At 39.2% G+C, this 72,089-nt stretch overlaps 2 protein-coding genes across 2 annotated transcripts; one reads left to right on the forward strand and one right to left on the reverse strand.

Annotated features, from left to right (window-relative positions):
• The first annotated feature begins 4,209 nt into the window (after window positions 1-4,209).
• On the forward strand, window positions 4,210-18,745 carry LOC139126503 (uncharacterized). Its single transcript, XM_070692559.1, has 6 exons — window positions 4,210-4,384; window positions 4,806-5,001; window positions 5,885-6,042; window positions 10,045-10,320; window positions 10,709-10,789; window positions 14,164-18,745. The coding sequence occupies exons 4-6, from the start codon at window positions 10,140-10,142 to the stop codon at window positions 14,322-14,324; spliced, it is 423 nt and encodes a 140-aa protein (XP_070548660.1). The 5' UTR covers window positions 4,210-4,384; window positions 4,806-5,001; window positions 5,885-6,042; window positions 10,045-10,139; the 3' UTR covers window positions 14,325-18,745.
• LOC139126502 (allatostatin-A receptor-like) lies at window positions 16,757-48,065 on the reverse strand. Its single transcript, XM_070692556.1, has 2 exons — window positions 48,020-48,065; window positions 16,757-21,735 (listed from the first exon to the last, which is right to left on the reverse strand). The coding sequence occupies exon 2, from the start codon at window positions 21,726-21,728 to the stop codon at window positions 20,403-20,405; it is 1,326 nt and encodes a 441-aa protein (XP_070548657.1). The 5' UTR covers window positions 21,729-21,735; window positions 48,020-48,065; the 3' UTR covers window positions 16,757-20,402.
• Between the last annotated feature and the right edge of the window lie 24,024 nt (window positions 48,066-72,089).

Genomic DNA, 72,089 nt, shown 5'->3' on the forward strand with positions numbered 1-72,089 from the left:
GACAAATATGTATATTTGAGGTCAAAGGTCATTGAGGTCACGTGAAGTTTTGTCAAACAAATTATATTGTTAACTTATCCCTATATACCAGAAATCAGACCTCTTGCTCTATTGGCTCGCTCATAATTAGATATGCACGTAATTAATGGGGTACAATATGTGGCGTCATAAGGTGTCCCATCATACCAAATATGAAAGGTTTAGCACTTGTGGTTACTGAGTTATGGACAATAATGTATATTTGAGGTCAAAGGTCACCAAGGTCACATGATATTTTGTCAAAATGTCTGAGATATCTGCGTGAACCGATGGACTCACTGATGGACTCACGGACGGATATGAGCCAATCTATAAGCCCCCTGGACTTTATCCGTGGGGACAAAAAAACTGTGTCACTGCATCCTTTAGGCAATATGAATAGATGAGAAACTAAATTTTTATTTTTCTTGGCATCATACATGCGAATCTATGGAGAACTGCCTTATACATGGGAGTCTATGGAGGTGTAAACTAAAAAGTCCTCTAACACGGCCAAATTTGAAAGCATTGTGAAACAAATCGACGTGCATCTGTATGGGGTTGGGTACTAGGCGTGAACGGACGCACGGACATGACCAAACCTATAAGTCCCCTCGGACTTCGTCCATGGTGATTAAAACAACGCAACAGTTATTACAGCTACACCGGCGGTAGGTTCATATCCAGAGCCCCGTACGGTCTGCCGCCGTCGCTTGAAAACAATCTCATGCACCCGGCCATATGGGCAGCTGGCCGGATGCATGACTTCCCGGAGAAGGCAAGCTGTCACGTTCGAGCTCAGGATTATTTGTCGATCAAATTTCAGTAAATTTACCTAACCTAGATGAAATTTTGTCTATAGGCTGAAATTTCGCCGAAGTTTGACAAAATTACATCGATTTTTCAGGTTCATATGCGACATTTTTGAGTTTTGAGTGCAGACAGAAATAAGTTTTGAGGCAACATGGCTGCGACCCCATGTTGACCCCTAGCCCTGCGTACGATGCTATGTGCTACAGCTAACACACAGCATCGTACGCAGGGCTAGGGCCAGCGAGAGAGTTGCCGACATCGACGGTTATTTACGAGAAGTGAATAAAAGACTGTCATTTTTGGAAGCGATCGAGTAGCTGAGGTAGGCTGGGATACGACTTGGGCCCAAGAACGCTGAATTTCGGCAGTAATTTGGCTTTTTACGTCAAGTCCCAAAATGGATTTGAAGTCACCGACCCAACGTACGGGTCTTTGCAGGGCTGTGGTGAGCGGGGCGGTTAGCTGTAGCGGAACACACAGCATCGTACGCAGGGCTAGTTGACCCCCAGTGAAAATGTGTTCGCGATCAAATCTTCCTATATTTTTTTCAGAATTTTCAACAAAATCATTGCTTCTTACATCTTTTGTAAAATATAAAATACTAAAATAAACTGCGATGTGCCATGTCTCCAGATTTCTAAAATATCGTTCGTTGACCGTTCGACGCAAACTTGTGACGCAGTTGAAATTCAATACTGACCGCCAAATAATCTTAATGAGACGAGATCAGTCTAGACATCCTCCAAATTATCCAACCATTCGCATTGGAGTTCAGCTCGCTTAGAGTATCATAACATTTTTCGGCCTTCTTTAGATCGACCCTAATATCTCCCATTTAGGAAATAAATACACAAGCTACCTCGACAAAACTTCGTGCACCATCCAAGACCAAACGCACTACAAATCTGTCTTGACGTCATCATCTCCTTACATGGTAATCGGCATACCGTATTTTTTAGCAAAGGGGACACAGAATACGTCGGAGTATTCAGTTTCAAAACGTATTACATTGTGTGATGTTGTCAAAAAAAAGTCATGTTACTGCAGTGGTATAAATTACAAAACACAAAAGTTCAAATCAGTTTATTTTGGACTGGCTTTACCCAACATTTCATATTGTTTCTTATGCCAGATTTGACCACGTGCTTACTGGCGACCCCTTTTCATGCAAATTTTGTGTCAAATGATGTGTTCCCCTGGAAAAAACAAACGTACGATTTCTAAATGAAGGAGGCGAAATTTGCCCTCAAGACTCGAAACCACCCCTTACGGGGTGTACCTAGCTATTTTTAACGAGCTTCTCGAATCTGCAGCTCTATTTCGAAATGATGGTCTGGTTTTCTCAGCTCAAGGATAAGTGTTCTCCATCGCTGTGGGCATTACTATTCTCAACCGGGGGTACAGTTTCCAGTCGTAATGTTTTTCATTGTGTCCGGGATATAAAACCTTTCCTTTTCAAACTTTCTCTTTGATTAACACTAATCCACATCTTGTCAGTGATTAAACATGTTTCAAGTTTAAATGTTAAATTCTGGTCTCGAGCCCTCCTGTTCGACCAAACCGAAATTACCCCTCCCACTTTGGCTCGTCCAGTGGGTGTAGCAAGGGTCGTGCCATCGCCTAGGAAACGGAGGGTGCATTAATTGTTGCATTTCGATGCACATTTTGATTATATTCAGAAGATTTTGTGGCAAAAACTCAGATAGAGAAGCATTTATATTCACATCTCACTTATTCAAGACTGGCTGAGAGCAGCACTTCCATTCAGTTAACATCATTACGCCATTTATTATGCCAAGAAAGATGAAGCCAATACATTTTGCCCTCCCTGGTCTCAGCCAGAAATGGTTATACCTTACAGTTTTTTCCCACGGAATGAAAACAAATGTACTTGGGCTGAGGCCCAAGTACAATAATTTAATTCTTAGAAGAAATGCACTACACATACGTCTCAGTGCCTTAACACAAAAAACAAACAAAAGACAAAAACAAAAATCCATTACAAGAGTCACAAGTGGAAAAAGTCCAAAAATCCAAAAGTAAATGAAAAAAAGTAAAAATTCAATAAAACGCATTAAAAAGCAGGCAAGCAAGCAAAATGACCCGTACAAGACTCGTACGGCATTAAAAATTCACCATGTGGAAAAGGTCAGCAAAAATGCAAAAATGTTAAAAAAAAAGTCGCAGAAACGAATAAAAAACAGTTCCAGATAAAAAAATGACTGATCATCCCTAGCATGAATAATACTGGCTAAAAAGGTAAGCCTTTAAACTACGTTTAAAACAGTCAACACATGTAGCATTGCGGATCTCGGCCGGCAGAGAATTCCACAGAGACGGTGCAGAAACAGAGAAAGCCTTCTGACCATAAGACTTATTAAATTTCCCATAAGGTGGCACTAATCGCAGAGAATCGGCAGATCTAAGATCTCTAGCAGGGGTGTAGAGCTCAACCAGGTCAATCAAATATAGTGGTGCAACACGATGAATAACTTTATAAACAGTCAGCATGATTTTAAACTTGATGCGTGCCTCAACAGGTAGCCAGTGTAGATCGATTAGTACAGGTGTGATATGGTCGAATTTACGGGTTCGAGAAATAAGGCGGGCAGCAGCATTTTGAAGTGATTGAAGGCGTTGAAGTTGAATCTTGTTGATGCCGTATAAAAGACCGTTGCAGTAATCTAGACGAGAGGTGATAAACGCGTGAACCATTTTTTCCGTTGTGGACTTGTCCAACAGCTGACGGATCTTGCCAATCCTAGACAGAGCATAAAAACCATTTCTGCAGATATGACTAATTTGGTCGCACATAGAGCCAGACTGATCAAGGGTAACGCCAAGATTACGAACGGTAGCAGATGGAGCAATATCAAACTCGCCAATCCTTAGGCTTGGAAGTTTCACTACATCAGATCTCAGTCCGGACGAAAATTGAACAACCTCCGTCTTGTCATCATTAAGAATTAACATATTTGATTTAATCCAGGCGCGAATGTCATCGACACATACTTCAATAGACCCTTGGACTTCATCTGGTTTATTGCAAACAACATAAATTTGTGTATCATCTGCGTATAACATGTGGTTGAGACCATGCTGTACAATGATATCTTCCAGTGGTGCCGTATAGAGGGTGAAAAGAATGGGACCCAAAACAGAGCCCTGGGGAACGCCACTTTTCATATGTGTACTGGATGATGTTGCAGATCATATTTGATCATAGTCAACATTGAATATCTTCGTTGCCTCCTGCACTATTTCATCGTGTGTGACGACGCATTAACATCAATTAACGTCCTCATGGTTATTAAACGGCAACTGTCAACTATGGTACAAAGAATTGTTCCTACCTATATCATGGAAGTGGAATATTACTTTTTCCTACCTATCACATCACGAAAGTGGAATATCCAGTGATAGTTAACTCCTTAAGCAACGGGTCCCTCTGCCTCGTTGGAGAGTAAACCGAAGAAAGAGAGACATGGATGTCTTAGAAGCTGCTGTGATATTTCTGTTCATCAACATCGGAGTGAATGCTATCGTAATTGAGGTATGTATGTGACGGTATGTTTAAATACTGCCATACATAATGTATGTTGCAAAGATGCGAAGACAGCATAGTTCTGATCGTATTGCGATTATCTTACTCAAAGCGTTTCACTCAGAAAGCATCGTCCCGGCCCGCACGGCTCGTATAGGTAGGCGTACAATACCCCCCCCCCCCCAAGTTGTTTCGAGGGATGGTCTCTGCCTAAAGAAACACCCTCTCTGTCAAGTTGCAAAAAGTATCATCAATGTGTTCAACCTGGTTCAATTACTATATTCCACACAGTCACCGACTTGAACCAAGTCTTATGTAGGTTTCTGCAAAATGGCAACGTCACGGTATCCAAAGACACAAACAATGGCATACACTAAGAAAGATTGTTCATGTTTGGTGAAATTTCTCTACTCTGTTTTTAACAAATTAGGAAGTGGTCAAACGTGACATTGGCGTTGATGAGAGTGATATGTGTGAAAGGTTCATGGGGGCCAACTATCCCTACATATGCAGCAGCGATAGCATCTGTTTGCTTTGCCCTGACAAAGCCGTTGGTGACGGCAAGTGTCAGGTGTGCAACGGCAATAAGGACTGCCCTGGTGGAGAAGACGAACGCGGCTGTGCAGGTAAAGTACGGAATACATACTAACACGGATCTTCGCCGAGAAATGATCTATTCGTAAGCTTCATGGACCGACAACAAATTTGCACAATATTACCTCTGGTACCACGCTTCTCCTTGTTCGCAGACCACTCTTTCGACTTGGATATCTCAAAAAAATGACATCGCATTCTCAGTTGCAATACAATTCTCCGAGCCTCTCCACTGATCACTGACAATACCGAAGCCAATTGATTGTAAGCTATGCATCTTTCATAAGAAGGACCGACGATTATTCACGTTTTCCAAATTTGGCTTCAAACAGCAAAATATAATGTTTTGCGATCATTTAAAAAAAAACCAACTGCCATAATATAAACAGTTTTTTACTTTGCGAGACATCCGCTATGTCTTTAATGAAGTTTTTTATGATTAGATACTACTTTAACACTATACAAAACACTGACAGACGTTATTATCGTTTTTTGACTATGAGATCAGAACCGAAGGGAACATATGATAGATTCGTTAAAACCTTGCGTGATTGACCCTTGTATTGGTGTTTTTTCTTTTGGCGGTATTTGAATTCAAAGCTTTAATGCATACAATGTCATTCACTTCAGACATCCTTTATCATATCGTCATGGACGTAGCTGAGGAGATTTTGATCCAGAAATGCTGACGATGGGGAAGAAGCTATACCGCCATTTATTGATAAAGTCACAAACGACATAGACAGAAACTGAGGCCTTGTAACATTTGTATGTACTGCTAGCTCATCAGCTAACGTTTTCGCCATCAGTTGTGGCAGTATTATTTACAGATGTTGTAAAATTATATATTCTATTTCAGAGGAAATTTACATGTATGTCAGTGATACAATGATTTGCATTTGATGTATATTCTAGTTCGAACGAAACCTTACAAGGGCGTAACCTGTTCAAACCCGGACTACCCTTACAGCTGTGCCACCCCTGAACCACCGGAGGTACCAAGTGTCTATCCAAGCAACAAATCTGTGATGCTTTGTGGGATTGCTCCGACGAAAGTGATGAAAATGGATGCGGTGAGTTAGTTGCTTGAACGATGATTCGTCATTCATGAATATTTATCATTTACGATGACTCTAAAAAAGTGATGGGAATGCGATCGGTAACCTAGCTTTCCTCTTGGCTAAACCAGTGCTATATTAATATGACAAAGCCTAATAATTTTAAATCGTAAACTTACAAACATTGTTGAGATTTCCCATCATCATTAATCTGTTGAACGAGTCATCTAGCTCGTGAAATGTATTAGCGGGGCTATAAGAGAGAGCGCAAAATCGAGTTCCGAACATTTGTTTGCCAGACATAAAATCAGATTATCAGATCACAAAGAAGAAATAGAACACAGATTGATGAGGTCATCATGTGAATTGTACTCACTATGAATGTATCACTTTACTTTTCCCGCCAAACCTTGAAATTGACTTAGATCGATTATGAGTCATTTGGGAACCACGTCAAAAGATCGATGTCGGAAAAAGATGTTAATTCTTTAAGTTTGAAGATAGGGGAATGAACCCAAAAAGTTTTCTATCCTACAGAAACAATATAACGGTATTCAACATTAATTTGATTAAGAATTCTATAAAATGGCGTAGTAATTACATGTATCAGGCTTTTCATTACAAGTTGGCAGCCAAAGAAATTGCACGACTTGCGATGTCATTTCTTCGGCAGTAAAATCTAAAAGTAGCAAATAAATAATGAATGAAATAAAACAACATTGACTTCTGACTGTTAGTCCACTAATACCTTTTACAGAAATGTAAGGTTTTACAAATTACCCAAATCCGGTTCGCGTTGCGGCGATGGATACACACAGCCTGCTGGAAAGTTTTATGTATACTGGTTTGTGTTTTCATATGTGGGTCTAATACTTTCTGGCCAATGAGACTCTCGTACACAAAAAATCGCTATACTTAACCAATCATATAAAACGTTTCATTGCGTCATTGAAAATGGTTTGACCTTTGCTCAGACAATTAGAGAGAAGACTAGCAATGTGGCAAGCCGTTTTTTTTTACGGTCGTCTTAATAAACTATTGCCTTTACATTAAAATGAGCATCACAGGAGTAAGACTTTTGGAAGATTTGTGATTGGTTGATAATTGCACAAGATTATGCAAAAAGTAAAACGAGATGGCATCGTGCTGCCTGTCGCGTAGCAACCGAGAAACACTGTTTCACGCAAATCAAAACATAACACGCCAGCAGTTTCATAAACACTTCCTCCTATAACGAACTGATAAAAGACGATATGACTGACCTCAAGCTATTAAGTAAAATCTGGCAGTATAGATAAAAGACTTTCAAATTTGGTTCAAACACACTCATTATGTATTCATAAAAATGTGAGAAGAATTTTTTAAACGGTAAAACTTACCTCCCCGAAGCTCAAAACTTCCCCGTTTTAGCTAGCTCACCAATTCCTCTGAGCATCATTCGACAGCAACAAGAACTTTGCCGAACATACTTTCACTGAAAAATTGGCGATAACCCGGAAACTACCGAAAGGTGCATGGTCGAAACTCTCCGGAAAAGAGAGTCCAGAGCTACCTTAGACGAGGCGTACATGGAGGGGTTACGTAACAGCTTCACACCTTGAACAATACCCGTTGCTAGTCTGTCTTTCTATTTGTCAGTGATCTTTGGTAGAGTTCGCATACTAGCAGCAATCGATTGCGCTGTATGAGCCACGAGCCACGAGCTATCTTTGTCTGATTTTGGCTTGAGAAGGAATTCTCGGGAAGAAAGGTAGCTAACTGTAAGAATAATTTTAGGCTATCAAGGATAGCTGTATTGATGAGTATGTAACTAAAAAGAAAACATGACGCGCAGGTTCTGAAGTGCGCGCGAGATGACCAGAAACAATTTTTTGGGCCCAAAAGCGTAGGGATTCTTAACGCCTGCTGAAACTTCAAGTCAACCGCTTTGACAGTCTGAACAGAATAAGCTTTTATGAATTTACGGTGTCTGTACGACATAATTTGTTTCGCGATCAGCAACAACGAGTTAACAAGAAGTTTTCAAAATTCAGATCGTGTCAATACTATTCATTGATCGTGTCAATGTAAAGCTACGTTGTGACGCGGTCCCTCTATCACACAGCGACATTGAGTCTGAATAAGTGGTAGATTTTTGCACGGTTGTCCATGAAGGGGGGTGCAGAACTAAAATAACCGATATTTTTGGTGATTTTGATGATTAATTGTCAGCTCACTTTTGGTGTATGTATATATACCAAGGACAGCTTATATGATAAGTCGGTGGCGTCTGTCTGCTTGTCCGGCTGTCTGTATGTCTGTATGTCTGTCTGCTGTATGTATGTATGTATGTATGTATGTATGTATGTATGTATGTATCTATCTATGTATGTATGTATGTATGTATGTATGTATGTATGTATCTATGTATGTATGTATGTATGTATGTATGTATCTATCTATGTATCTATGAATGTATGTATGTATGTATGTATGTATGTATGTATGTATGTATGTATGTATGTATGTATGTATGTATGTATGTATGTATGTGAGTATGTATGTAAGTATGTATGTAAAGTATGTGTGAGTAGATGTATGTCCATCCACATCGAAAACTACAACTTGGTAAGGTGTACAGGTGCAGCAAGGCGTTGAGATGTGAATTTGTTCAAATGAATATGTCAGTGTCAAAAATATGCAAACGAGGTAAAAAGGGAAATCTAGCAAATTGCTAAAGCTTTGTAACCACAGGCTAGATTAGGTTGAAACTTGGTATGACGCAGGTTCTTAATAATGACTTTAGTTAGATCTGTTCAAATTGTGGTGAAATTTTTCATAGGTGTATTAATTTTTTGGTATTTTTCCCGTTTGGTAAACCAATCACCTACACTGAAACTACTCGTTAAATTGCTTCAAACTTGATATGCATGATCCTTGGGTTGCCCTCCGTTAGATTTCTTCTAATGGTTGTGAAATTTTCATATTCGTATTTTTTGGGGCAATTTTCCCATTGTTGGTCATAAAATCATTTTCTCCCAAAGTTTTTGTTGGATTGCTTTGAAACTTTATATTCTTAACTGTTGGGTTGACTTCTATCGGATGGGCAAAATTTTGGTGAAATTTTTAGAATTGTATTTTTGGGGCAATTTTTCCCATTTTTGGTCAAAAAATCATTCTCTCTGAAATTGCTCCTCTGATTGCTTTTGAACTTGGTTTGCATGTTCCAAGGGGTAACATTAGTTAGGTATATTTACTCTGGCCTGCAACATCGAACCAAATGCGAGCCAAGTATCATTGACGCTATGTTTTACTTTTTAATTTTGCCGTTCCTACAAATTCTTTGATCGGCAAGCTCTGGTAAACTCAGAGGTGGTTTTTACCAGATACATTGTCGGATTGTTGAATATTGTTCCTCGGACACTGATCATGCAAAACATGAAATAAAAATATCATCGTTCAATGTCATTTTCAAACAGTCTTATTTAGTGCAAACAAAACATCTCTCAGACTTCATATCTCAAAATTTTCGATGCAAAAGGGGCACATCTCGTTTTCTCCGCCTCGGCCTCTTGCGCATTCTCCCCCATACTTTCAAATTCTCCCCCGAGAGATATCCTAGTGTAAACCCTGAGTATACGCATTTTCACTCCTTTTCCGACAACGTCGATAGAAAGCCTTTGATACTTTGATATTGTCTTATGTTGAAATAGACAGCTTCATTTGAATATATAATGTTGTCTACCACCTACCCTGAGTATGTTTAAGTATGATTGGAAGTATCACAGTAAGGAAATAATGGGAACCTCCGATCAATATTCAACAATTAAGTTCTATGGGTGGGAGGGGGTGGGGTTGTGCAAAACTTCAAGAATTGAGTTTTTATCAGACATTGAACTTTTGATGTCGCCCCTACGGATGATAATTTGTGGAAATTGATTATTGTATCGACACGCAAACAAAGCAACAAGACCATTTAACCCTCCAGGGTTAGTTTTAATAGTGTAGTGTCTACTCAGCAATTCATTTATCTCGTAGATTACAGTGAGCACTACGGTACAGCTAACAATCGGTGCCCGGTGCCGTCCCAGAAGAAACTCGGAGGGAGGGGCGTTGCCAAATTCAACGCCCAGATGTTGGAAGCTCACAACTACTTCCGTTGCCTGCACGACTCGGATGCGATGACGCTAAGCGCGAAGATGAAGAAGCAGGCCAAGACTGCCGTTGATACGAGCGCCGCCACAGGCGGTTTGAAGCATTCCTTCAAAGGAGAGAATTTGGCACTCATACAGATACCCATCTCTGACGCAACAGGTAGAATATTTATTGCCATTAACTTATTTGAAGATTGTAATCATTGTAAATATATCAACCCTAAAGGCAGTATCTCCTTTGAGATAATTTTGGATGGCTGTGCATTCCATATTTCCTGAGTACAAATGCACGTATTTCGATAAATATAATTGTTATTTAGTACACCCTGAAGAAATACTTCGGCTTTTTTATGTGCTTCTGCAACCATTTTAATGTCCAAAGCGTGACTACCTTTATTATTAATTTTCATCGACTGATCAGATAAGTTTTGAAAAGGTCATCTTTCCGACTCATATCTATATAATTCTCTGCAATACTTTCTGTCGATGTTTCACGAATACAATCGCTTGAAACATTGATAATCCTTCTTTTCAATTCTTGTTGACAGGGTTCGGCATTACCAAAATGTGGTATGACGAAATCAAGGACTATAACTACGATGATTTCAAGAAAAGCACTGGTGTCGTTGGTGAGTTATCTTTACGTCTCCCTTATGAAAGGGATGTTTTGTAACACACATGTATATGAGTCAGTTGACGCGATTATGAGCCTGTGTGCATGTTAGTATGTAAAGACAACGAAAGGAAATTGGGATTAACATGACGACGTGGATGTGTGTGTGTTCTCTTCAGTTCAATTATAATTTTGTCTGGTAGGAGACACAACATCTCTTGAAAACCTTAAAGGTATTATGCACATCGGCGACTGAGATATTCGGACTCTCAAACCTTTACAATATTATTTTCGTCTTCCACTTATGGGAGCTCGTTTTGAGCTTATAGATTGAGTAAATACACTATTCGGCGGCTTAAATTTGTGATGATCGAGAATTTTATCCCCAAACCTCCAAGATAACACACGGGTGGCAGCCATCGGGTAACCATTCCGAAATTTGCAATGTGACGTCTAATTTTCATTTTCTCACATTAAAGGAGCATGGTAAAAAAGTAAACTTGCGCAAATTGTGAGTAGAAGTCTATTTCATTGACCTTAATATTATCCTGTAATCACTGATAATCACTCCTGCTGCTTAAAAGCTGCCTTTTAAACGATATGCGACGACTTATCAGAAATCCAAACGGTCTGTCGAAATATCGACATTAGTTGCAGTGTCATTCAAGTGTAAGAATAAGAATAAGTATCAGTTTTTTAGTCCAAATGTGTTAAAAATAATCCATGGAGGATATGCATTTTCTGAAAAGACAAATAGCTCACAAACGAAGACGTAAAAAAGATTATTAAATCAGTTGCAATGGAAATGATCTACACCTTGACAAGTCATTCGAGTCAGGGCTTAAATTCTGCAATAACACTTTGAGATGCAGAATACTGGGCCCAAGCCAAGCTAAGCTGAAAGACAAATGAAAATTACCTGAGCGGATATGTTTGTATATTTTCATTGTGAACGACACTCTCAAAAAAGCTCTCATACCTAGCTAAGGCAGTACACACCTCCGACTCGAATGTGACTTTTGCTAGAACTTTCCTCAGTGAAACTTTCAGCCATTATTTTACCAAATCAAGAATGAAAATCAGGTGTCACCGTGCAAAGTTTGGAAATAGAGGGAAAAAAAAATTAGCTAAGGCCAAAAAAAAAAAAGAAATGTTTCTGGTCAGGCCTTTCTTTAAAAAATGGTGCGGCGACGCGGCTTTTTTTTTTTTTCCTCCTCCTCAAGGGAGGGAGCAGGGTCAGTTAAAGCGCCAAAGCTTAGCGGCTATTTGCATAATCATTTGCATATCATTAATTTATATTTGCATATGGATGTAAGCTTGCACATGCATCCACACATACATGTACACTCACAACAAAATGCAATGGTAACACACAAGTGTGCAGTTTGAACATCATGGAAACTCTTTATTACACTTAAATAAATCATCACAGTATTGTAATTACAATTGCAATTAAAACAGAAGATTCAGATTGAAACTTTGAGAGCAAGAAATGGTTCGTCTGATTGGAGTTTCATTAATACATAGGCCTATATTGCTAATAAAATTGTCAAAACTTGCCAACAAAGAGGAAAATTCACAAATTTAAGCTTTACACAATTCAAATGCAATTGAGTTTCATATCATTTTTGAACGACAAACACCGCGAATAATTTTTCATCACGGGGATAGATTTCAACCAGCGGCCCCCCCCCCCCCCCCCCCCGCATAACTTCTACTTCCACTGAACATCGTCGTTCGATTCTTGATTTTAAAAATACCACCAAGATGATCACAAGACATGAACTAAGTACAACTAGAATCCCTCGAAAATCAGGTGTAAAATCTTTCAGAGAACGTGTCAGAGTCTGCAGAGTGGAACCACACGCGACGCCCAGGATCAATGTCAACACGTTATAATTCTTGACCGCGGACATCCGGGAACTTGCGGATTTTTACGTCATTTTTGCGTCACACTGCCGTGAGAACAAAATATGAAGTGTGGATTTTTCAACATTTACAACAGTATTCAAAGTTTCAACATTATGTCAATGATAAACACTAAGTTCTGTACTTTGTCACATAATTTCTGCATTGTTCACTGTCCTGTATAGTCAAATCCCATTTCACCTCACTCGCGTGCTTGAGGTGAAAGTGACGTCACTCCGCGGTCAAGAATAAACCTGTCGACCAACATGGCCGCCGCCATATTGAAATTTATGCAATGTGAACTCGATCGCGATCGTGATCGTACTCAGACAAAACTCATCATTGTACAATCATAATCAACCTCACCAGTCAACTCTTGTTTCTTTTGCGGTCCATTTCGTTGATCAAAGCATGGGAATGTGATCAAAGGCCCTGCTAGTGCTACACCGCTACCTCTGTGAACACTTGTCCGCGATGTATAGGTGTCTTTGTTGGTCGTAGTAGTCGTTCTGGAATGAAAATTTGTGAACAACCCAGCCGATTCTTCTATTGTTTTAACGTTCCTCTCAACACTCCCGGACAACTTATCTGATGCATACCATACTTCACACCTTCCACTCTTTCGCCAGGTTAAAAGTTGCAGTGAGCGCTTATGTGTAGACAATGAATGCATCAGCTGGTAGCTACGCAGAGCGTGTGAACTAAAGGATGGCGGGAATATTTTAAAGCGTAGCGGGGAGAATCAAAGCGTAGGGGGGGGGGGGGAGGCGAAAGCGTAGCGGGACCGCTATGGCCTGGGGATAACACTGAGTTTTGTAGTTTTATCAATATAGTAACATTTAAACTGTTCATGCAGTCACTGATCATGTGCCCCAAAGAATTTTCTTTCTCTTCAGCCGTTTTGGTTTGCCACAGCCGCCGGCCTCAAACCAGGAAAAAAAAGGGTGACGCGCTGTTGTTCAAGTGACGCGCGCGCTGACCAGAAACATTTCATTTTTTTTTTTTTTGGGCCTAACAATCATATTTACCGATACTAGAAATTCAAATGGGCGCCATCCCTGAACTCTGCGGGAGAAATAATTATTTTAAAAAAACACACTTTTAAAAAATTAGACAATGAAAATGTTTCTTATTCCAAGAACTTTCAAATATCAGAAAGAATTGTATAAGTTTGGGAGTCCGAATATTTGTCCCCGAGGCACATCGTTCCTTATGAAGAAAGATACCCGGTGTTATAGCTGTGATATCGCAGCGGTGCTGTGGCATACCGATCCCGCTAGGGTCATCGTCTTAGAACCTGTGGCGATGACCTCAGTGTACCCAAGCACGATCGCAGCACCGCTGCAATATCACAGCTATATGGAGGTGTGCAAATGTCCTTAAATATGTGTGACTTGTGTGAGTGCCACCCTAGTTAAGCCATCCTTTACTTATGTCACACCACTAACATTGGTTATTTTCTGGAAAATAAAAATAAAACAGGTCACTTCACTCAGGTAGTATGGGCCGACAGTTCGAAACTTGGTTGTGCCAGTACCGTCGATATCAAGGGGAACACACAAATAGCCTGCGAGTATGATCCACCCGGTAACTACGCCACCGTGGAAGATCACGTGGATAACGTAAACCGACCAATTTCCTAGGTGTGTTCATGAGGACCATTGGCTCTTTGAACTACGAAAAGGAAACAGAGAAAGGACAGTATACTACAAATAATGCTTTGTGAACATAATCTATGGTCTGACAGCATATAAGCTTATACTCAACTAAGTTAAAAAAGCAATTTTTCTTGGGCGTTCGCATAATTTTTTGCAGACTTCTACGTAACGATGCGGTTTGTTTGGCGTAAAGTTCTTCGTCATTGAACAATGACTTCACTAAACACGATTGGAACTAATTTGGGATAACTGGATGGTGAAGTAATGTAGATTTAATCTGCAAATGTAATCTCATCTGCTTTCCTTCTTATATTACACACTTGTTTTTATGAGTTATTTGCAATATTGCAACATTCAGCTGCACGGCACCTAACAGTTTTGAGAAATTTGAAAAATATGAAGATCCGATTATCCCAAATTAGTTCCAATCGTGTTACTATAAGATTTGTCATTCTCATTCCACTATACATCGGAAGAAATTACAGTTTAAACGAACATCAGAGATTGACGTCATAACAATAACGTAATAATGTAATCTGGCATATATGACAAAACCTCCGGTGTATTCTCATCATCAGGGCAATTATTAGTTCATGCAAGACTTTTTTCTGAATATTATTTTTCATAAGATTCGTGATGTATAGATAAGTTGTTCAAAGGGTAATATTTATGATGCTTCCAGGCGACAGTGACGTTCTCATAATTAATAGGCATATTCGTTGCTACAGTCTATCACTGGCATCAAAAAGTAATTTATAATAATTTCCAGTGAGCAATCGATTATCCGAACACCTGAGAGCGCAAATAGTAGTTCGGATACTCAATCTTGAGAAGGCGGGGTCAAAATGAGATCAAGTCTCTGCTGGCGCTCAGTCACACACATAACATGCATTGATGCAATCAATCACACATAAAATGCTTGTAGCTGTGTTCTTATATAATATTCTCTTTCTCCAATACATTTTAGGAAATAGGGGTTACAATACTTTGTATTTCTTTGTTTAAACATCACTGGAGATTAACACAGGCAAAGTCACCCAGTAATTAAACGAAAAAGATAGGAAGAATGAAATAAAAGGTTCACTGCAAGAGATCATCACGCTGTATCAACAAGGCTAAACAATAATATGTTTCCGCTAAATTAGGTGATGTTAATAGGAGGAATTTTTTGAAGTTTTCTTTTTGTCGGCTGAGACAAGTAAATGTGGTAAAATTTTAAAAACAGTATGTTTGAATTTTTTGAAAATGTAACAAAATGTCTAGGGTTGGCCGATTTTTAAGGATAGGTCGGGTTACGCTGAAACACACTTTTTGTTTAGCCTTATGTGTTGACGTTTACTCGAACGGTAGCAAGTGTCTCGATATATGAATGGCGGGAATGCTAGTGTTCAATATATAACTGCTTGGTCGTCTTCTGGTGAAATGAAAATATAGATTTCTGCTTGCTGGGCTACTGGTGTCTCTTGGATGGCTTTCTTCTGCAAAGTACGACGGAGTACTAGCTGAGTGGGGGCACGATCTGGCTGCGGTTCTACATAACACATGTCAACCATCGCCATGACAGCTCGGTCGTTCGCTGAGTAATGAGACTTCAACGTTCACCAGGATCGTTGTTTTCCGTCCATCATCACCGATGATAAGTTTTCTTTTTCTATTTCGGTTGACAAGTTTTCATATGGTTTCAGCAATCAAGTCTGACTAAGGCTGTGCATATTGTGAACATGCATGGAGTAATCTTGTTTGTGTTTTTTTCAGATCATGTTACTTGTACTCTGAGACCCTGTCCACTTCTCTGATTCCGCCGCTGGCTGCGCTGTTCATTACTCTATTCGGGCATTTTATCCATTAACTGTTTTGATCTCCTTCGACAAATAATGCGGTATTTTCAAATCTATACATTTTACTCTACTTAATTTAAAAACCGGAAATCGTAGTAACTGATGAAACTATATCTTGAAGGCAGTGGATCATCCCCAGTTTTGTGCATCATATTCCGTGATGTCGATGGAAGCTTCAGGGTCGTTTCTATATGTACGTTTGACTAAAGCGAGAGTGGTATAAAAGATTGTTCTCTCTGTCTGTCTGTCTGTCTGTCTTCTCTCTCTCTCTCTCTCTCTCTCTCTCTCTCTCTCTCTCTCTCTCTCTCTCTCTCTCTCTCTCTCTCTCTCTCTCTCTCTCTGACAAATATTTTCTATATATGCTCAATTCAGGCGTCACATAAATTATATAAAACTACCATTGTAACATTATATTTCTGATCTTTTGCTCGTGCATGTATATCGTGCAACCAACTCTCGATTACTTGTTGCGTTTAAATAGTATGATGAAGGACAAATCTACTGGCAGGAACGATAATGACTGATTTCCCTGGATGTTCTTGTGACGAAAATAACAAAATGCTGGAAGACAACATGTTTGGGTTCTTGGAAATGTTTATTGAGTTTCGGTCTTTTTTTTAATTGTGATTGTGAAAACAAGTAAAATGCAATAGTAGACAATTATAATGCCTGTGTAACATACACTTTGTTTAATATAAGTGTGTTCTTGTATCTCTTGTCGCTATTGTCATATTTTCATACATCTATTTTTTTACTTCAGCCTTTCTTGAAATGAACATGGGGTACCAAAGGATTATGGTCCATTTTAAAGAGTTGTAAATTGTGTAATGGTCCGAGAAAGAGTATTTTTAATTATATGTTACTTTTTGAGACCCTTGGACGATCAGCGTAATACAAAGAGAGAAATGGAGTAAAGAAAATGATGTCAATTAAAATCATCAACAAAAGCAAATATGCCATACAAAATGTGAACTACCACGCTTTAATCTAGGATAAATATGCAGACATACAATATGATATCTATTGACAGATTCCATTACGTGTCTCTACACGGCCTGAGAATGTACAGCTAACGTCACGAGCTTGTTTCAGACCTGCCAATACTTGACTGTAGACAATCATGGATTTTTCTACTGTGCCTGTTGCGTTGACAATATTAATAATAGGTCGTAAACACGACTGTAAAGACAGAGCTGTATCAGAGGATGAAATTTAAGGTCTGTAAGAGATTCTGTGAATTCGTAAGATTTCAAAGTTTTGATCCTTTTGCAGAAATATTAGACCGTTTTCTGACAATATATATATATATACAAAAGAGATAAAAAACTATGAGTCCCTGTGTGTCACTTCACTGTTCTAACACTGTGCTCTCTTTGCTGATAAACATACAATAACTTTGTAAAGGATAGAGCATAGCGTTAGTTGACTGGTACGGAGTGCTTCCCTTGCTGTGCAAAGCTGAAAGGAATGCCCTTTCCCAATGTCGATGCCGTCAGCTGCTTAAAAAACATCAACTTCGCCGATTGAGGGTTATGCATCATTGCTGTTTTCTATACAATTGAAAAACCAAGAATAAGTCCAAATTGTCAACTCACTACATTGTCACTAACATAAGCAGATGAAAGTATAATGTCTGCCTCTAAAGTCAAAAAGACGACAAAAGTGGATCTGAAAATGCAGCTCTGTCATTAAATATTTTCCTAAGGTGGTGTTACTTATACAACATTCAAAAGTCGTTTTGTTTACACAAAACAGCCAAGTTATTTATCTGTATTAGAAAGTTTTGTAAGTTAAAAAATCTCGTTAAATATTCTGATAGCCATCTTATGCAGAGGAGACTGTAAACCACCACAAACTGTTCATCTCATTACGGTGTGTAAAAGTTGTCAACATTCTTTGCGGGATGTATTTTTCATTGCAAAATAATGCGTTCTATCTAATGCCATTCATTCACCTTTCATTAACGGTTAGGTATTTCAAAATGCAATCTTCGTGCTATAAATCCCAGTGGCTTAATCACCCGTTGGGCAAAAAGGAAAAAGGATAGGGTTTATTTCTCACCCTTGACACTCACGCATGTCGGACTAACCGCACTTTAACGTCCTTTTCTCCTCTGTTTGAGAATATCATACGTATGCAATGAAGGTGCTCTAGGAAAAGTAGGATTTCACATCTGCTGTGGAATTATAGAAAGTGGTCTTATCCTGTCAACCATAGCTAGACCCTCTACCTGCAGAGACTGTGATGCAAGTCTTGCTGTTCAGTAAACGGATCATTTCCAGGTTCGAAAATAAAATGAATAAACCATATCATGTTAGCAAGAAACTTACGATGAGAGGCAAAGGTTTAATCAAAAAGTAAACCATACATAGCGCCTTGTAATATGTTCCTAAAGTTTTGCTCTTTTTTTTTTCAATTTCGATAAAAATGTTACTCAGACTTTGCTAAGCTTACCAAGATTGGCTTACGTCAAGTACAAAATGCGTATATATGATCAAAAGGTATGCTATTTATTACATGGATGCAAAGTTAGTTACGCATCTTTAGTAATAAATGATGTTTAATGTCTTACCATTTGTATAATGTATTATTGAGTGTATGTATGTATGTATGTATGTATGTATGTATGTATGTATGTATGTATGTATGTATGTATGTATGTATGTATGTATGTATGTATGTATGTATGTATGTATGTATGTATGTATGTATGTATGTACGTACGTACGTACGTATGTATGTATGTATGCATGTATGTATGTATGTATGTATGTATGTATATAAGTAAATATGTGTGATCTATTTACCTATGTATTTAGGTGTCTAAGTAGGTATTTATCTTGTTGGGCACATACGTATTGTATGTATTTACGTATCATTTGTGTGGCACAGGTTATTGTAACACGTTTTACGATGACTTTCGATGAAGATGTCATGAACATACACAGTAGATATTGAAACACATTTACTGCCATGGCTCTTTATGGAAGCATGAACTTATCAGGTACACATCCTTTTAATTACGCAATTGACTTTCAACGATGCAGCGCCCAGATGATAGGGTGGCTGCGACTGCAATTTGAGGAATTCCCTCGGATGCTTGCATGATGGAATGAAACGAACAATGTGAATCAGTTTCAGTGGCAAAGCCGAAACTTTTTGGGGTCTTATTACAGTTGTATATCCGCCTTTGACGTACCCCTGTCACAACAGGTTTATTTAAGTTCACCGTGTCGATTCCAACCATCTCACGATATTACAGAGTGAAATGTTGCAAATTCAAAAGTTTAAATTAGAATAAAAAACTTTTTAAAGTTGTCCTCGAAACCTACTCAGGGAAATTCAGGCAGCTGACATTATAGAGAATGATGAAAATGGTGGCACATCCGGTCGGAAACTCTTTCAACCAAAGTAATTACTTGAATGTTTTCTTTGACAGTTAATTACCTTCTACCTTCAATAGATTACTCGATAACGTTGTGGGGTCAAATCCAAAGGTAACCCCGGAATTAAAAAGACTAAATCTTTTCCAACGTTGGGTTCGGGGATTTCGCTAAAAGGAACTCTAAATATAAAGAAACTTACATCATTTCACAAATGACTTGAGTTTATGACATAATTTTTTGGAAAATCGGCAAATATAAGTAAAGGTATATGTACTAATTAGTGGAACTCCTCTTAAGGCAAGACAAACATTTACTTAAATCGAATAAATTTTGAGATACCACAGAAAAATTATAAACAAGAAGGTTGAAAAATTCAGTGACGATGGAGACATTTAAACTTTTTCACGAAGTAGAAAAAATTATGCAATTGGTTTTTTTTCCTCCAAAATGAGACGGCGTCTGTGATTTGGCTTCGGAGAACATCCTATATATTTTAATACAAAGAAAGTGATTGGCTAAAAAGTATCTCATGTTCTATTTGAAGAGAAGCCAATTTGATAACTTGAACTGGTGATCGAAAAATAAACTTACAATACTTCATATAAGGTGACAAGAAAAACATCTAGCTTTGGTTTGACTTAAGAGAGTGATCTGTCCATAGATTAGTATTTACTTGACAACAGCGGAAATATATCTTAATGTAAATTGAAGGGCGGAAAAGCAATAACGACTGTGTAACTGTTCGCGCGGTTATCCAGCGCCACCTATCATCCGGTGTACTCAACTAACTAATATTATATGTGCAATCTATAGCATTCAGTTCTATGACTGAAAAACTGTCATCGACGATTTGAGCTCTGTCTACGCTCACTTCCGTTCGCCAGACGATATCCTCGGTGCGAATGTCGACATGAGCCGTTTGGCTGACTGAAAGAGCCATTGGCGTGCCGAGTTGAACTTTTCAGAGACGGTTTGGAGGGTCGTGGCCGTGAGCTCATCCTTTTCACTGATCTCTTTCTGTAGCTGTCATCATTAGTGGTGGTCAGTGCCACGTTATCGCTGGAAGATTCGTTTTCCGGGTTGATTCGGTTGCCCTGGCAACTGAGAACCCGGATGAAAGCAGTTCTGAAAGTCTGACTGAAGACGTTGTATATGACTGGATTGACTGCCGCGTTGACGTACAGCAAGACACGGACAGTTTGCAAAACCAGAATATGTTTCTGGTATCCAGGGTTAAAAAGCATTAGGAGCGCCATCACTCGAAACGAGCCAACACATATCAGATACACTGTCACTGTCACACCGAGCATCCTGATGAGCTGCCTCTTGGCAGCGATAGAGTTCGAATTCCTGACTTGTGCCGCACGCACAAAACGATTGGCGTGTCGCAGTTTCAGTAACATGAGCACGTACAAAATCACAAGAACGGGCACAAAGCATAGGAACATAATTTCGTCGATTTTGCCGAATAGTACATAGTAGTAGCACACATCGGGCGAGTTTGAGGAATCATTGGTATAGCAATAACACTGGGTCAAAACATCGGGCGCCGTGCTGTTGTACGGAGAGGGCCACCGGAGGTGCCACTTTTGCACAGCAGGGAAGTAAGCGTGCGGCGTGGAGACAACGGCTGCCGCCACCCAAATTATCCCGGCGACGACCACCGCCTTCTTTCTGGTACGAATGGTACGGAATTTCAGGGGCCAGCAGATGGCCAGGTACCGCTCGATTGTAAGCGTCAGGATGATGAAACACGATACACTCGTCGCCATTCGCGGCCCGTACGAAAAGATTTTACATCCGGCAGCGCCAAGCAGTGTCCAATCGTCAATTAGGGGAACGTTGGGTATGACGTATCCCAAGAATTTCGGCGGAACCACCATTATTAGGAAAAGTAGGTCTGATGTGGCGAGATTAATCAGAAAGTAGTTCGTAACCGTGCGCATCTCTTTCACTCTCAAGATTACAAATATTGTCAGCACGTTGCCAAGGCACCCAATGATAAACACTATAGGCATAGCTATGGTCACAATGGCGGCTTCTTGTGAAGATACGAAGAGGTGATCAACTTCATCGATACCAACGGAATATACCGGGTTTCCATCAGATCCCATGTAGTAGTCATTGTACTCAGACCTGTACGATGAGCTGTTTCGAATGTCCATGGCTATTCTGTAAAAAAACGCAAACAATCACAATTAACGCTCAGGAATTCTTAGAGCGAAACAGGTTTGGGTACATAGCGTGATAGAAAGCAAGATTGGTCAGTTAGAGAGGGACTGCCTGACACCTGCGCACACACAACTACATCTAAAGAACAGTCATGTACTACGCTAAATGGAATTGATTAATATCTTGCTATTTTTTGGTTCATCAGTTTCATTGATTTAGGGAAAAAACTTCATGCCAAACGCAATTTTTCCGTACATTTCCCCAGTTCCACAGTCCCACGGAGGGACTTGTAATGTTGTAGTTTGCGAGCTGGTGGTGAAACCATGAACTTTACAAAACTTAGCAAGTCACTGGTGCCGGCTATTGGAGACTAAGGCTGGACTAGTAAATGTTTTGGCCTCTAGCCCGGGCGGCTAGTGACTCAATCATGATTTGCTCACCTCTGGTCTGTTTCTGACCATGAATCATGTGATTCAGACCCCAATAATAATGAGGAAGATGAGGGCTGTGATCTTTTTGAGATTGCAGGTAATATAGCTGGATGATTCATGATCATTCATTAACACTATCTGCAATCTAAGACCTGGACAAATGCTCAGGAAAGTTGCATTTAAAAGTTAGGTTGCACATCCAACTCCGTTTTATCGCGAATGTAGAGATATGTTAATTTCACATCTCGACAAATCAGATTGCTGTCCATACGTTGTAGCTATATTTTACATTACATGTAAAGCCCCACTAGCTGTATCTTTGAGCATTATTTTTTATGATTTTACTTTCAAGCTAAAATAAGTTTGTGAGAATATACTAACCAAGATGTGCGAACAAGATAAAGACTAGACTAGCACACTGTGATTAAATATTTGCCCAAACATTAAATCGCAGCCCCGTGCGGAAAAGCAAAAACCGTGGATACTGCACTGACATCTTAAAATAAACTGCACAGAGTAATCCAATGTAATGCATAGGGGCGAATGTTTTAAACTGTGACATTGTAAGTTCTGTTTTCTTTGTAATATTGCCAATTTTTGTAAATGGCGGGAAATCAAATTTACGGGATTTTAGTTTAATCGGTACAATCTGTGGCGCAATGGCGCTATAATCAACATTGCGCCAACGGGACGCAATAATTTTGCTACGTGACACGGCACCAAACGAAGTTGGGTGATACTATGAATGATAGGGTTGGCAGCATGGCAGTCCATCGCAATGTTTTCAGTGTCGCACAGAAGAACAATCAAATTGCTTGTCAACAAGACAGAAAAAGTGTGATGTAGGCTTAATGTGAAATAAGTTCAAATTATGAATCAAAATGATGTTTACGAAATCGAATAGAAGACGATCGGTGCTTGGTGAGTTCCGTTTTTAAAGTGAATAATTCCTGGTCTGCCATGCGTTCAGTGATTACCGAGAAGCGACATCGGACAATCTCAGTCCTTTGCACCTACACCTTTTAGTGACCTTTCAAGAGTATAACTAAGTCTATCGCTCTAAGGTAGGGAGTAGACCTGGTGCATAGTACACTTTGAGTCCAATTGATCATGCACATGACCTCTGGTGCCAATATTGAATTATAAGAAAATTCTGAAACTGGTATACTCTTAAAAATACATGACAAACAACGTCAAATTTTTTGTGTAGAATGTTTTCACTTGGTCCGCTAAAATTTGGACATCATATTGCGAGCAGTCATGTGACCTTGGCCAACATATTGGCCGATGCGAGACAAAATGTGTCCTCAAAATGTTGGATGACCTTAGACCTGATTTCACGGATCTCAGCAACCACAGAGGGTGAGAGAACTTGTTGTTGTTGTTGTTGGATGATGACCAAATATGAGACAAAATGTTTATCCAAAATGTTGGATGACCCTTGACCTACCTCTACGTATCTCAGCAACTATAAATGGGGACAACAGTTCTGGTTTTTGTTTGATGATGACCAGTGTGAGACCTTTGAAAGTGAGATGAGCTTAGATTACCTTGGAGCTACACTTCAATGTTTCTCATTAACTACAAGTACAAGAAAAAACTTGTAGGTGACCTTTGACCTATTTTCCCGTGTCTCCTTAACTGTAATAATTATAGATGTAGTATTAATAGCCTAAGGTGACTACTCTAGCTGATCACTTTCAGAAATAGTAAACCTTATTAATGTGCTGTAGGTCTGCACAACTTGCGTTGTTTCACATGGAGCAGTAAGGATCACCATTCTCAGCTAACAAGCTGGACTGAAAATTATTTTTGGTGCACGCTACTTGAAGGTTTTATTTGCTTCAAGTTTGCAACGGCATAAGAAATCATTGCTCCGTTTTGCTTGTACTTCTAAACTTCACCAGTCACCAAATTAAAATTATTTAATCCGCGGATTGGTGGATGTAAATGTTATCTGATGAGTTGCACATGCACCCTACACGTACAAAGATCACAGCGCAAGAAGCACTCTACACGTACAGAGATCAAAAAGTTATTCAGATACGATACGTGTCACATTGCCGTATGTTTCTAAATCATTTGCTTCTGCGATAGGGTAATAAAATTTCTTGTGGCACCGTTCAAATCGCCGGACCACCCACATTTTCTCACCAGGGAACAAGAACAATCAAAAATTTGTTCCCGTGTCAGCGTGTTCGGTTGACGAATCCACATGAAGTGTAACACTACGGCTTGTTATATATGGGACACAGCTCAGTTTAACTTCTTTACCATGCAAATTATCGTTTACGAATCAATGAGTCATCAAACAATGAAAGAAGTCGAAAAAGTATCGAACGAAAAGAAAAACAAAAAAGTATCTTGTTGGTGGTTTTCTTCTTCTGACTGTTATAGTGTTTCTATCGTCACTTAATTATCATAAAACACTTCAGTTGCTATGAATTGAATTGTGGCATCGCTCTCCATCATGAATATTGTGTATTTACTACTGTAAAATCCATTCGGATTTGGTATTGGAAAAACGTACTATTTAGAGATAACAAATACATTCCAGTAGTAAATGTCGAGGTGTAGCTGAAATCCAAACACACACACGCAATACGTTTTGCGAGCAAAGCGTTCATTTTGCCTTTAGGCTAGACACGTAAACAAAACAACTCTCATATTAGATAGCTTTCAAGGATAATTCTATAGTAGAGTACTCATTTTGAATTTATCAAAAAGGTCGCCGAAGTCTTGAACATTATTTCAGGAAAAAAGCAATTTATGTAAACTCTACGTAATACGAGCAAAGGGGTTTCGTTATTCCTGAAGAAATCGTAACGGTAGTCGCTATGCCAACGAAGACTAATAGAAGTGTGGTTGCCATGGAGACTTGGCAAAGCGTTTTGAGTTTGCAAACCGAGGAAATACTAATCATGTCAATCAAACTCAATAGTTTGCCTTTTTTAAGTGATACATTTTCACTTATGTTGTCAATTTTAAACAGTATACTTTTTGCGATGTAACATTATATTACACAGCCTGTGTTAAGTTGTGTGTCTGCCGGCGTAACAAATTGAAATTTGAGAAACACTTTACATGTACACCTTGTGTCGTTTAACATCGTGACGCAACAAACCAAATTACTGTCTCATTGTGTCATCAGGATCATAACTGGCCTGCCACTCAGCTGGATAACTTGCCAATCGAATTATTTCCCTCTTTTTTTCTCCTCTTCGTTGATGATCATTACTCCTCTCTCTCTCTCTCTCTCTCTCTCTCTCTCCTCTCTCTCTCTCTCTCTCTCTCACTTTGCCTTACTCATGTGTAAGTGGCAGTAGCAACACATTATTAAAAATACATCGATGAATTTAGACTACGCCAGTAATCTGGTTTGAAAGTACTTTGCCTTCAAACATCTGTCATATCTTGAAATCGCTTCACCGGTTCATTTCCTTTACAATTGCCTGTGTGAATACAATTGACGGTATGCAGACCTTGTTGTGCACGACTTTACCAAAGCCTTCGTTTGCTCACTAAAGAAGAACGGTGTGTTACAATAAATCTAAATGCTATATGGACATATCTAATCATGATATAAATACGCAGTCTGTTCAGGAAATACTCGTTCTCTTTCGTTCTATTCTGTAAACTGACGATCAATTTATAGGTCTTTGACTCAGTAAAATCGCTTTCTTTGATAAGCGAGAGCTGGAGACCAGCCTGACACGATGAATGCACACTTGTCATCGGCAGGCGACACTCCTGGAACCTGCAAATGTGCAAATTAGCGCGCCATGAAACGAAACTATAGTGAAAAGAAGGCCGCAGCGTTTCAACGTTAATGACACGAGATGTGCTATGTGAGTGACTTACCCGGAGAATCATACACGTTACGTTCGGACATAGAGTTTTCCCGTGAATGGCAAAGTTATCGATGAAAACGAAATACGCCAGACGATGCTGCCTCCACGCTGACCAGCGTATGAATGTAGGTTCGCTAGCTCTGTAAGTCACTCTATAGACTGCCCCCAAACAGTCAGCGGAAACTGTTACCTATCTAATTACAATAATCGCGTGGTGTCTACGTAAGTCCCAGCCTCAGATTGTTGGACTACGTAAAAAGTGAAATTAAATCAATATAGGCAGGAAACTAGTGATTACCGTGTCTCAATTGTTTCCTCGAATATTTACCACAACATCGCTACCTTTGTCACGAGTTGTCGAAGATCTTTGGGAGGTAGGGGAAGCGTTTTGCCATGGTAACCGGTAACCCTTGGTCAGCAATCCACAGACGATGAGCTGTGAGCACAGATCAAGTCTTCATTTACTGTGTCGGCTGTTAAAAAAGCATCACCGATTTCTCTGCCTGTTTCAGTTTGACTGCCGTCACATATTTGACCTTTGTTATGGCAGTATAGAAAGTCTCGATTTTACCATTGCTTTGATTCTGACGTTCTATAGAGAATGATACCTAATGTGCATTTGCGTCAGGTTGTCACCTGCTACAGGCCTGACCGCATCCCAACGTTGACATGATATTAATGATTGACGAAGGCAACGTCAATAGATTACTGCACTGTTTTTCTCTCCAAAAACGAAATCATCATCAAGACGTCTTTTACCTCTGGGGAAAACGTAAAATTGTTTGAATATGCAACCCCCTTGTAAACAAGCAGATACTGATAGTCTCGTAGAGAGTACATAGACATGTGGAAAGTAGAGGCTGGGACATAAGATAATAATGAGACTGCTGGGAAATGGTGAAGTACTGGCCGAGAACCCGTTTCCATTTGATTCTTAAACACCTGGTATTGTAATTAGTTACATGTGACACGCCACTTGTGTTGTGTTGTGAGTCTCGCAACCATCCCCGACGATGGCTTGAAACAACATTTTTCGGGACCTAACAAGACGTTCGAGTATTTTGTTGTCGTCTTATTCTGGTGTCAAGTGTCCATCACATCGAATTTCGCCGATTTCAAGTGATGAAAATGATACAAGACATGAAAAACAAGGCGAATGTCCTCCTCGCACTCGCAAATAACTCCGGCGTCAGGTTTCCCTAAGTACTGACAACCTGATTGCCGGAGCCGCGTTGCACAACACGGTAGCTATGGATAATGTGACTATTGACCCAGCTAAAGAGAAAATGATCATTATTTATTAGATAGAGAAACTTGAGACAGTCGAGGAATGGGCAGCCGGATAGGCCTTTGTCGTCTTTTGCCTGTTTTCTAGATTACATCAAGGAGATGAGCGTTTCTTCATTCCCAGCTCTACTGCCAATTGAATCACTAAAACCACCATGAAGCCTTGTGAAATGATCGTCAACTGACAACCTACCCGTTGCTGTGTATTTGGATTTTTTCTTTATGTTATGCACAACAACTAGGTACAACAAACAAATGTTTAGCTATTGATCGACAAGTAAATTATCGATTTGGACATCAGTAGTCATGGCATGATTGATTGAATAATCGATATACGATTGTTAAAATACTGGTGATATCGACTGATCGATCAAATAATACATACAGATACGTTAGCAAACGTGTGCATGAAAATATTTCAGTTGATTTATCCATTTGCCCTTAATTTGTGCTCGATGCAATAGAAAGACCTCATTGTATGGTTGGAGGTTGCAATGTAATAGATCCATCAGTGAACATTGTAGAAAGACTTTGAAGAGTGGTGGAACGATTAAGTAAAGACTATTTCTAATATCCCGCAGTTTTAAGAGATATCGACCTCAGTTTGTGAAGAGCCAGCATGCCTCTTTTGTACTCAGTGTAAACCTAAATGCCAGTTACAAACATGCCAAAATCACCAAAATTTCACCGCTCATCATCCACTGCATTTATATGTTCATGTATTTGGAAATTAATTAAATAATTTAAGTCTTTTTTGACACATGCACATTGTAGAGCATACTCACTCCATTCCTACAATGGCGTTTCCATCGAGACTTGGCTGCACTGTTATCAAATATATAATGATCGCAGTTTGCAATGGCTTGAAACTGTCACTGGCACTGTCTCGTGAATTAGGACACAGAATACACGTCAATTTAGTTGGGGATTACATATCTGTGCGCCCGTCAGAAACAATAAACGTCTAACTCAGACTTCCTATATGTGCAATGGAAATTTTAAATACAGTGCGATGGAGAACAATGAAAATTTCTCATTTGACTGTCTTGTCATACTGATCCCTACTTACAGCTTTGAGAGTTTTCGAGCATTGTCCTCCATTCTGCACTATCAGCGAAAATCACAAATGTGTCCTCACGAGTGAAGAGTTGTAGCTACAAATAAAACGTGGTGATACAATCGACGAATGCTATCCTTCCCAATGTTGTCCTTCGTCTATCGTAATGGTTCTAACACAAACTTTGGTCGAAGGTTTCCCTTCCAAATGCTGCCCCTAAAACCAGGGTCTAACATTATCCCTCGAAGTGGGGTCGAATGTTGCCCCTCCCCTCGACAGTCGTCTCAAACAAGAGTAAACTGGCATTATTCATAAGGCACTACATGCGTACGTACATACATACTACTACATCCATGCCAGGCCAATACCGTGACTAGAGAACTGAGCTGAAATCTGATCACGTGTGACAAGAGGGGGTCCATAGCGACCTGGAGCACTTGATGGAAAACCACGGACTTAATGGGTAACTGGAATTTGTTGTTCGCCTCTCGGGGGCTGTGTATAAACTCTGCAAAAACAAACTACAATTAAATTTACACGGTATCGCGGTATCTGAGGGAATCGTGAGTAAACAGACAGAGATCTTTATTTTCCGCCAGACGCGCCCATGGGATAGTCTGGTTCAGATGGCTAAAATTCACTGAACAGCGCTTATAGTTCTCCTACAAGAAATTCTTCACCTTGTTCTGTCCTCTGCATATATATTAAAAGTGTTCCATTTGACACTACTCTGGGAGAATTTGGTTCCCAGGAAAATTCGGAAAAGGCTATCTAATAATGAGCGATGCAATACATTTATGCACAATTCAAAGTATGAATAGTAAGGAAAATAGGAAGACACTATAGGTCAACAAGTTGCACTGATTCCAGATCACAGTCCTTTCACTTGTGTTTGAAAACGGTATATGATTTATATGTGAGGTGCACCAAAGGAAAATATAGATATTTCAATGCTAAAAACAATGATATGCTCACAACTTTTGAAAATGTTACCTATGGTACTGGTCCTAATTCAACAAAATAACCGATGTCGGCCAAATTAGAAATCGATGTGCATATTTCTGCCATAGTTCGGTAACTTTGTGTTTTCAGTTTGGGCAGGCTTGGTGTAGCCGGCACCCAACACTGTTTATCGACTGCCGCCGTTTTCATCAGTACAGCACAATGTCAAGCTCTAAGACAAGTTTAACAACGAGATTGGTGGTGATAATAACGAACAGATAACCATGGGACGATAGTAACCATGGTTACCTCAGTGGAATACTTATGATGAAAATTATATCAACACGTCACGTTTTACACAAAACCCTGTCATACTCAATGCTAAGTGTATCCATGCACAGAGTAAATACAAGCTTTATTTTTTAAAGCCAGATCTAAATCAGAGCACGGAATTCCGAAGAGATATTGGTCAACTGCAGAGACGGTTTAGACTATGAGCAGTTTACATAGAAGTCTAGGTGTTTTTTATGTTATTACTTTCATCTCCTTCTCAGTTTGAAATGAAGAATTCATCTTAGTAGCCAGGTTTCAAATTGTAATGTTGGATGCGTAACTGTGTCAAGAAAAAGCCAAATGTTTATATGTAAGACAGAAGTCTATCTACAACAAAGGGCGAAATCATTGAACATCGACGAAAACCTTTTGATACACAGAAATGATCTAGGAGTGCTGATTATACATGGTGAATTTGGATCATACCGATCCTTCAATACATTTTTGATGCCAATCCGGGAGAGAGAAATGTTTGCTCTAAGTACTTTTCCTGAATTTTATTTCTGTGTATTAAGAACAATAATTAATATGCAATGAGAGACAGACAGGTTCATAGGTGTACAAGCTGTCTGGACAATTTTAGAGGACACTTTTATATGTTTACCACAACACATACGGTCCAACCAGCAGATACCTGCTGGTTGGATATGTTTCCCGGCGTCTGCACAAATATTTCGCCCATATTTGACAAGGAGTGGCTGGCCACATTTCCCATCCTTCCTAGCTTCGCCGGGCATGACATAGAGAGAGAAATATTCAATGATTCTGACTTTAACGAGCACATGACCATAATCAAGCAGGGCTGTCAGAACTGTCAAACCGCGTCAATTCCGTCTGAAAGACACAGATTATATTTCCTCGTTTGTGAATCGAATCAAATCATTTCTTGAAGTGGTTCCTTCCTGGCGCCACAAAGGTGGCACAGGTGTTCTCACTGTTCCGTCGTTTTCGTTCTGTCGTTTCCTCTTCGTGACATGTGCTCTGATTTGAATGCGTCTCTGACGTCATGTGCCATTGGCTGTCACGTGAAAAAACGAAACTGTGTTTCAGACGTGAGACCGAGGTGCCAGAGTTCATGTTTCGTCGATTTGATCAAAACAAAGCTGCTGCGATGTTACTGTGTAATAGTGAACATGCATGTTAGAGATAAAAGTTGCATCGTTAATACGTCACGTCATCTAAGTTACCTCGTGTCGGTTACCAAAGACATACAAAACTTACAAATTGTAATTGTGGGACAACGACACCATAAATTCACCTTATTTATCGTGTTGTTTACAGCATATTTTATCACTACATATTGTTTTTGAGTAATGACTGATCTTGTATGGGGACTGAGGAAATAGTTATACTACTTTGTTAAAACAAGTTAGGATATTCATTTGCATGTTAGGAAATATCCCGGGAAATATACCGCCTTGTCTAGTCATCAACAAAGTTCCCTAGGTACAAACATATGAATAAAAATCTTACATGTAATCCCGGAAGCTACATACTGGCTCAAAAGCTTTGCTATCAACTGCAGCCAACTGCGTGAAATCAATGAGTGATGTGCTCACAAGACAACAATCCCGTTTAAAATTGCAATTTCTGAAAGAAAAGGTCAACTCAATATCAAGTGCTACGATTTAGAGGACACGATTGGAGCTAATTTGGGATAATTGGATCTTTATTTTTTCAAATTTTGCAAAAGTGTTAGGTGCCCTATGGCTGAATGTTGCGATATTACAAATTACTCATAAAAACAAGTGTGTAACTTAAAATGAAAAGCAGATGAGGTCACATTTGCAGATATAATCGACATTACTTCGCAATCCAATTATCCCAAATTAGTTCCAATCGCGTTTAGAAGACCCTTCAACTGTCTTCAGAGATGTTGGAACGTAGATTGTTATTAGGATAGCATGCGACTTTTGGAAAGATATTCACTCTCAATTTTATCCACAACTTTTATCTTCTACCGCTTGCCGGGGCTAATTTTAGTGGAAGAACAATTTTTTCGGAAGAATAACTTTAACCACCTTAGTTTTTAGCTAGTCGGAAATATCATTTTTCCCCATAGAGTTAACTTTGAACATTTTGAATTTGAAATATCGCTAAGAAATATTAAGTAATTTGTTTCTCTAGCTCCCAACATCGCACGTTGACCCTTGATTTTCCTTCTTTATCTGGTAAGAGATTGTTTGAAAGTTTCATTGAGGAAAGTTTGAGCCATAGTTTAAGTTTTTCACTTTCGAGCCGCATACTCTACGTCAAAGTCTACGCTGACTCGATGTCTCCCCGGAGTGTCGTTCAGTATTCTGTAGATATGCTTTGTGACGTCAAGGCAGCGTTATATTCAATGTAATAACACAGTCTTGCGTCGACATAGAAGACACTCTTTTCTATTGTTTCAGGATTCTTGAAAAGCCGCCCAAATTCAATGACAAAATAGCTTCGGCGCATATTCGTACAAACTGAATATTTTTACCAAAGAAGAGATGCAAAAAATGAGACGCATTTTAGTTCGTGCAATCTAATTCAATTATTATTGCGAACGACGATCGCTTTGTTCCCGTCATCTGAAAATCATGTTTGATTGTGAATTAAATGATACCTTTCCCTGCTGAGGAAAAAAAACCGCATTTTATAAATACTATTAATATTAAATATGTACAAAAATACTATAACTAACTACTAAATGTCAACTGAAAAAATGACCAAAATTCATTCTGAAATAGTATATTAAGAAACAGAATTTGTAATCTGGCTTTCCAGTCGTACCTGGCTGAGCCTGACACGCGTTTGCCGCTTAGGTTGAAATCGACGAAGGCTGGAACAGACGGCGCATGCGTGTTTGTATAGATTAATCAATTTGCAGAAACGTGACTACATTTAACGACTTCAATAACACAAAAAATTGTAGTTCTTTAATTGCGTTTTTTGTACGCTTGGCAGACTCTCGGTGTCGTCGGATATTTTCTGGGTGAAGAAACCATTCATCAACATTTGAAACAGTTTAAATGAAAGAGAGGGTTTGTGCAGCCAACTGGCAGCGATCGTGAGCGTATCAATGAAATCTAAGTTTGTCAACATTAATAACCAATTTGCGATGAATATTAGTCCTCCTTTATGCGAGTCACTTGCGTTTACGCCGTACAAGAGAGAACGTGGACGGCTGAATGTAAGCATCTGTTGACCGAATATCTGCCCAATACCTGTCAGATTCCATTCCCTCCGTGGTCTAATTAAACATGACAGTTTAAGAGCGTGTGTTATCAATGTTAGTACCAGAGGCGTTATAATACTACACGCCATAAGTGATCAGCGTAAAGATTACTGTATCATGAAAGACGTAACGGGACCAACTCGTTAATTTCTAGATATAGGATCACGCCATGACGGTAGAAATCTGACTCCCATGCGAATATGATGCGTTCTTTCAGATTCCCTGGAAGTGTAACACTTGACTTACGTTGTTCAGTCCATCTGAGCCTTTCTGTGCATATCTATCTACCCATCTCCTAGCCAATGAACGTCTGCTTGTCCCTTCTATCGGCAGTGCGTGTCTCTCGTATCATTTACCATCATATCTCTGACGGGGTTTACCTTTTAATGTCGCGATTTCTGGTGATATGTCATCGTCAATTTCAAGGTCGACGTCCGTGACAATGATAGCAATCTCAAACGTCAAGGTGATGTAGTGACCTTCCTCTACTACACTGTATATGGATCTATTAGTGAATGTCATAACACTGGCCTACGGCCTTCCCGTGTTTACATATATTGCATTCCGACTTCCCGGTAACTTTGTGCCCTGATTTTCGCTGTCAACGTACAACTTCAACTTTCATTCTTCACGAGTTCACACAACGCTCTGGAAACATTTCTGTTTGCCATTAAACTAGTTCCTTCAAGAACACGTAAACTGTGCTTTGAAACATATCAACATCTGAAACAGACGCTCATTCGGTGAAGTTTCCGTACACTTAAACAAGATCGTTCTTACGAGTCATTGAACGAAATCCACTGTAAAAAAGAATCCGCCAATTCAGAACAGAAGACAGCTTTGTGGTTGTCTGTACAATAACTTTCTGCTGTAAACCTGTCACACACGGCTGGCACTAGATCGGATGCGGATACACACTACCTATGATAAATGGACGTTACATGCTCTAGTGGAATTCATAGATTCTAGATCTTGTAAAAGTTTCGTGCCTGACCACTGATTTCATACGCCACCCATCTCTTTGTGTTTCTTTACAACTGCCTCCGCCGCTGACCACACGTGTGATTTGAATCACCATAACGCCACCATGGTCACCATAGTTCGCTCTTTGCTGCACTTTTCATGATTTAGTGTTATTAATCGATTCATTCATACTGTTAATCGGATCGACAGTCTGGTTTGCGATGTAGCTCAACCTTATAAATTATACTCAATCCCACGAAGGGCTTGCTACACGGTTAAAGGTCACGGTGTTGAAAAGCTGTAGGTATGATAGTTATCCACAGTCAACAGAGTAAATGAATAACACGGGCACCTACACGTCGTAACCTAAACTTTAAATATGGCAGAGATAGTTCTGTAGCTTTAAGTGAATTTTTTTGCATTTCGTCTAAATTGGAGTAAACATTATGGCAGACATTCAGTATGTCTTTTTAAAATGTCAAAACAAACGGCGGGTGTTTTTGGTTTTGTCATACTTACAGAAACATGACGACATGTACATGGATGGATGCATGTGCACGTACGCACGCACGATCGTATACATACGTATATACCTACCTAACTACCTACCTACCTACCCACCTACCTACCTACCTACCTACCTACCTACCTACATACATACATACATACATACATACACTGTAAAAATAGCGGACGCTAGACGCGTCTTTACGCGTTCAAAATGTACGTGTCGGTGTTCAAATTTGAACGGCTAGTGTTCATATTGTTAACACTAGTGTTCATATTATTAACAATGGTGTTCTAAAGCTGAACACGTAGTGTTAACAACCATCTCCTTCAAGTGTTCAAAAACTCAGCATCACAGAAATTTTACAATACTGTGAAACAATTACCAATCTTTCGGGTTTTTTACTTTACAATGGCTATATTAAATTTACTACAGCCTCGCTGTCCTGCAAACGTACACGGATTTTGGTGTAACGAATTTCCACTAAATGAAAAAATATTTCCGGTCTAAAATTGCTGAAAGCATGTTTTTTCTAAAAAAGAAAGTATACAAAATAATTTTATACGTTTATTACGTGTTGAAATTTGGAAATTTTGAAAAGAAAATCAGAAAACCATCATGAACGTTTTAATTTTAACATCGGCGTGCAAGAGGCGTTCTATTTCTAAACACTTGGTGTTCAAGTTTGGTGCTTTTTCCTATCCCATGATGCATCAAAACGGAAGTTGCGACATTTTTCTTGTAAGCGCACCCTGAAGTCGTGATCGTCCTGAAGCAAGACCAGAAAGGGTAAGTTTTCTCTCTCCAAATAGTAAAGGTATTAGATTTTGAAGCATCTGTATTAATATCCTTCGAAATTAATCGTATCGTACTTTGAAATGGCTTAACTACGTGAAGAAACCTTTTTTCTTTTAGTGGCTGGTATACCAACAACAAGCTGTGAATACGCAGTGGTACTTTGGCCATGGCCTATCGATCGATCTGACTCGGGTCAAGGATCATTGCAACACAACTGTAGCGATAACCCTTGACCTGAGCGCGATCGATACGCCTTGCATAGTACCGCTGCGTAATCACAGCTGACACATGTCTTTTAGTAGAGACAATCGCATGTAAAAAATCAATTAAACATTGTAGAGTATACAATGTATTGTTTCAGCATAGGAGAGATTGGCTTTTTTATTTTAATCAGTTGATGACAAGAAGAAGCCGATATTTTGTAACAGTATTGAAAAGAGGCAGTGTATATGAAAGTCTCCCCTTTTCCTTAACCTAATCAGCTCCTTGTCTTTCATTTAAAGTCTCATCTCGCCATATTACCTATTGTTGCATTTTTTCAGGATGTAAAAAGTTGGATATAACTGAAAATCGAAGAGTTGTTACAGAAGCTGGTGGTACAGATAATGAAGAAGGTGAGTGTAGAGGTAGCTGCCTGGAAACAAGCTTGATAACCTCAGTTCATCTCTAATGTAGATTTAAACTTCCAAGGGTCAGTAACTGAATTTTGATAAGTTTCTGAATTTTTTTCTGAATTAATCTAAGCTTTGGAAGCATGCTATGATCAACTAAATGTTGCCGGATGATAAGCTTTCACAGACGTGTAGTCTCCTTTATCAGATGCAAGGGTGAAATGAAAAATAATAGCTGAAAGCGACAGAAAATTCAGAGTAATAAAATGTCCACTCTGACAGAATTACTGAATTTTCTGAAATTTTCACTCTGAATTTTCTGTCACTTTCTGCTTCAATTTTTCATTCCCCCTTGCATCTGATAAAGGAGACTTCACGTCTTTGGAAGCTTATGCCCTTTTAACATTTAGTTGATCATAGCATGCTACCAAACCCAAGAGAATTTTGTATTGTAGCTCAACACGTCTCTGTTCTCAGCAACTGGTTTTTAGCTTTGCCGTCAGCTAAATAGGTGGATGTGTAGCATTGCCCTCAAATTTGTACATCCCAAAGTTTTTCTTCAAAACAGCCTGTACGAATTCTTTAATATTTGGATTACAGGTCCCCAGGGATTACCCTAATCACATATGTTAAAATTATGATGAACTATGCAAATTTATATTTTTGATGCTAATTTTGCTATTTTTGGCAAAAATCTTCTTCTCTTTTACTGACGTCTTCAATATTTGGTAAACATGTCCCTAAGAATGACCCTACTCAAATTTTTGCTAGTTGTGATGAAATATTCAAATTTGTATATTTCATGACAATTTTCGTCATTTTTGGTCTAAGAATCTTAAAAAATCTTCTTCAAAACTACTAATTGAACAGCTTTGATATTTGAGACATAGATCTCTACTGATAGCCTTTTTCAGATTGTTCAAATTATGCAGAAATTTTGAACTTTGTATTTTTGAGAAATTAAAGACATTTCAGCATTTTAAGATATGAGGGATTACCAGATGTGATATATATACGTTATGATGAAATCTACATTTTTTTTATTTTAAGGGTGAATTTTACAATTTTTGGTAAAAACATTTGTATAAAAATTAATAGCAAGGTACACCAGAATTTGAAAGGTCTTTACGAATATGTTTTTAATTTCTGAGAAGTAGAGTTTTGAAATGTCACCGATTTATTTCATTGTTTATTTAAAGATATTACAAACAAACAAACCTTTTTGTTTATGAAGGACTTTGTTGGACAAGGAAATAGGTTTTACCCTGCCAAGGACCAATTTTCCCCACTTTCTGCATGTTGTGCCTTACTGTGACACTTTGACAACTTGACATGTTGTGTTTACTTTAATGTGGACAACTATATACCATGTGCACTAGAGAAGCCTTGACTAACTTTTTTTTCTTCAAAATTTACAATTGTGTATACAAGAGGAAATGTCTTTAAGAAACCATTACAAGAGGAAATGTCTTTAAGAAACCATCTTACAACAATGAAGTATGCATTCCTTACATATATGTGTTTTCAACACATAAGTAAGCCAAATTTTGAGCTTTTTCAGATGATTTTTGTACATTTTAAACAAGTATGAACCTAAAAACGTAATCCACAATATTTAAGTAAAACCTGTTTTGTCATTACTTTGTTCATATTTTTTAAAACGATCTACAGTGTTCATGGGGATTTTTATTGCTTATGCTTTTGATAGGAGGGTGTTAACACCGTTGGTAGTTTCCTATGACAAACTTTACATACAAATTGGCAATGTTTATTTGCCCACTTTACAGTAAATTATTGTATTTACTCTAGAAATGTTTGTGTATTTTTAGAATAAAATAATTTTACTGTATATCAGTGGTCTGTAATGTTATTTCAAGGCTTGAACACCCCCTGAACGCCCAAAATTAAAGGTGTTCAACAAGCGCGCATTATGTGTTCTAGCCTTTAACACACTTATCGTTGAACGGCGTCCATGCGTTCAAAAAGTGTTACAGCCCTTTGAACGCGTAAATGCGTTCAATTTTTTGAACACATTTCATGTGCAACGTGTGTTCAGATATGGAACACTGTGTTGTTCAATATAATGTCTGATGAACACGTAGCGTTCAAAATCTGCACACGTGTGTTAAAAATTGAACGTTGGTTGAACACGTAGTGTTAAATTTCTGAACGTCTAGACGCGTTCAAAAAGTGTTACAAAAAGGCGTTTAATTGGTGTTCTATCCTTTAACACTTAACTTTACAGTGTACATACATACATACATACATACATACATACATACATACATACATACATACATACATACATACATACATACATACATACATACACAAATTAGTAGAATTGCTCATAAACTATATATGATTCATATCAAACAAGTCATACTGGATTCATTTTAGCGGGATAAGATTTACTGATTGATTGCACTGTGTATCAAACACACGGCGACCTCTCCCTACATCGCATACTCTGGAAACACACTGAGGCTATAATTTACCCAGTTTCAATTGAATTCTCCAAATGAGCAAAGCACATTAGCCTTGTAATTGTCATTATTGTGATCTGCTGGGCCTGTATGTGTATAGGGTGATCGCTGGAGGCTTTAAGCGCAATAGGGACATATCAACGGGTTACACGGCCTAAGTGATAAATAATTGTATTAAGGCAGGCCACCTGATGTAAATGTTTTAACACAGTAGCAATGAAAAAGAAAAACTCATTCTTTATAATGATAGCTTTGACAGCATCACCGTTGTGTTGGCGTGCTATCCCGTCCATTATGAAACGAACTTGACATCAGAAAGTCCTGGCTGGACGTAAAACTGCGCTTGAGTTTGCAAGTTCCGGGCATTTTCATAATAAGCCCGGCTCGGATAAGGAATACCATTCTAACAGACCCTTATAATCAATTTTTTTGTCCTCAGATAAAAAATGGGGCACGATTCCTCGTCTTCTGCAAAAATGTTTGTTACAATGATTTTAGCAAAGTCTAAAGTGTTGTCGTGGTTAAGAACACTGATGTGCCAATTTTCTCATAAAGTGTACTAAGAAATTATTTTGAAGAGGAAGAAAATATGAGTCGTCACAATGATGAAGATATCATTCTAAGCCGAGTCAACGGCAGCATTGTCCTTTATAATTGAGATTGGGAGAACAATTCGTTGTTGAGATTAAAACCGATTACAATCTGATTTAATCCATTTTTAGAGCTCCAGTTTCGTGTACTATCGTAATCGTTAATCTGCCTTATACGCCTGCTTCTTTCACTGATCCATCCATTCGGTATTCGGAGATGATTACGGTCGTTCTTTACGGACTTCTTTCACGTCGGCACAGTTTTGAATAATTGCAATACACGGATGAAATCTGACACTCTAAGCTACACACAATGAATGGAATATAGAAACATTTATTTCGCTGTGGTTCGATATTGCCACAACAATCATTGTACAGGGCAACACAGTGACCATGTTGTTACCAACGATGTGCATTCGCGTTCTCTTGTAAACACCTGGTATCACTGACAGCGGCGGGAAGTTAAACTCACATGTTTATCTTTTCTCTCAAAGTCTTGAGATGTAGGCCTGCGCGCGCAGGTGCATAAGTTCTCACTTTGCTTCCAAACCCAGTGACTGTTGCCTGTAAGATTATTTTGACAATTCATGGTTTTGCTCCGTGCGAAGGCCGACTATGTTTTATCATTTGCAGACAGACAACGACAGCAACAACTGACGAAATGATTATTAGCTTTCCAAAAACAAAAGAAAACTAATTTCAGATTAAATTTGTAAGAAAAGAGTCGTTTCAACGATGGTTGACGTCTTAACTATCGTTGGCAACGCTTCTGTTGTTGACATATGCAGTCGTCATGGCTACATCTATCTTTGACGCGCCAACACATGATGGTATACAGCAAACGAATATTTTGTCACGTACGCATTTTAAGATATTGTTTTAAGTAAATCAAATAGCGGCTGAAGTGGTTATAAACGAGGACCACTCTAACGAACACTGTTATAATGTATGCTACATCCTCGAGGGCGCCCAATGAGCGACCTGAATCGTTGTATCTGGCTTGCGCTCGCACGAATAACTTCAATTTTATTGTTACTTGTCCGGTGAGAGGGAAATTATGGCAGAGGACGACATTGCTAGGGAACTTCAAGTCTGGTGTAGAAATAGTACATTATTAACCTTTGTTTCAATCAACGTTTATTTGACTGCAATATATACGTAACTTTTAAGTTAAATATGACACCTTTCCGGTAAAAAAGAATATTGAAAAATGATTAACGACAGCACATTTATGCCGTTTCAATAAATCGCGTACTTGTGTTGACAGGAATGCTGCTTGAAGCACTTGCCATATTTCAAGAACTACCAATAATCGTAAACACACCTTGAAATAATCATAAATCACAAATCAAGATAGAAGTAACTCTAGGAACGCGCAAGAACATCGATCGATGGCGCAAGAATTCGCAGGAGTATCAAAACCGTGGAACAATTTCTTGGTTTAGCACAATTAGAGAAAGCCTTCTAAGTGCATTGAAGACGGGTCGGTGTTCATCGCACAGGCTTAGTGGTGATGTGCCTGCCGGCATCAAAAGCCATCAAAGTAGAGCTGGGGATGATACCTTGCAGCTATCCAGGCAGTATATCATCTTCACAATTTGACACGCAGTTCTTTGTCATTGCCGACATGTTCGGGGCAGTTGTTACCCGTTGTAAGCCAGCCGAAATGGAAAATAAATGAGAAGTTGTTTGTTTAACACAGGTTACCGTGACGACTCCAATTGCTACCAAATGTGGTGGCGTTGCTATGGAGACTGCTTCAGCATGTATTTCAGCGAGGTGTTTACGAGACTGAAATGGTCATTTCTTTGAGAATGGAAGTCAAGACGGTCATTAGAAATATCAAGGTGCACAGAGACCACTGTAAATTCAAAATCGTACAGTTGAACGCTTCTTTGCAGTCCCTATTAAAGAACAGAAGCTTATTTGCCCGTAGTTAGATATGATCGTTATCGCATCCAGGGCGTCGCAGCATTCATCTAAATGACAACAGGGGACTTCTGAAGCTTTACTGGGCCGCGAAATTGCCATGGTATTTCGATCAAAAACAGCGTCTTGAATTCAACCCGACACTTTGTTCATGATGTTCAGTGTAGGGTGACGTGAATTGCTGTGGGTTATCTGACTAGTTGATTTGATGGCCGTCTGTATAGTGCATCTGAGTTCACCTAATCCGTACATGCATAAAACCATGGCAACTTTGCTAGCCCGAGGATAGAGGGATTATGGACAAAGGCTTGTGAAGGAATTAACATAGATGATGTGTGTATGACACAAAGCATTTTTATCCAGTTTTCTTGTTCATTCGTCTACCTTCCTGTTTTTTATCAACTCGCTCCTTATTCGGTCACTGTCATTGCTATGCATGTCAACCTCTCGGTCTTTTGTGCACACTACATATCGGACCACATATCGGCCTGTAATACGCGAAAAAAAAATATATCTGCGAAATCTTAAAGTTTGCACACATTTACCTCATCGTCTGCGCGCGTGTCCAATTGAGTGCAATTTTCGCGGTGTTGCTATGTACGGTAATCCCATCAGAGGGCAATGTTTGGAAAGTAAGCTGACCTTCGTCTGGAGTTTGTTTGCTAAATACAATAATTGTACAGCCTTGCGGCGTATTTATTTTAAGCGTCCACGTCAACAATTTACCCGACATTTTTCTTGATTTATGATCCAAAACACTTGAAATAACAAAGTTTAACGATAATTCCCGTTGAGCCTAAGGTGTCTAAATTCGTTGACAGGAACATGACAAAATACAGAAAGGAGAACTCACCAGTTTAAGGTTTGGACGATGGAGGTAATAATGAAGTACTTGCATGTGACCTTTGACCCATTAACCGTTCAGCATATGCAGCTTCTTGACTAGTCTAGGATCTGTCCGTACTTTCTGTACGCTTTGGAGTATGGAAACTACGACGAGATCCTAGACTGCTTTTAGACAACGTTCACGCCGCTACTATCATCATGTATCCCTGTCCTCTTTCATAACACAGATGTGAAGAGTTTGTGATGTTCATGAATTAACAAAGATTACTTAAAATATACAAAGTGTTTGAATGAATTTTTTGAACGCTAGAGACTGACACGGGGTTGAGCAGAAGCACTTAACATCCGTATTGTCATAAATTGTGGAGGGCGGCGTAACGCCCACTTCAGCACCGGATTTTGACAAGTTAACTTTTGTAGTAACCCAGATTGATAAAACAATTAGATTAAAACTTGTCACGGTAAGATTGTTAGTAAGAAAGTGAAAGAACAGTATTAGCCGAAGAGACTCTTTTGGGAAACGCTACCCCTTAGGAATACTTGTTAAGGCCGTGTTTCCTGTCTTGAAATATTCACAAGGCGACTCGACCCGTCTCTGAGACAGCCCCTCGGCTCGGAAGTCATCGACGGAAAATTTATACGGTTATTTACGGGCATCCAATGGGTATCATATTTCGCATCTAACGTCCCCAGCCTGGTCATTCTCAGCCTAAATATTATGTGCAGTGCACGATATACAACATCTTGATAAATGGGGATCTGAGAATGTAACGGTTCTGATGGGAACTAAGGTCTGTCTATCTTGCGATGCATGAATGTCGACTATTGCGATGTCGGATGTCGTGCGAGTTTGCGAGGAACCTGCTTCGATGTCATCATTATGACGTAAACAAACCTAGGAAAGAATGTGATACACAAAGCAAAAATAGGAAAAATATACATTCCCTACGACGTAGCTTCTGGAAATATAGTTTTCTGGTATTTGTAGTGGGTGAACCTTTTGAGCACAAAATCCCGATTTCTCCTATTTAACTTTAACAAACTGAGGTTGGGCGTGTAGCAAGCAACACTTACAGTGTTTGTTTGGGTGGAGTAACTTTCAACTCACATTGACGACGATTTGGTCACATCGTCACAACTCTTTTAAAATCAAAAGTATTGTGGAATATTGTTACGAGCAAAGAATGCTACTCGGTAGGAGAATTGTGTCAAAGACTGGCAACCTCTGATAGTCCTAACTCAGTCTCCATCACCTAATTGCAAGATTCATGTTGAAAGGGGCACGTTCCATCATGATGTACTTGGCTCTGTAGGAAATAAGGGATGTCCGCAGACTGGCCCCTGTTGCTGGGCTTTTTTCAGGCGTACGAAGCAGTTAGGGAGCCTTCCGTTATTATGAGGGAGGTGGGCCGGAAGAAATGAGGGTGGTCCATCATGTCAAATGTGACCCTCCCCCTGATGCCCTTTTCTAAAATGTGGCCCTCCCCTCATTCCTCTGGCTCACCCCATCATAATAACTGAACGCTCCCTTACTGCCTGGCGAAGCCGTCGCATTCGCCCATCAATCTACGCGAAAGCCTTTCGAAGTATATTACTTCAATTTCGTGGCAGCTTTCTGAAGTTTATTTTTTCAACTCTGTTTTGATCTTCATATGCCCACAGACTTGGAGCAAGTCTAATGCTGCCCCTTTTCAATCTACTTGATTTAATAAGCTGTCTTATTCGAGCGATCCTCATTTTGATCAATCATCTAATATTTGTTATCGACTTAAAAGGATTATATATATCCGATTATACATTCATCGCTAGCATCTTTGAGACTGCCGACAACGGCTGCTGCCTCAGTTCATCGGGCATCACCACTTCGGGCTTTGGGCTGATTAGCCGTGAGTACGATGCTGTGTGTTCCCCGGTGTTGTATGCAGGAATAGGGGCTGATCAGCATGTAGTGGTGGTCTGCAGCCGTGATAGCACCTGCAGACAGTGCGGTGGTCTTGATCAATTCAATCTTCATGATGTATTCCAATAAAATCTAGAGCGAGGAGACAGCGTTCCGAGTAGCGCTATGGCTATGTTCTGCACTTGACGCACAGTAAGTGAGGCTACCCACAATTCTCCATGATCTGTACACACGGAGATCACTCACTGAACTGAAGCAAATTTCTTCTGTACACAGAACAACTCGGTCCATATTTCAAAATTCTGGCAACATAGTTCTGATAATCATAATATTCTGATTTCTGACTGTGAATAATGAGAAGATCAACCCCTTTTCCCCGGAGGAGATAGCAATTTTGTAATTTTGTCGACATAGATTTTTGACAGCCATACACAATATTTTCAAGGAAACTAAGGTAATAAGTTGCATCAAGTGTTGGCAAAAGAAAGGGTATTGATTTTTTTACTGTTCGTAACAAAGGAAATTTGCATGTCTGACAGGTGGTATGATGAGACCATCTTAGTTGCTGATAACTTTATCTTCAAAAGTGTGCAATTTTTAGCACCTCCAAACATCGACTTCTCATTCAATTTACTCTTGAGTTTTAAACATAATCAATAATTTTGGAACATAGTTTTAACAAATGATCCTGAACTTATATTGTAAGTTAAAAATTGATAGGAAACTAATAAAATTGAAAAAGCCTCTAGCAAAAAATGTCTGAGTGAACAAATCAAGGGGAATTGTGGGTAGCCTCACTTACTGTGCATCCCTGACGCTGCAAAGCGACTACAATGGCACAGCCTTGCGAGATTTAAAAGTGTATCGTCAGATGTAGACACACGTAAAGCAATATCTCTGACAGTTTTAAGTGTTGTACCATTATCCACATGATCGATAATGACTTCAAGATGATCTCCGAAACAATATTAAAGCCAACCTGATGTCAACGGCTGGAACCAATGATCCATCCTGACATTGAGATAGGATTATTTCGCCAGAAGCTTTATTGTTTGACACAAATGTCAAGTCCAGTAATCACAAAGCTAGTGCGTTCATGTCAGTTACGCATCAGTAAGTGTCCAACACGTGACGTAGTACATAATTTGAGTGTACTTGTATATTTCAAATCATCGCATTTCCATTCTCTAGGTGAGCTGAGCTTGCCCGGATTGCAGATTCTCGTTTTCGGCGGGCGCAACATTTCGTACACACAGTGTGACGCACACACAGGGTGATCGACGTCTTGGTACCAAATTCAAGGTCATCGCAAGTGTACTTCTTCGCTTCACATACAATGTATATGACATAATAGTCTATAAAAAGATGCACAGCACAATTTTGACAGCTTTTCTTGAAAATGCTGATAAATACGTATACTGCACAACAGGTGTGGCAAAAAATTTGACAGAGGAGACGCCGTTCTACTCAACATATAATTTGGAAACTTATAGATAGTAATTTCGATATCTACGACCAAAAAGAGGATAAAAAACTTGCAAGAATCAAGCAAATAACCTTTGTAAATGTTTGGAAACGAACAAGATATTTCGACTGATTAAGCTTAAAAGAACACAACTTTTAAGAGTGGGGATATGTTTAAAACAACGTGTATACGGATATCAAGATATACGCCGTCTATATGTTAAGATCCGGAGTCCCCTAGAGTAGTCTGCAGTCTTCTGTGACTACGATATGTCACATTAAGGCCATTGCTTTTATCTTAAATCTCACAATTGAACAGACGCCACGCACTGGACTTCGAAATCAGTAAATGAAATCGGAAGACGGGCGAAAGCTTCACCCGCAGGCGACGGAGCCAGGTGGATTCGTGTTTGAGATTTTTGCGAAGTTGAAAACAAGCGAGTACAGGGATGCCTTTGTCTGGTAATATATAATGATCTTGACAGGTTTAATGAGAATTTTTTTCTTGCCAAAGGCCATGGAACAAAAGTGATGGATCGTTACAGTAAATAGGTCAGTTTCTGATTTTCGGAAATTAGAATCACACATGCTTAGCATTCTTCAAATGGCAATATACTCTGACATCAATCATTGCATACAACACTGGTATGGCAGAGTTTGGCCATCACCCCAGGGATAGCAACACGAATCAACGGAGGGGGGCGTACTCAAAAGCTACGGACTACCACTTTGTAAAGCAATATTTCGTGCCATATGAAATATGAATACACCCCTCTTTAAAGTGGAACATACTATATCATCTATTTTGAGATATTTTGAGAAAATGCAAATAAAAGACAAGACACGAAAGAATATCATCAAAGTGAATTTGTCTACAGATGTACTCGGCCGCCCTCGCCCGGAGATGTCAGCTCTTCTCCCTGAGCGCAGTCCCTCCACGAAAACAACGCCTATTGGAGTCCCTTAAATGACCCCTACTCCCCCTTTGGAAACCCCAAACTGCAATGTCGCAACCTCGATTGTATCATGTAATCCCCAAAACGGAAGGAAAGTATTAGGCAAAGTTCTTGGCGACAATATTGCGAATAATAGGACACACGAGTTGAAAAGACTGCAAATGGGCAGTGTGCACGTAAGACATCTTATCGAAGCATGGAATCGTACTGCAATTGTACTCGTAGATCGAGATCCGCCCGTCGGCTGAAACTTTGTCTAGAACACCGTACCTCCCTCGTCTTGGTATCATTTGTGTCCCAAAAGGTTTTTGGGTTAGCATACCAAAACTACTAAGAGGCCTTGGATAAGCTGAAACTAAAATGTCTATCGATGAAATGTACAAAACTTCAAGTGTGGCACAATGACGTATGATAGGCGTTTAATGTCTTTGCCGTGCATGTTTGTATATCTTCGCTGTCATTAATCCACCGAGCCTGTCTTTACTGTGTCTGCATAGCAGAATAAATAAACAAATAACACTTTGTTTGCCACCTTGCAAGATATATGCACTACGTCTGACATCACATCTCGTTAAACTCGTCATGGCCGTTGTGCAAACAGTCATTTCACGGCCAACTTGAAGTGTCATTTGTTGTTTTGGCAAACATACCCTGATTATAGACAAAAACAAATAAACTTCAAGCAGCGTGCATCGCACCAACCCTGCGCACGATACTGTGTAAACATTAGGATCGATGTAAACCGATATGTCAACATGGTGAGAAGTCGCCACTTTGAGTCAAGGATATGTCAGAATTGGTCAAAAATGTCCGAGTGAAAATGAGGTATAGGAGTATTGGCTAGAGAGACGAGTATTCACCGTTTCATATTCACCATGACATTACGATGGAAAAAGTAAACAGAAATTGAATGGAGCTTTTGGTTGAATCCATCAATGCTGGTCCATTAAATCATTATCCTTCCTATTTTAATCTATATCAGCACTGAATAGTCCCTACTCCGTGCATTGTCGGTGGCCGTTCAGCGAACTTCCGTAACTTTTACAAGTTCAGGCCATCTCTATACACGTTTGACACACTGAATTGGACAAAAGTGCCTTTCAAGTCTCTTTAAGTGTATCGCCTTTTCAGTGTGTCCTTTAGAACTCTATGGAAAGGAGTTGATCACCAGTCAGCCCTATAAACTAGATACTCAATGAGAGAATTACCAATGCATGTGGATGTATTCACCTTGCTTTCGCTGACAAGGACAACACAGCAACACAACTCAGCAACACAGCACCATTTCAAATATATCTGGCAGAATTTCACCACTGATTGTACGTGTGTACAGCGACAAAAATGAGTTAACTCCGAAAACGTGAAAAAAATACAAAACAGTGAACGGTTGACCGCTATTTTGTCTGGGTGTGTAAATGCATTGAGGGATTATTTAGCTTTTTCCGTTCTAGCCCATGGCGTTAGCAGCTTTACAATTTCACGGTACAACGTAACAAACACGGATATCTGCTACTCATGACAAATAACAAACGCCGTATTTGCTATGAGCTGGCAACGGCTTGTTGTATCAATCACTGGCTAACAGCGCTAGATTTCCACGACTGTCAGCTCTATTCTCTTCTATGAATAGGAAAAACTGACCTTCCAATAGCAGGGCACGCTGCAAACATCGTCTGAAAGATTGGAGAAGATTGCATCGTTTTCTCTTCGATGGCGATAAGATTCAGCGGGTTCCGGCGCGCATTTATAAATTTAAAACAATCTGAGTTTTTAAACTGACATCGCGAGCTAGTCGTGGAGAGACTGTGCGCGTCATATCGCGGTCGGCGTCATCTGTCGCATCGGCATCGATATCGCATTAGTGGCGAAAGAATAAGAGTAGATGTTAACGAGTTGTAAAGGTAGAAAATATTCTGAGGTATCTCTAGTGAAGATCGATGTAGACGACAATCACAAGTGACAGTACCGCTTTGCGTTTTCCAAGGAGCTGGATAAAATAATCGACGATTTTTAGATTTTGTGAGTTGCCTCTCCACTTATTGAAAGTAAACATATGGATCAGTTATTTTGATTAACACACTACTGCCAAGCATTGGCTAAGAGAATACAGAAAACAGAACTTACGTCTTGCCTCTGCCCACGTCGATGCACAACAAACCCAACCAGGCTGGGTGCACACAAATCCCTGCGCATGCGCGTGCTTGCGAAATTGAGTGAACCGAGCTGGAGGGGAGTTTGGTTTCAACGAGCGCTCGTGTTTTCAATGTTTCCTTATCAGCATTGCCTCGTAACAGAATGAAAAAGATTCGATGGTTGCATAGCAATGGATGACATCACAGGTCAAAATAGAGGCTGTTTGCATGTGGTTCTGTCACAGACTGAATTGGTAAAGATTATGCGTGGTTTAATGTTTATCCGAGTTTTTCTACATCGTTTCTTTGTCATGCCACTTTTACTTTCCTGTGGATCTCCACTTTGGTCTTGTTTTGTTTTGTCGGTAGAGCCCTTGTTTGTTTGTGATAGGGCAGTAAATATACGTAATACTTTGGGCAAAACAAACCGACACACAAAACAAAAACTACAAACCGTGTACATTTCTCGGTAAATCTATCGTCAATGTTGGCACTTCAATGAATAACTGAATGTTCCTTACATCTAACATAGACCGACAAGTTGCAGCCTTAAGACATCAAAACAGAATCGTTGACATTCTTTAGATTCGATGTTTTTGGAAACATCTGCTGTATTTTTTCACACTGTCGCGTACTTCACTCCAAGTATTTTGTGAGAGATTTTATTTTCTATCAGCACGACTTCTCACAATTCACGTCACTAACATTTCTCCCCGAAGCCGTCCACCAACATCACTCTCTTTAGGTCGCCATGGAAACGGTAATTTCGGGAAGATGATATGGCTCTTTGGGATGATCATTCTCTAGCGGCTATTCGATTCGTTTTCCAAAATAATATTATCTCGGCTCTCTCATGGCCGCTCCCGGTGATGTGCTCGCGCCATTCCGTGCGTGAAATCCCCTTAACGGCCACGTTCACACGATGATGCCGTCCATGAGACCAAGCTGTCCCCTTCCCTCAGCATGCCGTCAGAGTAAAGCGTTAAGCTAATCAAGACTAACTTGATTCTGTCGTCTCCCAAATAATGCCGTCGTGTGTTTCGACTGTTTGACGACCGAGTTATGATTTCCTGAGTTTCCTATATTTTTTATCTGACGTAGTCACCTCGGGGAGATGAAACACCAATATCTGATGTTATGATCAATGTGGATTCGATTTCGTCGAGTTTTGGTAACGATATTTCTGGGGCACGCGAGGTGGACAGTGACGTAGGTCGTTAGTACGGTACGGAGAAAATGTTGCCGGCTGAAAGCCTTGTGTGGGATATGGGAAAAGTGGTGATGCTTTGCCGGGTAGGGTTATGTGGTATGTTGTTTGGGATTCGATGTTGGATATGGCATATTTTTAGAATCCACAAATCTATTAATTGTGGGAAAAATCTTTAATTTTAACTGATTTAAAGTTCAAGTTCGATGAAAAGATTGTGAGTAATTATCTAACCGTGACGTAACCAGTGACGGAGTACATAGCTTAGTTGACGGTGCCTGCATTTGTAGATTGTCGCGTCGTTGTTTTCACATTTCTTCAGCTCAACCAATTCATACTGCGATGACCCAAAAAACTAAACGATAGCAATCCAAAGAAGATGGCCAGCTGCTTTATTTTGTTTGTTTGTTTGTTTGTTTTTTGGCAAGTTAGAAATATGATTACTTGACAATGAGAATGGTGGTAATGGTGAATGTTGATGGCGATAACAACGATCATGGCGATCAGTAGGAGAAAGAATGGAGTTTGAAAAAATGGTCACGTGATAGAACGTATGTTATATGTTAGTTTTGATATTGCGTCGTATGTATGGGGATTAATAGCAATTTTCAAATATGGTTCTATGACGTGTACTTTTGAGAAAGCAAATTTTTAAAACTGTATTTGGTATTTTAAGAGCCATTTCATTTCACCCGGTCCATATTCCTTGCATGTTGCCTGATAGTAAGGTTTTAACTTTCTTGATGGCCATAAGGACAGTCCAGTAACAGCCTTTGCGGCAGTGATATTTTAAATTTGTGGGTCGCAATAAACTATGTGTTTAGTCGCTATTGGCTTTCGCTGAAGGTCACAACGGTCTTGTACTGGCCTTGATTGTTTAGCACTCTGGGCGTCGCATTCTTTCAGACGGACCCCGTTGAACCCCACTGAACCTTTCATCACTGGGCCTGTCCATAATGTTTCATCAAAAAGAGTCCTGACTAAGAGTTAAAAGCCCGCAACGTGCACGAAACGAGAGTTTACAATAATATCACTAAAATTATCAGTACCTAATTCGTAACACTATTGTAACTTAAAACACACCTTTTCGTCGATATTTGTTCACAGTAAGGCTTTCATTGTACAAACGAACAAAGAGCGGACAGTTCCCAATCACAGTGTCATGAAACTGGAAACTCCCTGCTTTGTAGAAACAAAATTGAGAACCTGCAAGGACCGATATCTGACCTTTGTGTTTCAGCCGCTTATTTCAAGGACTAAGATGTCATATCCAGGGCAGGTGTGCGTTTGCACTGTTGACCTTGAAGTCTTATAGGTAGAATGCATCAGTCAATACTACTGCGTATGCTAACCTTAATGGACAATTTGTTAAAGAGTCTTAACGCAGCGCGTTCGAGCTGAACAGATTCTAAGATATAAGAAGATTTTATAAGATATAAGAAGTTGTGATAATTTCCGTCATACGGGTACTTTCGTGTTCACTGTTTGTGTTTCGAGCCATACAGGTCGTGTCTTCTTTATTCCGCCCACACAGGTTGGAAAAATCGCAATTCTCCTAACAAAAATTTCCCTTGCTTATCTACCCCCTAACAATTCAATTACTTATTCATGCGTCTTCGCCAACATTTACTAGCTTGTAAAGACCCTCTCTTATCACCATTGCGTTTTACATTTGCCGTAGGTTGTCGTTTCATTTTCTCCATTCTTTTTAAGGGTGTTTTGCACATTTAATGCGTCTGAAACGAAAAAAATCTTTGAAGCTAAAAATGTTAGATACAGGTGCAGTTTCCCTGCATAACGTAATTTTACTTATCATTTGCACTTGTTAAATGGTGCATTTATTATGGAAGCTTTCGGATACAATGGTTCAAAGCAAAGAAAAATCGATTCGATTCAAAAGCATTGAGACTGTCTCTGGCATGACCCCCTCGAGAATGCCAGGAAGGACATCAAGTCAGCAACACAGTAGAACTGCTTTATGTGGTTGAATTTGATCTTGCAAGAAAAACGCATCGCTTCCCCCTTTCCATGCATTTCCAAGGCATCTGAGAGTTCATTCAATTCCATGGCATATCGTCATGAAGTGGACCAGAAAGCAATGTCCGTGGTCTTCATTTTCAACTCACTGCCGTTAACCTGTATATTTGTCCCGTATGCCTTGCAAAAACCCAACCTGCACTCCGTAGCAATCGCTTTACCCTTTGTACCGTTATGACGCAAGCACGCATTTTGTAACAGTCCATGCTCTTCTTCGATAACTCATAATAAATCAAACACATCCTGAATAAGTCGGTTCGATGGCTCCTTCTAACCCCGAAACAGTGCGAGCGAATCATAACCACCTACCAGGTACGACCGACGATAGGAATTTCATTTCCTGCGCCAACATAGGGCACGTTCTCTCGCGTCGGCGGGGAGGGCCAGAGGGCGATCGTCATGGAATTGGATCTCATACACAGGAGATGAGGCTGTGATTGCAAGATCATATGGCAATTTTCCATCAAAATAGTCCATATCTCCGTGATTTGCAAAATCTACATACAACTACTTCGATCACGATTGGAACTAATTTGGGATAATTGGATGGTGAAATAATGTCGGTTTAATCTGCAGATGTAAACTCATCTGCTTTTCTTTTTAAGTTATACACTTGTTTTTATGAGAAATTTGTAATATTGCAATACTCAGCTATAGGGTACCTAACATTTTTGAGAAATTTGAAAAATATGAAGATCCAATTATTCCAAATTAGTTCAAATCGTGTTTTTGGTAAGGTTTTTTTGGGGAACAACATCACGACATAGCAAAAACAATTTCAATGGCTTGCTTTCACGGGAGTCCATTGTCATGGCAACTAAATGAAATGATATATGTCGATGGAAGAGTGTAAGATTTCGCCTTTTAACATGGAGGCTGCCCTAATCGACAAAACTATACATTTGATAGTGTAATAAACGCCGTGTACAGCTTTGCGAAGCACCCACTCTTTTATTACACTATCCATCATCTTGACACCAGCATCACTTGTCTAAAGCTTTGTCATTTTGATTCTATTACAGCTTCAGTTTTCCTTGATCGTTTGATCACGACGGATCGAGTGTACTCTTATGAACTGGAGCCTGGAATATCTCGTCGTCAAAACTTTATGTCATTATAATACATTTTTTTAATTAAATGACGTGGATACTGCAGGGCGCTTGGCTAATACGAAGGCCCGTGTCTTCAGAGCTCTGTCTGAACGCCATAATGCAATTTATGACAACGAAGCTTTCATTTTTATGGATCACACCACAAATAACAAAAACATATTAATCAGAATATGAACACTGCTAAGTAGCTAGGAAACAACTTATAATGTTATGCGTCGTTTTATTCAGACGGATGTTGCTTCACTGTGACGTGTCATGCTTCTTTAATTTTCAGCATTTTTATTTTGTCCTTTTTACTACTGTACAGATCTTCAGAACAAGTCGAGTCGCCATTTTGTTTTTGTGGCGTCGTGCTTCCCTGCGTTGCGTTATTAATAAAATTACTCCCAAATGTACCAAGATTGAAACTATGCATAGCATTGCTTTTATTCTTTACCGGGGACATTGGTTCACATACAATTACGAGTTTGATGAAGAACCACAGTTTCAATGATTTGATCAGCTCTATGGGAGGTCTACCATTTCTTAACCAGTTTCGTTGCCATAAAATGGCAATATAGATCTTCATAGGTATTTAGTTGTGGCGACGTTTCCTCGATTAGTGAAAGGAGAGCATATACCATAACGTGAAATGTCGTCGTCTGAATACCAAATGTCACCGACATGATATAAAGTGCAATTAAAACAAAACTCAGGTGACATCTTCTCCTTACAGTACATTCATCGCAATTACCGTTAAAATTGATAAGAAACCATTATTTGTTCAGCTTTAGCCACTCGAATTCAATTCCCAGAATTCCTTAGTGTCATCCATCACATCAACTTGTGCAGTACTGAAAGTGGATTCGTTTAACAGAAACCAAGCCTGATTTCTATAAAACACCTGTTGTTAGTCTGAGGCAGTCTGAATACTAAGCCACGTCGTCAAATTGTAGAGAACTTAAATGAATCAAGGAACAGCGATACATGGTCAGTCTTTGACAAGATACGCTTGTTTTGACTCATTTGTGTACAAGTCGTAAAGAATTGGAAAATTATGACACAATGTGCAAAAGTAAAAGTTCAACCAAATGCTATTGGAGCCGTAAATCACACAGTTTATTTCAAAATAATTAATACTCCTTTGAGCAAACGAGTCACCTACTTCAGAGTATGAAATCATGTCTTTTTGAACGACATTTTTTTGACATACCATATGTCATGTTTTGTCTGATTAAAACAGAATTAAATTTTAAAAAATCAATTTTCATTCCAATGAGCATGTCATCATTATTAATGATGCAAGATACAGGGGTGCCATTTATTTCAAATAATAAAAAATAACATTTCATCATACCTGTATAAGACGTCTCTTAAAGTTTGATTATTTCCAGCCTTACTCTGGTGGATAATGTAAAACCTGATATCCAATCAAGGTAGAGAGCGCTTTGACGACAGACATTAATTTCAAATTTTACATAACCTTTATGGCTCGCCGATTGTGGTTGCTCATTTTACAGCTAATGCAGAAAGTGATAAAGTCATCGCCCGAGTTTTTCTAAAATTCAAAATTTTATTTTTCCCATAGAGGTAACACAGGGATGGCGGCCAATTTGAATTTTTAAAAATCGGTAAATGTTGTGTTATTTGTTTCTCTAGTACAAAAACTAACTTTGCCCGGTGACCCCTGATTTTTATTCTCGATTTTGTACAAGAAGTTTCATTGAGGAGAGTTTCATAGAGTAAAAAAAGTTTAAGTATTTCACTTTCGAGGCGCGTAGCCTACTACCTTTAAGATACCAAGGACTGAGGTTACACGTCTCAACTTACTGCTCACACCACAACGAGCAGAAAAACATATTAAAGGGTATTTGAACACGAAATATCAACGCTTATACATTGCACTCACGATATTCATGCAAACGTGACATAAAACGGTAACGAGGATTGATACAATGTCTCCGTCCATAAACTCTCTTCAAACACAGTTACACCCGTGTAATCCAGTAGTTAATTAACTCCAGTTGATGCCAGCAGAATTGTGCTTATAATAAAAACCAAGGCAGTGGCGCTTCGAGTAATAAATGATGTTTTACTTTTGGTGTTCATGGCCAAGATTGAGATCGAATTTACCGAAGCGGAACTTCTTGGCATGACAACAAGCGTGCTTAACCATAACATTAATTTATATTTTGTGTGGAATTTACAATTATTACACCTCTATCCTACGCTCAAAAATTTACCCATGGAAGATTAGTTCAATATTTTGAGAAAGAAACGACGAAATTACTCACTAGCTTGACAATTATGGTCTTCTAATAAGGAACTTGCCTGTTCTTCTCGACATGTGCATGCCATGTGTTAGTATGACAGTATACGCGCAGCAGATAGTCTCGGACTGACTTTGCTTATATGGGCAGCTAGGTTTGTGTATAGTGCCTGTAATATTCCTTATGTTTATTACAACAAACACTTCAAAGAAATTTCAAGTTGCGTGGTGTTATCCATGACAACCTTTGAGAAATACCCTTTGAGATATATGTTCACACACGGGAGCTATTGTTGTCACGATCTTTGGCTTTGTGTCTGTCTGTTACTTGAAAATGTCGATAAAGGCTTATGTGATTCGCGTAAATATGAATGAGCTGACGGATATACAATATACTTTGAGGTGATTTATTTTGGGTATAATTGGTTTGCATAATCATGAAATGCAGAATGTGATTTTTCACGGCTATTGTTGTCTATTGGTGCACTCATAGACCCTAAAAAGATCTTTTTTAATCTTTTTAATTAGGGTCTATGGTTCACTATTGTAGCACTCTTTCCCCATGGAACCGTAGTCTTATGCAATATGGCCAGCGGCCATTTTGTTTTAAAGTGTGTTCATGTCTTAATCGTTTAAAGAGTGACATCGACAAAAGTTTATTCAGAGCTGTCACGGAGACATTAAAACGATACATACATGAGTATGTCATTAGATGTCAATACGATAAAGTGACCATAATGTTGACTTTTTTCATTTTGTAGCAATGTCTTGGATATTCCAGAGATGATATTTTTCAAATTGTTATAGCCATGGCCATAATTAGCCAGGACACACTTATGCATACCCTAATAATATGGATATAGAGGTTTCCCTCCGAGAGTTATTGCCGCTGTCATGTCCTCCAATTTAAACTCAGTTTATATGGATATTTCAAAAAAGTCGGGACAAATAGGTCAATCGTACACATTGCATTACCACTGTTCTAAGAGTCACCCTATTCCGAGCTCGGATATATTTTTTTCTATTTCGCTTCAGAAGGATCAAACTATCTACGTCTCGTTTAATCTGATCGAGAATATGCCTCTTCAATAACTGTGTTCATATGACAAATTTGCATGTTTATAATCGTAAGCATCAACTGACCAGCTCATTTGTACTGGTTAGGGACTTACATGTCAGCGGTCATCATGCATCATGCATTATGCACACAGAGGTATATCCTGAGAATATTCCTAACGAATAAAAGGTTCTTCATTAAATTATTCCGAGGCATTGCCTCCATTTTGGATTCATATCAATCCAACCAATGCACTTTTAGAGAAATTGATACTTCATGATGATTGAAACATTCATTTGTCGATGTCTTTGAGTTTGTGATATTTTTGTTAAAGCCATATCCATAGTATGAGCCAAAGTCTCCTCTGCAACAGTATGAACATCGCGTCACTAATGCTTTCTGCGCCACAGTCGTCCTTTGGCGCTTTGCATTCGTCCGCTTTTCACGTAATGCATGCACTCGTTTCAAAACAGAGACGCCAGTTTCACCGAACCCCAGAAGCTAAAATCAAAAACGCTTTACGGCATCGAATGGCATTTGCGAGTCTGGAAGTCTTTCAGGAATCGTCTTTTCAAGCGTGTTAGAAAAACTGAACATCAAAGTTTGCCGGCAGAAGATCCAAGTCGCGTTGGTTCGTAATTTCGACTGTCGCCATGAAAGGAAGACATTTAATTTCTGCTGTTGGTTAGCTGCAACTTCCCCTCAGCAAAATAAACTGTCCTTCTGGAACGTTTCGCTACTTATCACGAAAGCAAACGAAAATCTTGGTAAGGTTTGAGGCAAAGTTTGCCCTTTCAAGGAAGTCCGCGCATGTGGCTGTTGAATAAAACACAATTGACTCTAAACACCTGCAAGGAAACGCTAACCCTATACTTTTTCATAAATGCAACAAATGGACAGTGAAGACCGCCAAAAGGAGGACATCGTTTTACTTCATCTACGTTGTAAAAGCTGCGTGTTGAAAAACAAATCTGAGTGGATTATTTTAAAGGCTTTTAAGTCTATCACGTATGCCAACAATAATGGGGTCTTTATCTCAACGGAGGCTTACACAGCTACTGAGATCGATTGTCATCACAGCAAACTACGTCTTGCATCTATAATGAACCTCCTTTCGAATCTGAATGACGAACATGAGGCAGATTCTATCTCTATCTGCAGAAGCGGCATTGAATGTCAACGTTTTATTTTATTGACATCAAGTTCAGAGAAAAATACTGCTTCATCCTCGGTAACGAAGTCAACGGCCCCGCGTCGCTTTCAGAGAACAGGCTTGCATGCATACACGTGAAAAGATTATAAGATCTGAACGATTAGGAGTCGACGGTTGATGTTACGAGAAAGAATTGAAAAAAACTCAAAGCGTTTTCGTTTTTTATGAGGCACGCTTGAACAAATTCAAAGGTGGCTTGTGCGAGATTGACAGCAGTAAGTTACAATATAGCAGACACATCTCAGAATGACATACAAGCTCACGAAATATCAATCACTGTGACAGTATATCTGGCACATTTTCTGAACAAGCAAGTGAATATACCCGGGTTTGTGAGACACTACTGCGACTAGACTTTCAGTGACTGCCGGAGAACTTTTCAAGCAGGACGAGGTATCGATTGCATCGGTGCATTTGCAGGAAGTGCGCAGGCGCGTTTTCAAATGAACGCTTACCAGAATGCGACACAGCCCATATGTCACATCTTAATTGCATTTTATGACCACCTCCCACATGTTTGAATTGTCAACTTGAGAAACATAATACATATAAATATATAAAACAAACTCTTGCACGACAGAAGGGTTCAATAATAATTCAAAAGAAAAGCACCGACGCTCAATATACCATAGATCCTCGACTTTCTGGATGGAGGGTTTATGAATATACGCGGATGTATTAGTCAAGCTCATAGTCCTGTGCTACACATGTGCGTTTTCTGAGCGAAGTACGGCTTAATTCGTTTTCAATGTCGAATACACTTACGATGCAAACAATCACGCACGCTACATGAGACTTAATGACAAGTGACATCATTTATGGGCACCGACAACTGTTGGATTAATTCGATTTGATGCTTTAAATTATGTGCCGAGGACACTCTCTGCATAACCGTCAAACTTTAATAATTGTCTTTGATTACTCTTTGTTGTACTTGGGCCTCAGCCCAAGTACATTTGTTTTCATTCCGTGGGAAAAAACTCTGTAAGGTATAACCATTTCTTGCTGAGACCAGGGAGGGCAAAATGTCTTGGCTTCATCTTTCTTGGCATAATAAATGGCGTAATGATGCTAACTTAAGGTGAAGTACTACGAATTACGTCAAAATTAAGTTGTGGTGTCATTTTCTTGAAACTTTGCACAAATATTCTTGGAAGTTGTGAAAGTGCAAAAATGAAATAAAAAATGGGGGTCACCACGCTCGTTTCCATGGAAACGGACGTTAAAATGGCGTCGTTAGAAATAAATAAAAATGATATAATTCACTTAAACTAAAGAAAGCAATTATAAAACGCTTAGCAAACGAGTTAATTTTAATAAATACCAAGACTTAAGATCCATATCTATCGAATGTATAGTTTTCATGATGTTTGTGGAGAAATTTTAACATAAGTATCGATTACAAAATGACGATATCGAAATTATATCACTACATAATTTTCGAACTTTCTTCCTGTCGCTTTGAATGGTGTCATTTTGACCAAACTTGGCGAATAACTCCTGAAATAATACCATTTAGTTTACACTTTTAATAAAAGGATGTCACCACGCTACTTTTTACAATATCTCCAGGTGAATGGATAATTTGCGCCATATAAATGGGAGAGCAATGTTAATTTTTCGCTCAAATTGAATAAAACCAGCTTCCTAGGGGGTCAAAATATGACAAGGTTATAGTCACATGTATTCTAAGACACTGGGTCAAAAAATTAGGTAAAAGCGCAATTTCAACAATGACAGGTGATGTTAAATATATGCGCTACAAAATAGCCCATTTGCGGCAGGCTGGAGTTAAATCTGCGCAGAAACGTTCTAAAGCGTGTGCGCGTCCGAATTCGTCGCCCTTTACCTTAATGGAAGTGCTGCTCTCAGCCAGTCATGAATAAGTGAGATGTGAATATAATGCTTCTCTATCTGAGTTTTTGCCACAAAATCTTCTGAATATAATCAAAATGTGCATCGAAATGCAACAATTAATGCACCCTCCGTTTCCTAAGCGATGGCACGACCCTTGCTACACCCACTGGACGAGCCAAAGTGGGAGGGGTAATTTCAGTTTGGTCGAACAGGAGGGCTCGAGACCAGAATTTAACATTTAAACTTGAAACATGTTTAATCACTGACAAGATGTGGACTAGTGTTAATCAAAGTGAAAGTTTGAAAAGGAAAGGTTTTATATCCCGGACACAATGAAAAACATTACGACTGGAAACTGTACCCCCAGTTGAGAATAGTAATGCCCACAGCGATGGAGAACACTTATCCTTGAGCTGAGAAAACCAGACCATCATTTCGAAATAGAGCTGCAGATTCGAGAAGCTCGTTCAAAATAGCTAGGTACACCCCATAAAGGGGTGGTTTCGAGTTTTGAGGGCAAATTTCGCCTCCTTCATATAGAAATCGTACGTTTGTTTTTCCAGGAGAACACACCATTTGACACAAAATTTGCATGTAGAGGGGTCGCCAGTAAGTACGTGGTCAAATCTGGCATAAGAAACAATATGAAATGTTGGGTAAGCCAGTCCAAAATAAACTGATTTGAACTTTTGTGTTTTGTAATTTATACCACTGCAGTAACACTACCTTTTTTTGACAACATCACACAATGTAATACGTTTTGAAACTGAATACTCCGACGTATTCTGTGTCTCCTTTGCTAACAAATACGGTATGCCGATTACCATGTAAGGAGATGATAACGTCAAGACAGATTTGTAGTGCATTTGGTCCTGGATGGTGCACGAAGTTTTGTCGAGGTAGCTTGTGTATTTATTTCCTAAATTGGAGAGATTAGGGTCGATCTAAACGAAGGCCGAAGAATGTTATGATACTCTAAGCGAGCTGAACTCTAACGCGAATGGTTGGATAATTTGGAGGATGTCTAGAACCGGGGTCTAGAATGATCTCGTCTCATTAAGATTATTTGGCGGTCAGTATTGAATTTCAACTGCGTCACAAGTTTGCGAAATGAGTATTCCGTCGAACGGTCAACGAACGATGTGTTTTAGAAATCTGGAGACATGGCACATCGCATTTTTATTTTAGTATTTTATATTTTACAAAAGATTTAAGAAGCAATGATTTTGTCGAAAATTCTGAAAAAAATATAGGAAGATTTGATCGCGAACACATTTTCACTTGGGGTCAACTAGCCCTGCGTACGATGCTGTGTGTTCCGCTACAGCTAATCGCCCCGCTCACCACAGCCCTGCAAAGACCCGTACGTAGGGTCGGTGACTTCAAATCCATTTTGGGACTTCACGTAAAAAGCCAAATTACTGCCGAAATTCAGCGTTCTTAGGCCCAAGTCGTATCCCAGCCTACCTCAGCTACTCGATCGCTTCCAAAAATGACAGTCTTTTATTCACTTCTCGTAAATAACCGTCGATGTCGGCAACTCTCTCGCTAGCCCTGCGTACGATGCGTGTTAGCTGTAGCACATAGCATCGTACGCAGGGCTAGGCAGGGTCAACCGGATGCGCTATTTTGCGGGTTGCGGGTTGCGGGCATGAAAAAATGTGTGTTTTTTGATATCATTTTCGCCCTTCTCACACTTCAGATTAGTTCAACCGCCGATAAAAGCACAATTTTCAAAATCGTTTTCAACGCCGTTTCAAATAATTTTATTGTGGTGAACACGATTATAGTCCTAGGAAACTTTTCAAAGTCACGCTGGATCAAATGCTTGAAGGGGGCATACCGGCATGGAGCGACTATCATACTGCAGGTGCAAGTCATACGTTCATGATATTAGGAGATAAATTATTGAGAGCTGCAGAACACAAACTCATCCAAAAATATTCCAATTAGATCGATTCCTGAAAATAAGGCAACGCACCGGCGTGTTTTTCCCTCTGAAATTCTCGCGTAAAATGTTAGCAGAATGTCGTTCTCTGAGGTCGCGACCTCGCTTGAACCGAAACGGCAAAGTAAACTAAGTCCTTTGTTGTACGTCTTTTTCTTTTTAAAGATTTCATGAAAAATACACGCATTTACAATACACATCACTTCTACGCTTTTTTAAGTCAAATCTTCCTTATGCATTGCATTTAACTAGGCATTGTTTAATTTTCTGTATGAGTTGCCCTGGAACCGAATTGTGAATGGATGCATTACAGAGAATTTACTTCCTATGGCCTGATACTAGAAATGTAACAATTTTCATTCCGCGATAAGTGGCGACATTTCCGAGGCGCGATTTTTTTTGTCAGTCTGGTATTACGTATATTTCTCACTCACATCCATGGCAAGAAAGAAAAGTGATTCAGATCCCTAATTATTTGTAATAGCCAGTCAGCTCGGAATAAATAAATTGGTCCTCGGAATCGCCGCTTTTAGTTTAGCAGATTTTGATTTTTTTCAGAAACATGACGTATTTTCACCCATTTGGTTTGGTCTGTTATAGCATCTTTAGTCCAAAAAATCAAGTTTACAGCATTGATGTTTTCAACAGCCTTCAAATATACAGTATTACGTTAAAATACACCATATTTATAGTAGTGTTTCATTAATTTTAACCATCTTGACCTGATGGTGAAATAGGACTTCGCAGGAAAAGGGATACTGTACGATAGACCTGATCATCATTATTGATAATAGACACATTCTAAAGGTTTTATTTCTTATATACTAAATGCCATATTACATATATTAGAAATCTAGCCATAATTCTAAAAACCCGCAGCCCGCAGCCCGCAACCCGCACTTTAGCAGATACCGGGGTCAACATGGGTCGCAGCCATGTTGCCTCAAAACTTATTTCTGTCTGCACTCAAAACTCAAAAATGTCGGATATGAACCTGAAAAATCGATGCAATTTCGTCAAAATTCGGCGAAATTTCAGCCTATAGACAAAATTTCATCTAGGTAAGGTAAATTTACTGAAATTTGATCGACAAATAATCCTGAGCTTGAACGTGACAGCTCGCCTTCTCCGGGAAGTCAAGTATCCAGCTGCCCATACACAGTTGCCTATATGGCCAGGTTTATGAGATTGTTTTCAAGCGAGCAAGCCAATAGAGCTAGAGGTCTGATTTTTGGTATATAGGAATAACTTAGCAATACAATTATTTTGACAAAATGTCACGTGACCTCAATGACCTTTGACCTCAAATAGATATATTTGTCCACAACTCAGTAACCACAAGTGCTACACCCTTCATATTTGGTATGATGGGACACCTTATGACACCACATATTGTACCTCATTAATTATGCGCATATCTAATTCTGAGCAAGCCAATAGAGCTGGATGTCCGATTTTTGGTATATAGGGATAACTATAGGGTAGAAATCTAAATATGCCCATCTAAATATTAGACATCTACCATCGAGAACAAAAGAAATTTGCTGTAATTTGAATATTTAAGGAGTTTAAGCAATTTCCACTATAAATAAAGAACCCCTGCCTCAAACTCCACAAAAGTTGCTAGACATATTTTGCCGTTGTCATGCCATTGCTTCGTTTAATAACCAGTTAATCAAATGCCTAATTGACAGGAGGAAATTCAAGACCATATTTGAATAGTAGTATATATTGTCCTCAAAATTACTCTATCACGGCCCAAGTACTCATTGCCTTGGATTACTCTTTGTTTTGATTAAAGTTGTTCTGCATCATTTCCTTGTTTCTGAATTGTAATAATTGTATCATTTAAAATGACAATAAGACGCCAATGGAGTATTAACTTTAGACACGTTGACCAGACAACCACTGTCTCCATGACACAGCTGATGGAGCGTACATCGACCACAGGAAGCTACTGTCACACCATATCCAGCGTTTCCATGGTAGTACAACTGATGCGGAAGATGTCTGATAAAAACTGTCGAGGATGCTTTGTGGATTGCGCAATGATTGTCATATCAAGATAGCCGCTATTTCCAACGCCTGTCTAACATTGGCACCTGACCTACGTGCGTTCCTCCGTCACGTAGTCCATTGATTTCACTAAAAAATACCTTCTTCTTGACAACACTTAAAACTTGCATGATTTAATTAGCCTAGCCCCAAATCAATTACACTCCCGAAAACCAAAACTCTTGCGTCTTTTGCAATTGCAGCGATAATGCACAATGTAAGGGCAATGTGTTATTTAGAATTCTTCAAGCACATTGCAACATTGGGCTATGATATTCCTACGTCGCCCTTGAAAAAATAACAGAGTTTCTAATAAGTCAGACATTGCCATCTTTTAGGTCGCCTTGCCTCCCTCCCCCCCCCCATGACACCGCCACGACACGGTAACAGAATCGCACGATGGAAGCAGCATTGTGAGTGCGAGAAGACTATTTGTAGTTACATATTGGGTACACGGAATTAAAACGACGTTTACAAATTGTTGATTTGTTGCTAGTCAAGGAGAACACATGATCTCTCATCATTACTTTAGCATCTTGGTTAGGCTTTCAGCTCAGTTCCTTAGGTAACATGGTCCAAGCGTGACACAGACCGGATGTTACTGTCCTTTGAGAGCAATCGCTGCCCTAGCCAAAAAGACAAAGTGGCGATACTGCTACTGAAACTAGGCATGGACTTACGGTCGGATGAAATTTAACCGGTAACATTCCAGGTACGACATCCTTGTAACTCATTTCCTCTCACATGATTTCATCATTCCGTGAATGCATGAATGGCAAATATAACAAGAAAGGTATAAACTACTGAGGCAAAATATACCGTACAATTGGCACCTTAGCGAGATAACACAAATATCTCTCGGTAAGTTCCTCTGACGGCTACAACGAGACGTGACTTAAACGAAAATTCACGATTTTAACATCAAAATCGACGTTTCCAAACTGCAGCTGACATTGTTAATTTCTGATCCCTGATCATCACTGTTGATGTACCACCTACATTGTACGTTGCAATTTTAACGACGTCGATATTTCTCTGTCGCAAACTTTAAAATATGTTTCTGAAAAGAGAGTTTTCTGCCTCTACATTTTAATTAAGTTGTTTGAGTAGCATACACCGATCAAGTACATATGGTGTATGCCTTATGTGAACAATTTAATACTGCATCAATAAATTACAGGTCTTCTAAACGTCCCTATTTCGAACCGTAATTCAAATATAAACATATTGCGCGTGCATTTTATAGCTTAAGTACACTTTGCCCGAATAATGACTGTCGGCGTCATCCTCTCACCTGACCTCTGTCTGTCCATAATCCTTCTCTCTTTACGAGTTCAAAGGTCAGCTTTTGTCGATAATACGTGTCTCGACCCGGTCGATTGGTTGGAGATGGATGTCGGATGTGCAAATAATGCCCACGTGACCACGATTCAGGCATTGCAGGTGAGGATATGATTGCAACTTTAATATGTACTACTACTCGGCTACTCAGTCAGGGTTCCCATACTGTAAACGACAGGGTGCACAAGCATATCGATAACCCATTGACAAATATTTCAGTTAGTAAACGTCATTTCCGGAAGTGACAGAGGAATAATGAACCTTTTGCCTAGTTTCACTTGGTCATGAATAAACATGAAATCGAAATTCTCACAATCTGTCTGTTTATAATGTCAGGTGATTTCAATTCTATCGTAAATGAAGAACAAAGTCATCATTTAATTTCAGCTAAGCTTATTCCAACCCAAATTTATTTCAGCGTTTTAACTTATCTTCGGTGATTGCATCTATCTACGCTTGACCCCGTGTTATGGAATCAAAGTCGCTCTTTTTGAACTTTTACGTGAATTTTGTTTAATACAAATAAATTTATTCGTGTTGTTCGACTTATGGAAACATACTAAAATACTGGTCAACTGTGCACAACCTCCACTCTGCTAGCAGCCAGAAATGCCAAACACCTAGTGAAACATTATGCGGTCTTCATCAAAAAAGTCAACTTGAAGTTCAAAAATTCAAAAGTACAACTGTCACCATGCATGGCTGAATATACACTGTTAAATTTTTGTAATGAAATTTTAAGTGGCTGTTCCTTTCATATAGATAAGGATGGCAGTTTTTCCTTTCATGGTGTTCATTTGTCATAGCACAGAATACCGGATAGGACATATTCATTTTGTCGAGAGGTCACAAACTAAATCATCTATTTGCATTCAGCAAAGGGATAATGTTTAACACTTTTGCAGTTACGTATCGTATCGTCTATATTTGGTACACTGAGTGACTTTATGGAACATTCCATATTTTGTTGATATCTCAAAGTGGTCAAAAAGAGCGACTTGACTCCCTTGAATTGTTTCCTGCCGTCATCCACTTTGGTGTCTTCAGTTAGTTGTAAGTCGTCGAATCTACAACTTATTAGGTCGCCTTCACTCTTCTATTATCATAGAATCAAAGCCCAATGCGTACACTGGCACACTGGGGTACGACTTTCTCAAATTCACTATGTAGCTCTTAGCCCTTATCACTTTTACCATACCACTTCTCTAATAGATCATTTACATGACCCTGCATCACCTTAGCCTACAGATTGGCAATTTCGGCAAGAATCCATCAGTTTAACTGAAGACACTGACATATAGCCGTTTTCACATCATTCGCTACATTTAAGCATTATTTCTCTCTTTTAGCTGGAGTGTATAAATACCCCGGATGAAAAGCGTTCACTGATGAAATAGCAACATATCATAGGGTCTTGACACCTTCTCTCTCTCTCTCTCTCTCTCTCTCTCTCTCTCTCTCTCTCTCTCTCTCTATATATATATATATATATCACTTTGCATGTCCAGAGGATTGGAGCATATCTTACCCAAATGGTTAATTTTCGTGTTTGATTTTCACGAAATGTTTACTCTCAACTCATCATTACCCATTACGTCACTTTTGTAGAATTATAATATGCCAGTCACTGTTATATATTGTTACCCAATAACTCTCCGTTAAACCTCCTTGCTCACAGTAAATGAACATTTGTTATTGGGAGAAAATTACCCATTAAGAGTATGTCTTTTATAGAGTGATTGCCACGGCTTCGTGGTTCTCGTAAGGGATTTTGTAACTCATTTAAACCTGTAGAGGGAGTGCTTGTCTATATTTGCATATCAAGTTAGGAGTACTGGTCTACAATTATCCTTTCCGTACATAATTTGAATTTTCAAAAGTCGAATGCTAAAATTTTGGGTATTTTGGGGGTAGTTAGCTGTTAACAAACGCTTGTTATTTCGTTAGAGGGTTGTAAAATGAAGTAAAATGAAGGTCAGGACGTTGATGTCTACCTTTCATTCTGAAAATATTACCATATAAAGAACTTATCGCTTTCAATAACATTCACTGCATTGGTGGCAATAAACTGCGGTCCTATCAATAATTAATAGTCTATATTTCAATGTTTATGTACGTATATATACTTTTTGTGAGCATTAGAAACATTAAAATATGTATACATTTCTGTAAACGTCTTACCCTGGTTAGCGCTGGCAATTATACTGTCATAGTTCAGTGATGAATCGTGCATGTACCATGAAAAGAAACCGAATGACTCCTCATAAAGTTGAAATGTCATACGCCATATATCATATTTTGATAGTCTACTTCTAACGCAGCCGACAGAATATCTGAATATCGTCATCTAAAATATGATATTAGTAAAAGAGCTCTTCAATTATTTTGCTGCCATATTGAGACGACCCTTCCTTCCAAATGCGACCAGCAGCGACCAGTGTATAACATCACTGTCAGTCTAGGGAGTTTACATGTGTATAACATCACTGTCAGTCTAGGGAGTTTACATGTGTATAACATCACTGTCAGTCTAGGGAGTTTACATTTGTATAACATCACTGTCAGTCTAGGGAGTTTACATGTGTAAAACATCACTGTCAGTCTAGGGAGTTTATATGTGTATAACATCACTGTCAGTCTAGGGAGTTAACATGTGTATAACATCACTGTCAGTCTAGGGAGTTTACATGTGTATAACATCACTGTCAGTCTAGGGAGTTTACATGTGTATAACATCATTGTCAGTCCAGGGAGTTTACATGCGCGCAAACACAGGGCGCTTTTGAATTATGCCAACTTGACCTTAATAACATGCATGTTTAACATTAAGGCAATTATGAATTACGTACTATGTCAGTAGGTGGGTATAGGTGGGTAGGTAGGTAGGTAGGTAGGATGGTATGTATGTATGTATGTATGTATGTATGTATGTATGTATGTATGTATGTATGTATGTATGTATGTATGTATGTACGTACGTACGTACGTGTGTGTGTGTGTGTGTATGTATGTATGTATGTATGTATGTATGTATGTATGTATGTATGTATGTATGTATGTATGTATGTATGTATGTACGTACGTACGTACGTACGTATGTGTGTGTGTGTGTGTGTATGTATGTATGTATGTATGTATGTATGTATGTATGTATGTATGTATGTATGTATGTATGTATGTATGTATGTATGTATGTATACATACACACACTCTCTCTCTCTGTCTGTCTGTCTGTCTGTCTGTCTCTCTCTCTCTCTCTCTCTCTCTCTCTCTCTCTCTCTCTCTCTCTCTCTCTCTCTCTCTCTCTGCATGTGTCCTGTAGCATATCTACCTCAATGGTTAATTTTCGTACCTGACTTTCACATAAACATGTCTCAATATCTTAGTATTAACCAGTACATCGCTTTCGCATCACGCAAAATGTTTCAGCGTAGTTACTGATATCTTCATGACAAAGCGGTTTCACATATCAGCGATTTACATCATTCATAAACCATGTTTATTCCCAAACCATGATTGACCGATTTTTGGACATGTCAGGAAATATCAAACATCAAAATGTCAACCCTTGGCTGAACGATGAAATTAATATGGAGACGTGTTATTCTGCATCCACCATCCGTTGCACAACAGTGCGAACATGCATATATTCGAAGCGAACGCAATAACCGTGTACTCAACCACCTGTAAAAACCTACGAGTTATATTCAGATATCGACTTGCAGAGAGAAAAGTTAATATGTCGCTTACCTAATTTGTCAAAGCAACTTTCTTTGCGTCATACAATAAATAACTAGATATATAAATTCATAATTAAGTTCACTAAATGTACAAAACAGTGTTTAGTAGAACACAATGATGCCAGTGTTGATGTATATTTGACTTACCAGTAACTGTGAGTAAGGTTCGATGGCAGCAGAAATGTTCTAGTATGAGGTCGTGATCGTCGTCATGATCTTACTTCGATGAAATTCTTCGATGTATCGACTTGTTGTGACAACCGTATCAATAGTATCTACGGAATGATGAAAATCACTCTTGGTGAGCGATAACGGAAAAAATATTAAACAGCACACATTATCTTTTCCCTGATTCACGTAACTCTAAGCGCTGTTACATATTCACCAAACGATCAACACTTGTTCAGTTGACAATACTGCTGGTTAGAAGGAGGCCCCCTAGTCTTTGACATTTTTCGCACATGCGCAAATGTAGGCATTGTTCAAAATAGATTCGTACATTTTGATTAGCTAAATGACATGGACTATTCTGCAGTCCCGCGGGTCAACCAGTGCGTAGGATCAAAGAAAGTAAAATACAAACACCTATACGAATAATTATTGGGCGGCGAACACATGTGTTTTAGATTCACGAATTCTACGAAAATGCTCGCACGTTCAAAAACGTCCGATTGCACAGTCAATAGTAATCTCTGTCTTAGTCAGCGACCACTCGTAAAACACACACTACATATTCCAATGTGATTTCCACCAGTGATGTCGCATTTTTCTCTGACGTTAGCGCAATTTTAATCTTGCTTAAAGCTTGCGGCGTCAGATTTTGGCGCGAAATTACATTTGTAAAAGTCAGAAAAACAAAACCGGCTGTCCATGGTAGTGACATTGACAGGGACACTATGACCTTGAGACGATACAATCTCTGACCAAATGAAGAAATACCCTGATATACGCAACGATTTATCAAAATATACATATCATGAATATAACATAAAGATCCTGACATTTTTAGATTTAATTTAGCCATGCGATAAGCACACATTTCTTGAACATCATCGGTAATCTCGAGGCTATGTTACGCTTGAGTCGACATAACAAAATAAACCGGGCGCAGAAGATACAGGTCAAGATAGACATTGAACAGATAAATCACGATATGCTACGATTGGCATTGATGTGACGGACACGTCATGAAGGCAAAAAATAATAAACATACAAATAAACAAAGTTTTGAGTTAAAAAGTGAGAAGAAAACATGTCAACGCAAGAAAAGAGGCCATAAATGCTGGAAATCCGATAAATACGAAAATATCCAAATGACCTTAAAAGTTCCACCAGCGATACGCATAAATCAGTATATGCATGAGTAGACATCGTAAAAATCCATTTTAAAACAAAAGTGACTCCTCTGCTCTGCGCAAAATTAGCAGCATCTTTAATCTAAAAACAAATTTAGCTTTCCTTTCCCCTTAACAATATCTCAGTTTTCCAAATAATTCCTTCACTATATGTAGAGTCAAACGTTACCAATTACTTTTTTGTCTCCTTCAATAATTCCCAAGATATGCGTCGATATGTTCGAATAAAAGGTATTTAATCAGAGAAAACGATTCGCAGGTATTTGTACTGAAGTCTGCATTAAATGTACCCGGCTCGGAGCATTTCTGTCCGAAGGCTTTATTGAATCAAGCTTGGACCATGACGAATCTGGGCAAACTGAGAGCGCGGAACACAACACAGATGAGATGTTAGATCAGCATTTAGGCGATGGGTAAAGCTATTTTGTCACTCCGTGCAGCTGTTTGATATCAACCCTGTCTAGAGACTATACACTGTGAAATTCAGAGAGACACTCAACGAACAAAATGTCGATTTGACAACCCTGGCTCGTGGCCCTCACCGTTTTTTGCATATTAGAAACCGTGCTTTTTCTCTGCATGGGCCAATAGCAGAATAAAACCATATGCCATCCTGGCAAATATTCTGATCACCATTTGAAAATCATAAAAACATCTGTCCCTATACTGAAGTGAGGAATAGCGTTGTCAAAGATAAATATTACAAAAACCCGTGATTTTTCATACATGATAATAAAACTATCGAGCAACGTTCGTTTAATCATATGGCACCCAGGAACATGATGTTTTTGGTCAACGATACGAAAGAAGTAAAACGTTCGTAGGCAGAACTATGTAGGGTTTTTCTCGTTTCCATTTCATTTCATGGCCATCTTAAAGTATGAGGTGTGTGCAAAACACGTAATGACTGGCCATACACTGTTTTTTTTCTTTGGTCGTGAAAGTTACCAACAACCAAACATTCTCTTTCCCTCGGTCTGCCAGCCTTGTGCAATATACCAGACTATATTGTCTCATGCCTTCATGGGATTGCTGGTTTACATTGTATCATAAAACATTACAGCACAGGATGCCGCCTGCATGTTTCTCAGTGTAGTGACAATCGATATCGAAGGAAACAGATAAACATGCCCCCTCTCGCACTTTCAAAAGTACGAGTGGGGAGGCAACGTTTGTTTTGCTTCCCCTTCTGTGAGTGGCATATCTATTCTAATACGATTGGACAAAAGTAATTCATTAGTTCTCACAAGTATGCTAAAATGGCAATACATTACAGCACATTACACGCTCTTGGATACTTAGTACCTATACGTTGTTCAGGCCACCATATTAAAAGTTTTTAGTAAACGCGCGTGCGTGTACACGGTCCCTCAACAAAGGACCGTGGCGTGTGCTGCAGATTTAGATTTTACATAACTATATGCCAATTGCAATAAGCTCCAATTTTGATGTAGATATGAGGTAACAAGTTTCGGAGTATTTACCAGATCAGGTATAACAAAATATAAAGCTGGTGGTTTTTTTGCAATAAAAATGTTGCTTGTAAGCGATTCATAAAGAGCGGATCGGCATCCTCTGTGAATCGAGACACTTAGTGGTTGGAGTCTGCGAAGCATAAAATTGTACATTTATTCATTTGATTTGCTGCGTGAGAAGAATAACAACTTCTGCACAGAGTTGGCACTGGTTTGATGACGTATTAAAACGCACTACACTCACAGCGCCCAGAGAAGTTGATACGTATAAGCCTCATTTGTTTGCTTGTTTTGTTCATTACTCTAAAATGTCTAATCACTCTTACACTTAAGGATAGCCCAGCACTGCATGTTTCGGCTATACTTAATCGCACATAGCAGGACCTTAGTGTATACCCTTGGTGTGAAAGCATTTGGGTTTGTTTCATCTATATTATGCCAGTATAAAGGACCTTTAATAATTTGCGGTATAACCTTCCTCTAAAGATTAATACAGTAGTCGCATAAAAAGGGCGCCATAGAAATTGATGCGCGCCATGGTATTTACAACTCGTGACATCTTGAATAATTCATTTTTTCGATCTGTACTCGTGATTTCTTGTTGTACGTGAGCGTCGACACTTTTATCGCCTGGTCTAATCAACCGCCACCTCAATTACATACAGGTCACGCCATTTCAAAAAATTGAATCATCATCGCTATGCATGATGTTTTGATGTTTACGTTTAGACGATGATGCAGCGACGGGAGTTACGAGTTCAACGCTGTAAATAAAATTACAGATACTCCGGTTTACGGTACAATTACTCCAACGAATGATACGAGAACGTAGGTAATCACGGGTACGGGCATTGCGGTAAAATTGCCAAAGAAACGCCGGCCAACCCCATGAATCACAATTGATTAGATCGGATTCAGCGGAGGGACAGAAATGATTATTAAAATCGAAAACACGAATAGGAGATGCATACATGGTTTGCCTGTTGCTGTCGGCACAGACACACAGACAAGTCCTGACTTAACAGAATCTTTGATGAAAGTCAACAAGCTCGATCTAGTTGTGTTTCGACACGTAACAACATTTTTAATCCGGAAACTTTATTGCGATAGGTTCCGACGGTTGCCCGGGATCATGATATGATTTATTGAAGACAGAGATATGACTTTCTGTCGTGTTCAACCCAAGGCATCTGAAAGTCTATCCGTGCAGTCATTTTCTCACTTCTTGTGAGAACAAACATTCATATATTCATATTATAACACTTTCATTACATTTGGGTCAGTGTTAACGGTCGTAATACCTCGAAAAGTTCTTGCAACCCCTTTTTCAATTTTATTAACGAGAGGGACATCGATTTTGCCAATGTAATCAAATAAGCCCTGCTGTAAATATTTTCCAGATTTTCATATGGACATT

This window comes from Ptychodera flava (genome assembly GCF_041260155.1).
Source record: "Ptychodera flava strain L36383 chromosome 3 unlocalized genomic scaffold, AS_Pfla_20210202 Scaffold_27__1_contigs__length_13241970_pilon, whole genome shotgun sequence".
In the NCBI taxonomy this organism is placed as follows: Eukaryota; Metazoa; Hemichordata; class Enteropneusta; family Ptychoderidae; genus Ptychodera; species Ptychodera flava.

Excerpts from the sequence above, each read along its gene's own strand:
- LOC139126503 (XM_070692559.1), top strand. The coding sequence starts at position 10,140 with ATGTTGGAAGCTCACAACTACTTCCGTTGCCTGCACGACTCGGATGCG. Across the intron at positions 10,321-10,708 it reads ACCCATCTCTGACGCAACAG|GGTTCGGCATTACCAAAATG; the intron begins GTAGAATATTTA and ends TCTTGTTGACAG. Across the intron at positions 10,790-14,163 it reads GAAAAGCACTGGTGTCGTTG|GTCACTTCACTCAGGTAGTA; the intron begins GTGAGTTATCTT and ends AAAATAAAACAG.
- LOC139126502 (XM_070692556.1), bottom strand. The coding sequence starts at position 21,728 with ATGGACATTCGAAACAGCTCATCGTACAGGTCTGAGTACAATGACTAC.